The 72,089-nt window shown below is 45.0% G+C and overlaps 1 gene segment (V, D, J or C); it reads right to left on the reverse strand.

Moving 5' to 3' along the window:
• Positions 1–3,819: 3,819 nt before the first annotated feature.
• Positions 3,820–4,304, reverse strand: LOC308505761 (immunoglobulin kappa variable 1-39-like). The segment is given in 2 exons: positions 4,256–4,304; positions 3,820–4,130 (listed from the first exon to the last, which is right to left on the reverse strand).
• Between the last annotated feature and the right edge of the window lie 67,785 nt (positions 4,305–72,089).

A 72,089-nucleotide genomic window follows, 5' to 3' on the forward strand; every position in this document is an offset into this window, starting at 1 on the left:
GGAAGCTATGTGGGATCTCTTTCATAAGACACTGATCCTATTCACCAGTGTTCCACGCTCATGACCTAATCACCTGCACAATGTCCTAATACAATCACATTGGAGTTTACAATTTCAACATATGAATTTTTGGAAGGACAGACAATCAGACGATAGCAGTAACTGACTGACAGTTATGTCTCATCTAATTATTGAGAACCTTCTGCTGAGCAATGGCCCTGAGACTAACATTCACTTGGGAAGCCATTGTTTCCAATCTTGGCCTATTTTGAAATGTCCAATCATACGCTTCCGCGAATAACTGTGTCTCCAACCTTTCGGCCTTGTTTCTTCTAAGGTCTGGTAATATGTTAGAACCAGGATTCTATATCATTGAATTAGCTATCTCTCCTTCCAAAGTGATCATCAGATATAACCATTGAGTTTTACATACTGTTGTGACTCCCCTTCTTTCAAAGCCCCCGTGGGTATAAAAGTGACGTGACATCAGTCCAGTGGAATTGTCTGATAATTCTCAGGCATAAATTTGTTTTCACTTCCAGAAATAATTCACAAACTTAAGGAGTCACCTGAATTTCTGAAATTTGAAGCTGTCAGTTCAATTGTGGTGGTGTTGTTTTTTTTTCATTCCCAGGAATCTGACTAGTGAATATTTATTCCTTGGTAAACATTTTTCTGTTTCTATATCTCTTTTTTCCCTGGAAAATAAAGAAATGGAGTCATCTGTACCCTAATGGTTTATGCAGTGTGGCTCTATGTCAAAAGTCATTAGGATATAGTTTGACTCTTGGTCAGTTTTTGCTAAATAACAATCTGTTAAATTATTCCCATTTTCTCCAAGTTTCTTCAGTATCAATTGTCTATAAATATGAAAAATGATTACATAAATAAAGTCTATAAATTTAACATATTGAGTATGCATTTCTAAAGTGTAATATTGTCCTCTGATTTGCCAAATAGGACAGAGTAGCAGTCAATATTTTAGAGATACTGCAACTCTGATAAACAAATGCTAGAGAGATTTAAAAATATTACTATTAAGTAACTCTGAGCAAACTCCGTACTCTCCCCTCCATGAGATTCTGATATACTGCCTCTAAGATGAGACTGATGGTGTCCTTATAAACATTTGAAGACAAGTGGTATTATCCATGAATTAATTTTTCAGCCATTCTGTCTATTTTGTGGTTGTTTATTAGCAGTTTAATTTCGTTGTTATTTTCTCTATAAATCACAAGACTTATGACCTATGTCATGAGGGTCTCAAGTAAATTTCACCATAAAATTTAAAAGGAATCAGATAAGTAATATCTCATAACTGGAACCATAGCATGACTGTGGACAAAGAGATAATGGGATTTCCATAGGCTCTAAGAATTTAATTTTTTGCAGTAAGAAAAAATATCTTCATATATACCCTATGGACCTCCAATTAGAAAACACATTTTCAAGTGAGCACAACGGTTGGTGGGTGATTTAAAAACAAAGATTATTTAAAAATGCCTCAAGCCAGATAAGGTATTATATCTGGTCCTGGACACGAGTTTTGGATGGTGGCACCTAGAGTCATATAAGCCATTTAATTCATAAAATAACTTGATTACTCATCAAAAATATATATTCACATGTATGTATAATTTATACATATGCATATATACACACATCTTCCTATATAAAATTTTTTAAATGAAATTTCAATGTAATCAATTTTAATAAGTTTGTATGTTGTATAAAACTATCATTATTGTTACTGTAAGTACTGCTATATATGGATCATGTTAAAGGTCTCATAAATGATGTACATTTTATTCTTTTTATTCAAATATTAAAGCACTTCTTTTATGTTTTTGTGTCTCCTTATGAAATGGATTCCTAAGTATTATTTTGTGCCATAAGTTTTAGTGAAATCTGTCTATTTCTATGTGTAGATATAATATTGTATTAGATTTTACACAATAATGGTTTATAAGGAATCACTCAAAAATTCCATGGCTTATAATACTAAGAATTCAGTTCAATATTCAAGAATGTTTATGTTAGAATGTTGGATGATCCAGACAGTGCTCAGCTGTGTGGTTCTTCTGTAGACACATGAATTGGTCTCCCCTATGGATTGTTTCCTTTGGGGTCAAAACTGAAAGTGGAAACCCAAGGCACATCATTTTCAGGGTAAATTGCGAAAAGGAACAAAATCCCAAAATAAACTGCACCAGTAAGTTTAAGTGCAACTATTTCCAACGCAATTAGATATAATTTTGATTTATTCTTAGGTCTTTCTAATTCTTCAAGTTTCTAAAAACCATTACTCTATTTAATTTTAAAATATTTCATCATGCTATTGGCAAATAATTATATTATTTCAATACTTCCAATCTTTTTTTTAAATTAAATTTTATTGGAGTGGCAGTGGTTAGTAAAGTCACATAGGTTTCAGGTATACAATTCTGTAATACGTCATTTCTATATCACATTGTGTGTTCACCAGCCAGAGTCAGTTCTCTTTCCATCACCGTATATTTCCATCACCTTCCCCTGTTACCCTCTGGTAACCACTAAACTATTGCCTGTGTTTATGAGTTTTTGTTTCTTTGTTTGTCTTGTTCCTTTGTTGTTTTCAGTTTTATATCCTACATGTCAGTGAAATCATATGGTTCTTGACCTTTTATGTCTGACTTATTTTGCTTAGCATAATAATCTCAAGATCCATCCATGTTATTGTAAATGGCATTATTTCATCTTTTTTATGGCAGAATAGTATTACATTGTGTATATATATGGCATCTTCTTTATCCAATCATCTATCAAAGGACACTTTGGCTGTTTCCATATCTTCGCAACCATAAATAAAAATGCAATGAACATTGGAGCACATATATCTTTACAGGTAATATTTTCAGATTGTTTAGGTAGATACCCAGTAGACGGATTGCTGGGTCATATGGTTATTCTAGTCTTAATTTTTTGAAGAACCTCCACACTGCCTTCCATAGCGGCTACACCAGTCTGCATTCCCACCAACAGTGTATGAGGGTTCATTTTTCTCCACAGCCTCTCCAACACAAGTTATTATTTGTCGTATTGATGATAGCCATTCTGACTGATGTGAGGTGATGTCTCATACAACTCTACAAGAAAACAAACAATCCAATTAAAAAGTGGCAGAGGACCTAAATAGACATTTCTTCAAAGAGGACGTATAGATGACTAATAGACATGTGAAAAGATGCTCAACATCTGTAATCACCAGAGAAATGCAAATAAAAACCACCTACAAGTTGAAGTAGGTTAATTTTTTGTTAATTTAAAAATAAAGTTTGATGTGTTTTCAATATGTGAATTTAAATGGAGTCCCTGAGAAAAAAATAGAAAAATAAGACCCATTTAACTGAAGTAAATGTCCTTTAAAACAGAACATTTCCACATTTCCACAATCTGCTTCACCTGTTATTAATTTCCACCTTCTTCAAAACAATGTACTTTAAAAATTAATTCCCTATATTAGGCAATTTCTGCTTATAATACCTAAAGTGGCTTCTCCTTCACTTTATGAACTATGACTGATACTGTAGCCCAGACAGCTCATGTGTGATGAGCTCTATTCTTTATGAAATCAGGAGAGGTGTTGTATGTGCCCCTGAGGCTGAGGGGAGACAAAGAGAGTTGGGGAACAGAGGAGCCTCCCTGGACACTCCTACTAAAACCTCCAGTCACCATCAAAGAGTGGGTGCATCTGAGAAATGCTCTCAGCCGATGGAGGCCCCAGAGGAGCAGCTGGGGCGGCCTGCTCTCAGCTGTCTGCTTTGTGGTTTATGTTCAGGCTCATAACACTGTGGGAGGGGTACTGTAACCCTGTTGACAGTAATAAGTTGCCACATCTTCAGGCTGCAGGCTGCTGATGGTGAGAGTGTAATCTGTGCCAGATCCTTGGCCACTGAACCTCGAAGGGACACCGGTTTGCAAATTGGATGCTCCATAGATCAGGAGCTTAGGAGCTGTCCCTGGTTTCTGCTGATACCAGTGTAAGTAACTGTAAATGCCCTGACTGGCCCGGCAAGTGATGGTGACTGTGTCTCCCAGTGACGCCGACACAGAGGATGGAGACTGGGTCATCTGGATATCACATCTGGCTCCTGAGAACGGAAACATGAAAACAAACATCCTTACTCTTAATGATGTTACCAGTCTTATAACTACCCTGCAGTCTACGTGGCACTGACCACACGGGCAGATTAAATCCCCAGGTTTCCTTCCTTACCTGGGAGCCACAGCAGCAGGAGGCTGAGGAGCTGAGTCGGGACCCTCATGTCCACGCTACGTCCTGCCCGCACTGATTCCTGCACAGGGTGTGACCACACTATTAATGTGTCCAGGGCTGTGGGTTGCACCCCAGTAACATGCAAATAAGCAGGGTTGGGGCAGGTTGGGCCCAGCTGCAGGGCTGACTGGTCTCAATAACATGGGACAGTCAGTGTCTACCAGGTGCCCCAGCCCCACAGGGCAGCAGACATTTGCCTGCAAGAAATGTGTTTCTCCTCGGCAGTCACGGAATCATTCTACTGTCCTATGAGTATAGTGTTCTTGCTCTGTTCACATTTCAGGACATGCTTCTCTTGCTATTTCTCCATCTAAAACACGGTGTTTCGAGTATGACACAATCCTAGTACTTGCAAGAAATTTTGCCAGCTCTTTGCATTTGTACCTGTGCACCATTTTCAGGACAGGGAGACTTTCTTTTGGGTTGAATTCTTAAAACCTTTGGTATGGTAAATTAACACTATTGACATCTAGAGATGCAATGAGGTATAAGAGTAAACAATCACAACAAATGTGAGTGTCCTGGATTTGTAAGGAAGTGCCCAGAGACTGAATATATAACATTGCTACCTGTTACCTATAGCTTAATGATGTCCTTTTCCATTTCCAAGGGCTCTGACACACCACTTGCATCTAGGCCAGCTTCGGTCAGGCATTTTTCTCCTCCACATCTGCAATATGTCAGCCATCTTTCTTCTCTGCAGGCCTTTCCCATGCCCACACTACATATTCCCTGAGCTCCTTGGGTTACTACTTGTGCCTCGCTTCCTTCTTAACCCAAGCTATTCTCTGTAGAAACTGAAGGCTTCCCTAGACTAAGTGCTTAAGTAAAACTCTGAAACTACTTTGTTCCCTAAACCAGCATATTCCTCCATCATCAATTCTTTTCTAATATTTAAGAGAACGTAGTTCTCAGTGACAGGATGTACGGCCTTGGGCACAAGCGGGGAGATGAGAAAACCACACAGGAAGGTGAGGGTGGGAACCTTGCACGTGGTATTAGAGCCCATCCAGTATGGAAAAGGCATCCATGTGTGATACAGGGAGAAAGCAGCATGGAGTTACAGTAGGATGAGGACTGGTGTCCCCACAAGGCAGTGGTAGCACTGTTGGATAAGTACATCTGTTAAGGCCAGTGAAAGAAGAGGTCATTCACCTAGGCAGGGGCTCTCAGTGTAGGTCTCAGAGCTCAGGCATGGCGGGAAGGGCACCCATGCAGGAGTGTGAAGTTGGCAACGTCCTGACAAGTGTATCAGAGCCAGATCAGGGTATGTGGGAGGATGTATGGGGGAAGTTATGTGCAGGGGATTGTAGTCGCCTGTAACAGGAAATTGGTTTCATTCAGGAGGATTGATAATCACATAAGTCAAAGTAATAAGGATAATTAGATACAAAATTCTCACTTTTGGAGAAAGGAGTTATAGATATGGAAAAGGAATTTCCAAGGAAAAACTGGTTTGGTATTGAAATTGGAGTTCTCAGGGTTATATACAGATTAGACATGAAAGTATGTGTTAATAGATAAATAAATGATGGATAGTTATATAAATAAATAGATTTTTGCTCATCTAGTACCAGTGAGTGACGCCCACATTCCAAGAAACTCCCACGGTTCTCAGGTTGCTTTCTAAATACTATTTTTTACTAGGACAAAGCAGTAGATCTTGGAGAAATGCCTTATCATGTGTTTAAAATAGAGAAAATACAATATAACTCTGGAAATTTGGGTCAGAAATTAAGAAGTGCTCTAGAATGATGAGGTGAAGAGAAGTCATCTGGAATGGGACTATAATTTCCCAAATCTGGGGCATTTTGGGAGTCAAATAAATTATTATGGTAACTCATTGAAGGAAATATGCACCTAGGATTTTATACTGACATTGTGATGAAGAATAGGAGGTTCATAAAGTATTAAGGACTTTTCCCCAAAAATCTTATTATTTTCAAAGGGCAAAAGAGCAGCTGTGAATGAGGCATTTAGGTCCCCTACTATCATTGTGTTTTTGTCAGTTTCTCCCTTAGTTCTCTTAGCAGTTGCTTTTATATAGTTATTTCCATATTATTGACGATATTCCCTGGCTTTCCCTTGCATCTCCATGACTATTTTGTAACTACCTATTTATACTTCTTAATCCCTTCACCTTTTCCACCCTGCCCCCCAAACACCCTCCCATCAATGATTCCGATAAATCTAATACCAATCTGTCCCCACACATAGTTATTACAAAATTATTGACTATATTCCTTATGCTATACCCTACATCCCCATGACTACTTTATAACAACCAGTTTGACTTCTTAACCCCTTCCACTTTTTCACTAGCCCCCACTCTGGTAGCATATTCTCTTTTTTTCAAACCATCAATTGTTTTATTATCTATCCATTTCTGAGGCCTCGGTTGGGCTTTCTAGCCAGTTTCCTTAGTTATCAGTTGGGCAAATACCTCTTTGGACCATGACCGAGGTTGGACTGCTGTTGGTTTCTTTAAGGGCTGCATTCCTGTAGAAGTGTTCGCATGTGATTTTCCCTACTTTCTAGAGAGGCAGGTTTAGAATGCCCTGGGATCTTCATAGCTAAAGCAACATGTAAAAGTATAGCATCCAAAAACTCCTGAACATGTGGACCATTTTTTATTTCCACCAGAACCAAGAAAGCCATGTTGACTCCACAACATTCAAAAATCCTGCACTACTCCAAAGATTATCTATTATCAGCATAAAGGTTGGCAGTATTTTGCTTGGCTTAAGTACAAACCCAGATAAGAGCACATAATTCAGCCTGTTGGGCTGAAGTAGCTAAAGGTAAAGATACATGAGTTACATCAATGGCTGTGGATAATGAATGTTCAGCACAATATTTGCAATTTTCATTTTTAAAAATAGGAACCATCACGAAACCATGAGAAATCAGCATTTCCCAGAGGAGTTCCTTACAGAAAATCATGAGGGGTCAGGAGTTGATCCATGAATGTTAGGCAGTTTTGAGGGTACATAGATATTGAAAGGATGAAAAATAAATGGGTTAAGGTTGTAACAACTTGAAGAAGTAATGTGTGGAGTGGCAAACAAAGATATTTTATAGAAAGTAAGGCAATCGACTGAAAAAATGTTGAGTGTGATGAGAATTTAGTAGAACTTCTACTGGTAGAGTACAAAGTTGCATAAAAGGAATCCCACAAAAAATTTCCTCAGTGGCTTTAAGCAAAAAAAGAGCAGAGGCAGTAATGTCTCTAAGAGAAGAGGTACCCCGAGGCCCCAAGATTCAGTTACTTACTATAGTACTCTATTGTTTCCACATGTTTTTGATAGAGAAGTGAGAGGGTGACTTTTCCTTTTCATATACACAAAGGAAAAATAAGAGAATCTGTTAATTGTGATGCCCCAAACAGGTGGGTTTATTGAACTCTCCTTTAAGATTTTCAAGGCTATGCTGCCCTGTTCTTCTCACAAAATTGGGTCAGGGTTGTTGTGCTTCAGTAAAACGCACAATTTTTGCCATAAAAGTGAGAATTGTTTCCAATTCTGACAGTAATCCACTGAAATAACAACTCAACTGATGCTTAGTTTTGGGTTTGAGGAAACTTGGACACCATCAAGATTTCTGGATTTAGATGAGGCCCTCATGTTCGGATATCAGATGTCCTAAATGTCAATCCTGGGTTTGGGTAAACTGCAACTTTTCTTGGAGACTTTATGTTCTATAAGGCCAAAACTTTTAGGAGGTGGGTGCTGTCTTCCTGTGAGAAGAGCAATAGGCAAGTAATCCATGTATTGCAGCAAAGTAGAACGCCTAAGGAAATGTATACCATCTAGATTAGCCTTCAGGATTTGTGAGAAACAAAAAGTGCCCTCGGTAAGACCCCGAGGCATTAAATTCCAGGAAAATTGTTTTCCTTCCCACATGAAGGCAAAAAGGTGTTGACTAGTTCCATTAGCTGGAATACTGAAGAATGCATTGTGTAAATCAATTACAGTAGGAAATTTACTTTCAGTTGGGATGGATGCTAATAGTATGTGAGGGTTAGGAATAATAGGATTCTGAAAGATAACAATGTTGTTTATTGCTCAGAAGTCCTGGACAATCACAACTCCCATTCCTTGGGTTGTCTCACAGAAAAAGTTGGAGTGTTACAGGGTCTAGGAAAAGAATGATGCTTTGAGTTTTGGGATGTACTGTAAGCCTTTTCTTTATTTAATTAATGTTTATTGGGGTGAAAATTGTTAGTAAAGTTACATAGATTTCAGGTGTACGATTCTGTAAAACAACATCTATATCTCACATTGTGTATTCACCACCCAGAGTCAATTCTCCTTCCATCACCATATATTTGACCCCATTTACCCTCTTCTACCATCCCTCTCCCTCCTTACTCTCTGGTAACCACTACACTATTGTCTGTGTCTATGAGTTTGTTTCTTCATTTGTTTGTCTTGTTCCTTTGTTGTTTTCAGTAATATATACCACATACACTATTGATGGGAATGATGATTGGTGTATCCTCTATGGAAGGTAGTGTGGAGGTTGCTCAAATAATTAAGAATAGAATTGACATGTGACCCAGCAATTCCTTTTTTGGGTATCTACCTTACAAATCTGAAAACATTTATCTATAAAGATATATTTGCTCCGATATCCATTGCAGCCTTATTTACGTTGCTAAAGACATAGACCCAACCGAAGTGTCCACTGATAGATGATTGGATAAAGAAGATGTGGTACATATATACACAATGGAATACTATTCTGCCATAGTAAAGATGAAATAGTGTCATTTGTGACAACATGGATGGATCTTGAGATTACTATGCTAAGCAAAATAAATCAGACAAAAAAAGTAGAGAATCACATAATTTCACTGATATGTGGTATATAATCAGTTTGGTTTAAGGTAAGTAAAATTGGGGATCTCAAAAATTTCTCATGATGGCCATTTACCAATGTATCATTTTTTTATTTGTGTACTATTTTTGGTTAAATCAGTCCACTTAGTAAGAAATGAGCATGAGGAACAACCATGGTTTCTAAACATAAATTTGTCGACGGTCTCTCTATGTATCAGGGTGGTGTCACCTGAAATATATAGAATACTGAGATCCCATTTTTAGAGGATTTTTTTTCCTATGCAAAGTCCCAAAGAGCCTAAACAGCCCAAACAACTTAACCCGTTTAAGGGGGTCGAATAGCCCAAATACTTTAAAAGCTTAAAGAGCCCAAACAGTTTGCAAGCTAAATCAGTCATTCTTATCTAGAACATTTTGATCTCCATGGGGCTGAGCTGAAGGCAGAAGCAGCAGTGTCAGAGAAACAACCCAGTCGTGACGTCATCAGGCCAGACACTGAACAGTGCAGCTCTGGTAGACAACCTGCTCATGGGAGGAACAGGACAAAGCTGAACAACTGTCTTTCAGTGAGACAGTCCAGTCTAGAATTGAATCGAAGGTTAGCCAATTTCATAGAAAAAGTCGGGTTCCAAGGGAATCAAGCCACAGGCTAGCCAGTCTTACAAAACAGCCTGCACTTGAGGAATCAGGCTGTTTTGTCAAATCGAGTATACACAGACAAACAGGGCCTTTAGCAGAAAAGTCAAAGCCTCTGACAAATTGGATACAGTCAGGAGAGCTTCAAACCACAGGGAGAGTAGAAGTTCAAATCAGGGGAAACCTGAGCCTTAGAACTCTTGGGCCAGTGAGAAAAACAGCAAGCTCAAAAGGCTCTGTGGGTGCCACACCTGTTTGCTCACCATCCCTGGTGTTCTCGGGGGTCTTCTCTGGACTCTTGAACAGGCCACCAAAGATGTTGGCCTTAAACAAAAAGTCAGCTAGATATTTCTCCAAAGCAAGTGTTTATTTGCTAAAAAGAGACAATTCTGATCTGGATCATGCACCCAGGGTGAGACACATGCAAAAGAAGAGGAAGTTCCATTATAGGACAGAAGACATTAGGAGGGTGGTTATAACCAGTGTTCTTCGTGTAGGACTTGAAGACAGACATAGACATGAGACTCCTCCTTCAGGCCCTGTCAATTACAATCTTGTTTGATGTCTTTATTAATTTTCTAACACATTTAAACTATTGTCTAATTTATAAGGTGACAAAAAATCCCAGCATCTCTTTATATATTTTAAAGGAAAGTAGAGAAAATAACATTATTTAATGTACATACATGTGTTCATGACTCAAGCAATTATTGTGAAGCAGCTTTTTTAGTACTTTTCATCCTCTGTGTTACCTCAGGTCTTTCTATGTGAGAGGTTCCGAAAAGACTAAACCACCTGCCTTGCACTCTTGATTGGAGATGTGACTTAGACTCTACCCTTCAGATGCATTCTTGAGGAGTGGTTGTCGGAACAGAGTGAGGGGAGGGGACCTGCATGACCACAAGTGCTCATTTTGCTGGCGTGGGTCCTGGCCAGGCAACACATTCTGGTGGACACAGCTTTCTGATTCTCCAGATTGCTGTTGCCATGGTAATATCTTCTCTGCTCACAGAAAACAATTGGGGATTTGAGGGATTAGAACTTTGAGTTGCCAGGGCCTGATCATGTGGCCTTTCTCTCCATTTTTAATCTTTCTACTCCATGATAATAAACCCTTTTCTGCTGAAAAAAGCCATCATGTCTTTTCTCATATCCAACTGGCTCAATCATAGAACACATGCAAGTAACATGTCAGCCTTAGTTAGATGAAATGCATGACCGTGGTTTATACCTGAACGGCCATTGCTGATGCCATGATGTCTGTTCATTAGGCTCTCAGGGAAAGCTTGGAAATTGACTTTCTCAGCACGTTTGGGCTGCTATAACAAAAATACCTTATACTGGGCAGCTTATAAACAACAGAAATATATTTCTCACAATTCTAGAGGCTGTAGATTCCAAGCTCAAGTTGCTGACAGATATGGTGTCTGGTGATGGCTCTCATTTTGGTTCCTAGATAGTTTTCTTGCTGTGCCTCACGTGGTAGAAGCAGCTGGGGAGCTCTGTGCGATCTCTTTTAAAAGTCCCATTCACCAGTGTTCCACCCTCAGGACGTAATCACCTACAAAACTCCTTAACTTGTAACATAATTACATTGGGATTTAGGATTTCAACATATGAATTTTTGAGGAGACAAACAATTAGACCATAGCAATACCTGACTGTCACTTATGTGTCATCTAATTATTGAGAACTTTCTGCTCAGCAGTGGCCCTCAGATTAACATTCACTTGGGAAGCCATTGTTTTCAGTGTTGGCCCATTTTGAAAGGTCCAATCATAATGCTTCCCAAAATACTCGTAACTGTGTCTCCAAGCTTTCAGCCTGTTTCTTCTAAGGTCCTGTGTTTGTTAAAACCAGGAGTCTATATCATTGAATTAGCTATCTCTCCTTCCAAAGTGATCATCAGACATAACCCTTGAATTTTACCTACTGTCGTGACTCCCCTTCTTCTAAAGCATTCTGGGTATAGAAGCGATATGACATCAGTCCAGTGTTGTTCTGGCAAATCTCAGGTGTGAATTTGTTCCCAGTTCCAGAAATGATTCATAAACATAAGGAAACACCTGAATTAATCTGCAATGTAAAACTGTCAGGGTGCTTTTTGTTTGTTTGTTTGTTTGTTTCATTCCCAGTCACCTGACCAGTGAATATTTCAACCTTGGTAAACATTTTTCTAAGTATCCATATCTCTTCTTTACATGGAAAATGAAGAGATGGAGGAATCTATACCCTAATGGTTCATGCAGTGTGGCTCTGTGTTGAAAGTCATTAGGACATAGGTTGAGTTATTTCACTCTTCATCAGTTTTCGCTAGATAACAACCTGTTAAATTGTTCTCATTTTCTCCAAGTTTCTTCAGTATCAATTGTCTATAAAATATGAGATATGATTACTTAAAATGTCTAAATGTTTAACATATTGACTGTGCCTTTCTAAAGTGTAATTCTGTCCTCTGATTTGCCAAAAAGGTCGGGGTAACAACACAGTCAATATTTCAGAGATATAGAAACTTTTGATAAACAAATCCTAGAAAGATTTTAAAATATACTATTAAATAAATCTGACCAAACTTCCATGAGATTCTGATATACTTCCTCCAGCACTAGGCTGATTTAAATAGAGTTCATTAAAAGGAAATGAAAAATAAGACCCATTTAACTGAAGTATATGTCATCTAAAACGGAGTATCTTAAACCTTGTACATATCTTCTAATATCTTGTTGAAATGAAAACCCTCAAGAAAAGTGTAAGATAGAACCAACTGTTTTGCATTTGTAATAATTCCCAGGGATGTCGGTGATGCTCTGGCTCCAAGAAAAATTTTGAACAGCAAGATATTTTCATATAGGAGAGAAATAAGTTTCCATCCACATTGAAATTTTGATTTTTTAAAATCAACATGAGGTTCCATTCTTTGTCAAATTATTTCTATATATGTAAAACATTCCTGAATTTTTCTATTGTCTCAATCATTTAACAAAGATTTCTTGTTATGAATCCAGACATGATGATGGTTGGAACACATCCAAGTGTATTGTAACTGGCACAATTCTGAGACATGTAAAAGGAATGACCATGCAGGCTGTCTGCTGTGAGTTCCCCATCACCACTCTCCCTTGTAAAAGCACATTTCTCAGAACCTCTTTGCCCTCTATGATTTCCCATAGATTTGCTCAGTGAGGAGCCCTCCCTGACATGCGGAAGTCAGACGAGGAGGATTCAGTACTATCCATCAGGTCCTGCAGGCAGAGAGGAGGACTGGAGAATCACTGGGGAGCTGAGAGCATCAGCACCCCCAGTCCTGGGCCTCCCCCACAGGTCTGGGGACCACGTGGTTAGACAGCGTCTGTCCGCAACAGCATATGTTCTCTGGTTTCTAGGTGAGCACTAGGAAATCCCACATTTCCACTATCTGCTTCCCCTGTTATTATTTCCCTAGCCCTTAGAAACAATGTTCTTTAAAATTAATTCCCTACATTAAGTAATTCTTGCTAGGAATAACTAGAGTGGCTTCTCTTCCACTTTATAAATTGTGACTGATATCACAGCCAGACAGCTCAAGTGTGATGATCTCTGTTCTTTATGAAATCAGGAGAGGCGTTGCATGTGCTACTGAGGTTGAGGAGAGACAAAGAGAGTTAGGGTACAGAGGAGCCACTGTGGACACTTCTACCAAAACCTCCAGTCACCATCAAAGAGTGGGTGCATCTGAGAAATGCTCTCAGCCGATGGAGGCCCCAGAGGAGCAGCTGGGGCGGCCTGTTCTCAGATGTGTGCTTTGTGGTTTATGTTCAGGCTCATAACACTGTGGGAGGGGTGCTGTAACCCTGTTGACAGTAATAAGTTGCCACATCTTCAGGCTGCAGGCTGCTGATGGTGAGAGTGAAATCTGTCCCAGATCCTTGGCCACTGAACCTCGAAGGGACACCGGTTTGCAAACTGTTTGCATAATAGATCAGGAGCTTAGGAGCTGCCCCTGGTTTCTGCTGATACCAGTTTAAGTAACTGCTAATGTCCTGACTGGCCCGGCAAGTGATGGTGACTGTGTCTCCCAGTGACGCCGACACAGAGGATGGAGACTGGGTCATCTGGATATCACATCTGGCTCCTGAGAAGGGAAACATGAAAACAAACATCCTTACTCTTAATGCTGTTACCAGTCTTATAACTACCCTGCAGTCTAAGTGGCACTGACCACACGGGCAGAGTAAATCCCCGGTTTCCCTTCCTTACCTGGGAGCCACAGCAGCAGGAGGCTGAGGAGCTGAGTCGGGACCCTCATGTCTATGCTACGTCCTGCCCGGACTGCTTCCTGCACAGGGTGTGACCACACTATTAATGTGTCCAGGGCTGTGGGTTGCACCCCAGTAACATGCAAATAAGCAGGGTTGGGGCAGGTTGGGCCCAGCTGCAGGGCTGACTGGTCTCAATACCACGGGGCAGTCATGTCTACCAGGTGCCCCAGCCCCCAGGGCAGCACACATTTGCCTGCAAAAAATGTGTTTCTCCTCGGCAGTCACGGAATCATTCTGCCGTCCTGAGTATAGTGTTCTTGCTCTGTTCACATTTCAGGACATGCTTCTCTTGCTATTTCTCCATGTAAAACACGGTGTTTCGAGTATGACACAACCCTTGTACTTGCAAGAAATATTGCCAGCTCTTTGCATTGGTACCTGTGCACCATTTTGAGGACAAGGAGACTTCCTTTCGGGTTGAATTCTTAAAACCTTTGGTATGGTAAATTAACACTATTAGCAGCCAGAGATGCAATGAGCCATAAGAGTAAATAACTGGAAAAAATGTGAATGTCATGATTTGTAAGGAAGTGTGCAGTGACCGAGTATTTGTCATTGCTTTTCCTGTCATCTCTAGCTTAGTGATGTGTCCTCCAAGGGCTCTGACACACCACTTGTCTAGGCCAGCCACTGTCAGGCATTTTTCTCCTCCACAAATGAAATGTGTCAGCCACCTTTCCTCTCTGCAGGCCTTTCTGATGCCCACGCTACATATTCCCTGAACTCATTGGGTTACTACCTGTGCCTCACTTCCTTCTTAATCCAAGGTATTGTCTTCAGAAGCTGAAGGCACCCTAGGCTAAGTGCTTATGTATAACCTTGATACTACTATGTTCCCTTAACCCGCATATTCCTCCATCACCAAAGCTTTTGTATTTTCTAAGAGAACATAGTTCTCAGTGGCTGGATGTAGGGCCTTGGGCACAAACAGGGTGATTGGAAAATCACACAGGAAGGTGAGTTTGGGAGGTTTGCACATGGTATTAGAGCCCTTTTCCACAGTATGGAAAAGGCATCCATGTGTGATAGAGGATGAACCCAGCATGGAGCTAGAGTGGGGTGAGGACTGGTGTCCCCACATGGCAGTGGTGGCACTGTTGATCCAGTACATGTGTTAAGGCCAGAACAAGAAGAGGACATTTGTCGGAGCCTGCCGACGAGACGAACAGTCCCTGGAAGGGGGAGTGGGAATGAAAAAAGAGACACACACACATATGATGATGCTGCAGGTCTCCAGTGATGCTGGAGCGATGATTTAATCACCTTTACCAATATATATACCCTATGGGTACGTGCAGTTTAACAATAACGTGGGTGCATTACCTCAAGCAAAATAAATTTTTAACTTTTACACAGAAACTACAGAATCATCACAAAGTTCCCTAGTCATAATTATTATAAAAAAGAGACTACTAAAATGTCATGATAGCCACCAGTTATCTGTGTCTGGGAAACCGGCCAGTTCCATCTCATTCCTTAGCAACTTGTAAACATTTTCAAGGTTCTTCGCAGTTCGGCCTTAGAAGCCGAAACAAGTTAACTATATACTAGCCAGCTCACAAGGTTTCTGAGAAACAAGAAATCATGGCTCCCCACAGATATTCACCTAGGCAGGGGCTCTCAGTGTAGGTCTCAGAGCTCAGGCATGGCGGGGAGGGCACCCATGCAGGAGAGTGAAGTTGGCAACGTCCTGACAAGGGTATCAGAGCCAGATCAGGGTATGTGGGAGGATGTATGGGGGAAGTTATGTGCAGGGGATTGTAGTTGGCTGTAACAGAAGGAAATTGCTTTCCTTCAGGACGTTGATGATCATATAAGTCCAAGTATTGAGGTTAATTAGAGATAAAATTTTCAGTGTTGGAGACAGTTGTTACAGATAAGGAATAGGAAACTCCTAGGATAAACTGGTTTGGGACTGAAATTGAAAATATTAGGGTTATATAGAGATTAGACATGAAAGTGTGTGTTGATATATAAGTAGAGGATGGATATAGATAGATAAAGAAACAGATTTTCCCTAGACTAGTACCAATGACACCCATGTCCCCAAAACGACTCACAGTGCCCAGATCTTGATTTGTTAATACTATATTCCACTAAAAGAAAGCAGTACTTCTTGGAGAAATGTCTCACTCCTGGTCTGGAATAGAGAAAGTAAAAAATTACTCTGGACAATTTGGGCCAGAAGTTAAGAATTGCTCAACAATGATGAGGTGAAAAGAAGCGATTTGGAACGGGACTGTCATTTGCCAAATCTGAGGAATTTTGAGAACCAAAATCAATTAAGAAGGTAACTCATTGAAGGAAATATGCACCCATGATTTTAATCTGATGCTTTGATTAGGAATAGGATTTCATAAAGTATGAAGGAATTTTCCCCAAAAAATCTTATTAATTTCAAAGGACAAAAGAGCAGCTGTGCAGGGCCTGCCCGGTGGCTCAGGCGGTTAGAGGTCCATGCTTCTAACTCCGAAGGCTGCCAGTTCGATTCCCACATGGGCAGGTGGGCTCTCAACCACAAGGTTGCCAGTTCAATTCCTCGAGTCCCGCAAGAGATGGTGATCTCCGCCCCCTGCAACTAAGATTGAACACGGCACGTGGAGCTGAGCTGCCACTGAGCTCCCGGATGGCTCAGTTGGTTGGAGCGCGTCCTCTCAACCACAAGGTTGCCGGTTCGATTCCTCGAGTCCCACAAGGGATGGTGGGCTGCGCCCCCTGCAACTAGCAACTGGCAACTGGACCTGGAGCTGAGCTGCACCCTCCACAACTAAGACTGAAAGGACAACAACTTGAAGCTGAATGGCACCCTCCACTACCAAGATTGAAAAGACAACAACTTGACTTGGAAAAAAGGCCTGGAAGTACACACTGTTCCCCAATAAAATTCTGTTCCCCTTCCCCAATAAAATCCTTTTTTTAAAAAAAAAAAAAAAAAAAGAGCAGCTGTGCAGCAGAGAAGTTGGTAGACACCACCTTGATCCTTGATCCCGGAATTGAAGTGGCATCATTAGTAGTGGAATGAATTGGAATATTGGATGACCTAATAAGATGCAGTGAGGAGAGCAGACAATCACGTTCAGATAGTCCTGCCAAAGATGTATTATGTGAATCTGATCATGAGAGAAAAATCAAACAAATCCAAATTGAGGGACATCTTACAAAATAAGTGGTGTTCCTCTTCAAAAGTGATAAGGTCATTAAGTTCAAGGAAAGAATGATGAACTGTTCCAGGCTGAAGGAGACTAAAGGGATAGAGACAAATGAAGGCGACATGGGAATCTGGACTGGATCCTTTTGTTATCAAAGATAGTGGTGGGACATTTGTCAAAGCTTGAAATGGGCCTGAGGACTTGATGATTTAATGTATTAATGCTGATTTCCTTATTTCATATTTGTACTGGATTATGTAAAAGAATGTGTTTTTGTGGAGGGAATACATAGTACGGTCTTCAAGGGTAGGGATATCAGGTCATCAGCTTACTCTCAAACGATTAAGGAGTAGGAGGGAAAGTACTATGTGCTGTGCCTACAACATTTCTGTGAAGTTGTTTGGAAATTTTATGAAAGTACCAAAAGCAGTTCACGAGAGCCTGTTGAAGGTATTAAAAAGCCTGCACATCAGACTGGATCCTGAATTCTTCCAGTTTCCCTTAATATTTGGACATATCTCTCCAAATTAATGTTTCCAAATTTCTCCCACCCTTCTGCCTTGGACTCACTAAGAACTGAAACTACCCTTTTCTGAAGCCCTACAATGGAAGCTGGATGATTTCAATATAAACTTCAGAGAATTCACCACAGCAGATCGTATATGGGTAACTTTTGTTCCTACTGTTGTGGTGTCACTAAGCAAGTTTATCAGAACACAGAATACCATCAGCAAAGATTTAAAATGCAAAAGATGCTTGGAGCTCATCATCAAGAAACTTTGATAGGCTGCCCCCCATACTCAGAAACTGGGTTTTTGCTCCCAGCATTAATTTTTTTTCATAGAGTTCCCCAATTAAATGCCTAACTACTTGAAGCATCCAGTAAATATCCTCCACAACCAAGTCCCAACAAATAATTCAGCTGGTTCTTAATGAACAAAGGAAAAACCAGGTGAGAAATTGGACCTTCGTATTATCTAAAGGAAAGAATAGTATCTCTTCTTTCATTAAACAAGATGGGTAAGTGACAAAGACTTTCTGCTGGACTAGGCCTAAACTGGGACTTGCCTCTTTGGAGGCAAGTTTGAGCAAGAATCCTACCAAGTCAATTTAGTGAAATCCTTCATCCTTGTTATCTGACCACTCTAGACATCCTATCACCCTGTCCTGACTTCAGCAAGAATTTTGTTAGTTGGTCTAACAAAAATCCTGTTTAGCTTTGGTGTTTTCTCTTGGTAATTTTCCATCTACTGAGCCCACCGTGTCCCTTGCATATGAATCACCACTTGTCCTTTTACACATCAGAGTTAAGTCAAATCTCTGCCCTCCACTGCAAGACCCCATTGCAGTGGTCCCTACACCGCTCATGATGCCCTTATCTTTTTTGAATAAATATTGATTTATCATTCTTTTTTTAAAAAATTCCAGAGTGGGAAGCTTAAGGGAAAGCTTGATGTAGTCTCTTATTTTTATCACTAAAATCCAGTTTCTTTCTTCCTCGTCACTCTGCCTGTCGTGTGCTAATTCCATATTAAGGGAAACTTTGGAATTATATGTTCCTTATCCTATATGTGTCTATTCCTCACATTCCATAAGGCATCTGAAATTCTCTGCATGTGGTCAAGCTTAGGTAATAAGCCTCCTTTGACAGATCATTGCAGTCAAGGAGATGGCCTCACTGAAGGCTTACCTGGTATTTGGTCTTTCATTCCTGGATTTGGGTTGGAAACAGCATTCTCAAAAACAAATCATCTATCAAATAGTAATTGAAAGCTTTGAAATAGCAAAATAGATGCTTTGGAGGAGAGAATATAAATGTCCATTCTTTCATCTGTAACCAATGTTCTGAGTTAAGCATTAGAGAAGGAAAAGTGAGAGTTTCAAGGAGGAGTCCTGTAAATATGAGAGACATAGGCCATTTCACTATTTTAGCCCAGAAAAAGTGTATTTTTCCACAAAAATCAGAGAAAGGTAAAGTGGAACATATTATCTTCACTAAAAATGAATATTAAACATACTACAAGATGCTCTGTTAAAACTAGGTCTCATTTATTTTCATATATAGCATCAGTGCATTGATTCTTGTTACTGACCTTTGTGGAGAGTGGTTTCATGCTACAGGAATGTGGTGAATTGAAAATCCAGTGCCCATGATCAAAAGATGTTTTGGATACATGACAATTAATGAGACTACAGTAATGACAATTTTCCAAAAAACACAAGTGTTCAACTGCACCAGCTTGTTCCTCTGACTGTTCATGCTGAGGGTTGAGGACACTCTAAATGGTTCTGGAAGCGTGTTGCCCCACTAGTCCTCAGGAAAGCCATTGCTCCAGGACTTTGAATCCAGTGATTACCTATTTCTCTTATTTATAATATTTCTCCATAAATTATTTTGAATTTTCTCTGCATACACTCTTTTCATCCATGAATATGACAGTTTTGAGTCTTCCTTTCCAATCCTTGTCCATTGTTGTTGATATTGTTGCCTTATTGAACTGGCCAGGACCTTTCCAAACAGAACAACGATGTTAAAACTGAGCAGCCAACACAACAGCTGCTTATAGAGGAAGCAGCTGGTATAATGAAATAAACATTGAAGGTCTTATGAAGGTTTTTGTTTCATGTTGAATCACTGTGGATACCCACTGTTATATTGCTGACAATGGTAAATTGCAAAATCTTCAGGCTCCAGGCTGCTGATGGTAAGAGTAAAGTCTGTCCCAGACCCACTGCCACTGAATCTGGCTGGGACGCCGCTTGCCCTTGTGGTCGCACCATAGATGAGGAGCTTGGGAGCCTGCCCAGGTTTCTGCTGGTACCAGGCTAAGTAGCTACTAACAGTCTGACTGGCCCTGCAGGTGAGCGTGGCTCTTTCACCCAGTGGCAAAGACAGCGAGGCAGGAGACTGGGTCATCACGATTTCTCCGGTGGTATCTGAGATTGGAAACAAAACACAAAAGCCACCTGTGTAACATAGATCATACCCATTGTCTTCCCAGCAGAGCCAGATTGTTGATCTACATTGAGCTTTCGTTATTATACTTGCTGAGCAAATGTGGGGTCACAGGACCCCACATGGACAAAGTTTCCACTGAAATACAGAACCAGCCCATGTTCCTCTCACCTGGGAGCCAGAGTAACAGGAGGCAGAGAAGCTGAGCTGGGGCTTCCATGGTTCACTCTGTGTCCTAACGGAGGCAGACCTTCCCCAGCTATGGGGACTGATATGGGTCCTGGTCAGCAGGGTGGGCTGGGAGGACCATGCAAAGCAGTGGGGGAGGGGCGAGCTGGGCTTGCAGCTGCTGAGACCATTTGCCTCCTCTTTCCTACACTTGAGCAAGCCATCTCCAGGTGGTCATGTCAGAAGAAGCTGTGAGCTCAGCCTGAGGGATGATTTTTTTTCTCCAGTCATAGAATTTACTTCTGTATCCCCTCATCTCATTATTGACCTAGATTCAGACAGATGGTGCTTGGCACAAAACAGATGCTGTGATTCTTGTTTCTCTCTTTATCCCTAATGTGCCCACACCTCTCCCTTGGGGCATCATTAGATCAGACTGGATTAAAGAGCTGATCAGAAATTTTTCTTCCTGACACACCTTTCCTGCTTAGTGATCTTAGTAGTATCTGTAAAATCATTTGAAAAAAAGTCAACAGCTACTTATGACAAAAACCCTCAGCAAGCCAGGAATAATGGAAAAATGTCTTATTCTGATAAAGTTCTATCAATATCCTACAGCAAACATTATACTCAGTGATAAACTATGGAACATTTTACTCCTCATAGTGCAAAAAGACTAAAATTCCCATTCTCACCTCTTTTACCAAGATTATACTACAGGTGAAACTCAGGGTCCTATGACTTTGATTAAAGTTAATTTTAAATCCTAACTATAGAAATCATCTCTCTCTCTCTCTCTCTCTCTCTCTCTCTCTCTCTGTCTCTCTTTCTCAGAAACCTAGCCTTTCCCCCAGATAATCAGCAACCTTCGAGGCAGCAGAAGACAGTAGCCTAGATGTGACTAATGGTGACATAGTCCAGACTTGTGCCAGACTAAAGAGAACACCTTGACCTAAATTATGTTTCAGTTCCTAAGCCCTAAGGTAGAATAACCACTGGCTACTTTCCCATGAGACCAGAGAGAAGGATGTCAGAAACGACCTCAGAGCGGTCCTCAAGACCTGAAAAATGATTTATTAACCTTATCTCACCCCTGACCAATCAGCTCCCAGCACAACACCAAACCCCTAACTCCCAGTGTATTGAGATTTTGCCCTGTATAATATGTAACCTACATACCATCAGGAAGTTGGGTACTTAGAAGCATAAGCTCCCTGCCTTTGAATTGGCCAATTCAATATTAAACTATTTTTTCTTTCTATACTACAAACTCCTGCTTGTACACATCTTTGGGCCAGTGTACACAGGCAGGAAGACTCAAGGAAAAACATTGGGGTTCCGGTCACAGGTCCTTGCCAATACAATAAGGGCAAGAAAAGATGAAAGGAATGGCTATCATCAACAAGACAAATGGTAACAAGTGTTGGAAAGGCTGTGGAGAAAAAGGAACCCTCATACACTGTTGGGGGGAATGCAGACTGGTGCAGCCGTTATGGGCGGCAGTGTGGAGGTTCCTCAAAAAATTACAAATAGAATTACCATATGACCCAGCAATCCCTCTCCTGGGTATCTACCCAAAAAATCTGAAAAGATTTATCCATAAAGACATATGTGCTCCAATGTTCATTGCAGCTTTATTTATGGTGGCCAAGACATGGAAACAACCAAAATGTCCTTCGATAGATGAATGGATAAAGAAGTTGTGTATATACACAATGGAATACTATTCTGCCATAAGAAAAGATGAAATAGTACCATTTGTGACAAAATGGATGGATCTTGAGATTATAATGCTAAGCAAAATAAGTCAGACAGAAAAAGTAGAGAACCATATGATTTCACTGATGTTTGGTATATAAAACAGAAAACAACAAAAGAGCAAGACAAACAAATAAAGAAACAAAAACGCATAGACAAAACAACAAAAGAGCAAGACAAATACAGAAGCAAAAACTCATAGACATAGACAATAGCTTAGTGGTTACCAGAAGGTAAGGGGGAGGAGGGTTATAGAAGAAGGTAAATGGGGTCAAATATATGGTGATGGAAAAAGAACTGACTCTGGGTGGTGAACACACAACGTGAGATATAGATGATGTATTACAGAATTGTACACCTGAAATCTATGTAACTTTACTAATAATTGTCACCCCAATAAACTAATTTAAAATAAATAAATAAATAAATAAAAAAGATGAAAGGTATGAAATACAGAAAGAAACAAAATATCTTTAAAATTGTATACAAAAAATTCTTAATATACAACGAAACCACTAGAAATAATGACTTAACAAGCAAAGTCTCTGCATACAATATCAATACATAAATCTGTATTGTGGATGAAAAGAGACTTTCGGAAATAGAGTTTTTCCATGTTCATAGGGTAGGAAACTCAATAGTTTTAGTATTTAAGTATTCCCAAATTTGACATATAGTCTCAATAAAATTCAATTAAAATACCCTAAGAATATTCTGAAATTGAAAGGGTGATTCCAGAATTTGCATGGAAATCCAAAGGACCTAGAATAGCCAACCATATATTAAAGAAGAAAATATAATACCAGATTTCCAGACTTATTATAAAGCTACAGTGATTAAGGTTGTTTGTACATTGTAGGTACAAAGACAGACAAAAAGTAAATGGAAAAGAACAAACTGTCAAGAAAAAGACCCACACATACACAATCACTTGATTTCTAATAGAGGCACTAGAGTGGCATATAGTTTTTTGGTTATTGTTGCTAGTTTTTTTCTTTTGCTGTTGTTCTTTTTGTTAAATGTATTGAGGTGACATTGGTTAGTAAAATTATATAGGTTTCAATTGTACAATTCTATACTACATCATCTATATATTGCATTGTGCAATAAATGGTAAGGAGTTACGGTTTGGAATGAAAATAAAATGAGAAATCAAAATAAAATCTACACCCACCTAACACCAGGTAAAACTATGAATTATATGTAGACCATCATCTATGTGTGAGAGGTAAAATAATGATGCTGCTAGAAGAAAGCATAGAAGAATATCTTTAGGTCCTAAATTTAGGCAAAATTTTACTGAACAGAATACACACATGAGCACACAAAACAAACCATAGAAAAAAGATACATTAAACTACTTTACAACAAATATTTTATATTATATGTGTCAACAAAAAACATCTAGCCTAAGAGAAAGTTTATAAGGGTTTATTTGAACCAAACTGATGACAATTGCCGGGAAGCAAAATCTCAACAGATTGAGAAAATGCTCCATGAAATGGCGTTTTGCAGCTTATTTTATTCATAGAATCGAAGGAGGAAGGTTACATGAAAACCATTGGTACTGGATTAAGTGGGTGGGAGAAACTAAAGCTGGGAAATCTCTGGGATTGGATAAAAATAAGTTGGAGAGACAGGTACTTCTTTCACATAGGTGGGTGCAGGATAGTAAGCAATTCTCTTTTTACAGCACATAACGATAGTAATCAGGAGAAAAGCATATGAGGAATTTTGAAGTTTCCAGCTCTGGTCTGGAAAAGGATTACTGACATTCCAAAGATGTTATCTTAGGTGTAAAAAGACAACAGACAGGCCCACTTAAAGGCACAGATTAACTTTATGAAGGAAGCTAAAGATGTGACTCCCCACCATGGCCCTCTTAGTTATGAATTTTTATGTTCACACAATCCTATGTGGTTTTCAGTCTCTGAGCTTGTCAGGTTTAATATGCGGCCCCTTTTCCATCCACATATATTTAGAGAGAGAGAGAGAGAGAGAGAGAGAGAGAGAGAGAGAGAGAGAGAGAGAGACATATAAAAAGTTACTCAACACCATTGGTAATCAGGGAAATATAACTTTTAAATATGGCATCACCAGATTTATCAATATAAATATTTTTAAAACTCTGACAATACCAAGTATTGGAAAGGATTTATAGCTACTGGAACTTTTATTATATGGTTGTGTAGTATACATATGCTCACCATTTCAAACTGTTTGGCAGTATTTATCAAAGCCAAGTCTATACCAACACTATGACTCAGCATTCCCATTCCTAGAAATAACCCAAGAGAAGTGAGTGCGTAAGTCCACAAAAGACATGTACAAGAATGTTTACAAAAATCTTTCCAAAAAATACTTTATTAATAAAAGCTGAAAACTGTTCTTTAATTAAATAATACGTAAATTATTTGTGGTACATTCATATAAAGGATAATTATTCTGTAGTAAAAGAAATAAATTGCTGTCAGAGCAACATAGTTGAAGCTCAAAACTATGTTGATCAAAAGAAGCAAAATGCCAAAGAGTACATTCTGTATGACTGTATCATTGTGAAATACAAGAACAGGAAAAATTGATCAATATTGATGGAAAACAGAACAACGGAGGCTTTTGGTGGTAATGGAAGAAACATGGAATTGACAGAGAAGGAGTATAAAGAGACTTTGGGATGCTGGGACAGTATATATCTTGACCTGGATAGTGATTACAGAGGAGTATATTCATGTTTACTTCCACCAGCTGTGTACTTTATACACAATTAATGTGTTTAGATACCATAATACTTTGACAAAATAAATGAATTAAATAATGAGCAAGAATTATAGAATCAAAGTATAAGATTATATGTCCAGCTTCTCAAGCACTGGTAGTTAAGGTCTGAGCAGCTCTGATTTCTCATCTCTAGAAAAATAGTTGTGGGATTAATTGCACTAGGTTATTAAGTCTCAATATTCAATGTGTAGTAAGTCTTCAAGACTTCAGTAAATTGCAGTTGGCATTGTTGGTGTTTCTGCTGCTGCTGTTGTTATGATTTCATTGAATATGATTTCTTTTTTATCTAGTTCCTTGCCTTTAATAAATGCATCCTCTAGAGAAGAGATTCAAAGACCATGCTGAGGATGAATTCCTTTGTAGTATTCACCTAAAAATTTAAGTTTTGGAATTAATTGAGGTGTAGGGATTTTGTGTTGCCAAGAAAGAAAGCTTTTATTAGAACTAATATGAATTTAATAAAGTCACAGCATGGAAAATCAATATACATAATCTGCTGCTTTTCTCTAACTAGTAACTAATTACCAGAAAAATAATTATTAGAATGCAATCCTAGTTATAATTGCATCAAAAAGAATAAAATACCCAGAAATAAATTTAGCCAAGAAGGGGAAAGACTTATATAGTGCAGTTGACACCAGAAACAATGGCAACAAAACCAAAAATAAACAAATGGGACTATGTCAAACTAAGAAGCTTTTGTACAGCAAAGTAAACCACCAACAAAATGAAAAGGCAACATACTGAATTCTGGGAGAAATGTTTGAAAATCATATATCTGATAAGGAGTTAATATCCAAAATATACGAGGAACTCATACAACTCAATAGCAAAAAGATCAAACTATCTGATTTAAAAATGAGCAGAGTGAAAAAAAATGAGCAGAGGATCTGAGAAATATATTTTTTCAAAGAAGACATATAAATGGCTGACATATATATGAAAGATGCTCAATATCACTAATTACTAGGGAAATACAAATCAAAACCACAATGAGATATCATTTTACAACTGTTAGAATGGCTATTATCAAAAAGACAATTCATAACAAGTGATGGTCAGGATATGGAGAAAAGGAAATCTTTGAGCATTGTTGGTGGAAATGTAAATTGGTGCAGCCATTATGGAAAAAAATAGATATTCCTTAAAAAATTAAAAATAGAACTACCATGGAGTGACGTCATAGGAATGGTGGCAGCCGGGCGCACTTTTTGAGTTCTCCTCCGAATCTTATCACAAACGGGACATATAACCCATCAAAGGACTCTCTGCTCATCACGCAGAATAGCTAAGTGACTCCTGCAAGGATTACTTGCAGGTAGACAAATTGGGCGAGCAGGGGAAGAGGGAAGGGAGCGGAGTGGAGACGCGGCCCGCATCTGCGCGGTGGAAACGCAGTCTGCACCTGTGGCTGTGGGGACACGGCCTGCACCTTCGGCTGTGGAGACACAGCCCATATCTGCAGCTGTGGAAACGCGGCATGCATCTGCGGCTGTGGAAATGTGGCCAGCATCCACAGCTGCAGAGACGCAAGGGATCCCAGGATGGAACAGAGAACACAAAAGCCAGGAGGTGGACTCTTTCCCTGCGTCCCACAGCTGATCTCTCCCGCCGAGGGGACAGCAAATCCATCATTTGAGGCAATAACCTCAGCTAGGACCTCCAGTTGGGCCCTAGACTGGACAAAGGACACAAACTCCATACCTGGGCCCCTCCCCCCACTCTTCCAATCTTACCCCCGCCCTTCCAGAGACTTAACCTGGCCCCTGCACTGAGGAGTAGTGTCAGATTACAGAGGAGCCTTAGTGCTCAGGCTCTGGGAAGACTAGCAGGCAGCTCTGACCCTGGGAAGAGGCTGGGAAGAGTGCGATTTTTGTTGGGCTAGGAGACAAGAGACTCCTCTACCCACAGCCACCACCTTTTCTGGCCTGCGGGAAGAGTGTGACACGGCTGGGCTGGGAGAGAGAAGACCCCTCCATCCCCAGCCTCCACCCTTTCTGGCGTGCCTAGGGCAGGGCAATTACAACTGTGGAGGCACTCCCAGGGATCAGCATAAGCGGCAGACGCAGCTCCTGACTTTCAGCAGCTCAGAAATCTCCCGCCCGCCACACACACACACACACACACACACACACACACACACACAAACACGGAAGAAGTGCCCTAAGACTCAGGAGAACTGGATACAGGGCTGGTGGTGCTACTCTCAGTGTGCATATGTGCAGGCAAGGGCAGAAACTGCACTGACTTTGTAAAAACTACCATCCAGACCCCTCAGCCCCACACATCTAAATCTGCAGTCCCAATGTCACTTTGGGCACCAGGTGACCGGCTCTACCTGCACAATAGGCAGGGGACTCTTTGGTATAGCAGAGGACAACCTGGAGATTACTTGGTGGGCTTAAGCCAAGACTGGCGCTGCTTTTTGTTTTGTTTTGTTTTGTCTTTATATCTTTGATATCTTTGTCTGTGTTGAGTGGGGGTTGTCCGTTGTTTTTACATGTGAATGTAGTTGATTTTTTCTTTGTTGTTGTTGTTGTGCTTGGTGATTTGCTTTGTTCTGAAATTGCCCTACCAGGACCCAGCTTGAGAGGCACAAGATTCAACATATCCAGAGGCCAACTCTGGAACAAACAAGAGTACTACCAGGTTTGACCTACAAGTCACACACCCAGAGGGAATTCTCTACAGGCACAAGAGCCCATAGAGGCCAAACCACATTTAAGTGGTCAACCCTCATGCAGCAGAACACCCTGCAGTGGGCAGAGTCAAGTCTCACAACTAGCCAGCCTAGGAGTTAACCCCACCTACTCTCAAGCAAAAAGCAATTAAAGATCTTCTTTAACGGGACAATATACACAACACAAGAGTCACCTTTGGAGCACACGCAGAGGAGAAGAACGAAGTAGTGCAAGTCAGATATAAAGGACACATACTACATAAGATAACCCAGCAAGAACTAAGAACTATACGGGATCTACCTAATACATCAAAGCAAACACAGAGAGTCAGTCAGAATGGGGAAACAAAGAAACATGTCCCAAATAAAAGAACAGAAGAAACCTCCAGAAGTGGAACCAAATGAAACAGAGGTAACGGACCTATCAGAGACAGAGTTCAGAACACTGGTGATAAGAATGTTTAAGGAGCATAGAGACAACATAAAGAAGGATGTAGAAATCATAACGAACAACCAGTTAGAACTAAAGAACACAATTACCGAAATAAAGAACTCACTTGAAGGAATTACCAGCAGGTTAGATGAAGCAGAGAATCGAATCAGCGACTTAGAAGACAAGTTAGCAGAGATCACCCAAACAGAACAACGGAAAGAAAAAAGAATAAAAAACAATGGTTTAAGACACCTCTGGGATAACATCAAGTGCAACAACATGTGCATCATAGGAATACCAGAAGATGAAGAGAGGAAGTAAGGGATTGAGAATATATTTGAAGTAATAATGTCCGAAAATTTCCCTAACCTGATGAAGGAAACCAACATACAAGCCCAGCAAGTGCAGAAAGTTCCAACCAGGATAAACCCAAACAAGTCCACACCAAGACACATTATAGTGAAAATGGCAAAGCTTAAAGACAAAGAGAAAATCCTAAAAGCAGCAAGAGAAAGACAGCGGGTTACATACAAGGGAACTCCCATAAGACTATCAAATGACTTTTCTACAGAAACATTGAAGGCCAGGAGGGAGTGGCAGAAGATACTAAAAGTGATAGAAAACAAAGATTGCTTTATCCAGCAAGATTGCTTTATCCAGCAAGGCTATCATTTAAAGCTGATGGAGAAATAAAGAGCTTCCCAGAAAAGAATAAGCTAAAGGAATTTATTACCACCAAGCCAGCATTACAAGAAATACTAAAAGGACTTCTGTAAATAAAAGAAAAATGAAAACAATCTAACTACAAATTGAAAAATGGCAATAACTATATACATATCAATAATCACTTTAAATGTAAACAAATTAAATGCTCCAATCAAGAGACATAGGGTGTCTGAGTGGATAAGAAAGCAAGACCCTTGTATATGCTGTATACAAGAGACTCACCTCAGATCAAAAGACACACAGGCTGAAAGTGAAGAGTTGGAGTAAGTAAGATATTTCATGCAAATGGAAATGAGAAAAAATCTGGAGTTGCAATACTTATATCTGACAAAATAGACTTTAAAATGAAGAACATATTAAAAGACAAAGATGGGCACTATATAATAATAAAGGGATCGATCTGACAAGAGGACATAACCCTAGTAAACATCTATGCACCCAACATAGGAGCACCTAAATATATAACACAGATATTGACTGACATAAAGACGGAGATGAACAGTCACACTGTCATAGTAGGGGACTTCAACACACCTCTGACAACAAGGGACAGGTCTTCCAGACAGAAAATCAATATGGAAACAACAGCCTTAAATGATATATTGGACCACTTGGATTTAATCGGTATTTTCAGAGCATTTCACCCCAATGCTGCAAAATACACGTTCTTCTCAAGCGCACATAGAACATTTTCCAAGATAGATCATATGTTAGGCCACAAAACAAGTCTTGATAAACTTAAGAAAATTGAAATCATACCAATTGTCTTCTCTGACCACAGTGCTATGAAATTAGAAATGAACTACAGGAAAAAAACTGGAAGAAACAACAATTCATGGAGGCTGAATAACTTGTTACTAAATAATGAATGGGTTAAGCAGGAGATCAAGGAAGAAATCAAAAGATATCTTGAGACAAATGAAAATGAAAACACAACGACCCAAAATCTATGGGATGCCGCAAAAGCAGTCCTAAGAGGAAAATTCATAGCATTGCAGCCCTACCTAAAGAAACAAGAAACATCACTAATCAACAGTTTATCTTCACACTTAAGGGATCTGGAAAAAGAACAGCAAAATAAGCCCAAAGGGAGCACAAGGAAGGAGATAATAAAGATCAGAGCAGAAATAAATGAAATAGAAACCAGAAAAACAATACAAAAGATCAATGAATCCAAGAGTTGGTTCTTAGACAAGATAAACAAAATTGACAAACGTTTAGCCAGACTCATTTAAAAAAAGAGAGAGAGGACCCAAATTCATAAAATCAGAAATGAAAGAGGAGAAGTAACAACAGACACCACAGAAATACAAAAACTTTTAAGATTTTACTATGAGCAACTATATGCCAACAAATCTGACAATTTGGAAGAAATGGACAATTTTCTAGAGGCGTACAACCTTCCAAGGCTAACTTAAGAAGAAACAGAAAACCTAAATAGACTGATTACCACCAGGGAAATTGAATCAGTAATCAACAATCTCCCAAAAAACAAAAGCTCTGGACCAGATGGCTTCACAGGTGAATTTTACAAAACGTTCAAAAAAGAATTATCACCTATTCTCAAGCTCTTCCAAAAAATTCAGAAGCAGGGCAGACTCCCAAACACTTTTTACAAAGCCAACATCACCCTGATCCCAAAATCAGACAAAGACACCACAAAAAAAGAAAACTACAGGCCGATATCTCTAATGAACATACATGCAAAAATCCTCAACAAAATATTAGCGAACAGAATTCAGCAATACATTAAAAAGATCACAAACCATGATCAAGTGGGATTCATCCCTGGTATGCAAGGGTGGTTCAACATCCGCAAATCAATTAATGTGATACACCACATTAACAAAATGAAAAATAAAAATCACATGATCATATCAATAGATGCAGAAAAAGCATTTGATAAAATCCAGCAGCCATTTATGATAAAAACCCTTAAGAAAGTGGGAATAGAGGGACCATAGCACAACATAATAAAGGCCATATATGATAAACCCACAGCTAACATCATACTCAATGGGGAAAAGCTAAAACCATTCCCCCTAAGATCAGGAACAAGGCAAGGTTGCCCACTTTCTCCACTTCTATTCAACATAGTGCTGGAAGTTCTAGCCACAGCAATCGGAAAAGAAAAAGAAATAAAAGGCATCCAAATTTGTAAGGAGGAAGGAAAATTGTCATTATATACAGATCAAATGATACTATATATAGAGAACCCTGAAGACTCCACCAAGAAACTATTAGAGCTGATAGACGAATTTAGTAAAGTAGCAGGATACAAAATTAGTATTCAGAAATCAGTTGCATTTATATATATCAATAATAAAATATCAGAAGGAGAAATTTAAAAAGTAATCCCATTTACAATTGCTCCAAAGACTATAAAATACCTGGGAATAAATTTAACGAAAGAAGTAAAAGATCTGTACTCAGAAAATTATAAGACACTGAAGAAAGAAATGAAAGAAGACACAAATAGATAGAAACACATACCATGTTCATTGACAGGAAGAATTAATAGTTAAAATGTCCATACTGCCTAAGACAATATACAAATTCAACACAATTCCTATCAAACTACCAATGATGTTTTTCACAGAAATAGAACATATAATCCTAAAATTTATATGGGACCATAAAAGACCCCGGATAGCCTCAGCAATCTTTAGAAATAAGAACAAAGTGGGAGGTATTACAATACCTGACCTCAAATTATACTACAAGGCTACAGTAATCAAAACAGCATGGTACTGGCATAAAAACAGACACATAGATCAATGGAACAGAATAGAGAGTCCAGAAATAAATCCATGTCTACATGGCCATTTAATCTATGACAATGGAAGCAAGAACATACGGTGGGGTAAAGACACCCCATTATTCTATTCAATAAATGGTCCTGGGAAACCTGGACAGACACATGCAAAAAAATGAAGCTGGACCACCTCCTGACACCATATACAAAAATAAATTCAAAATGGCTTAAAGACTTAAATGTAAGACCTGAAACCATAAAATACCTAGAAGAAAATATAGAAAGAAACTTCACAGACATTACCCAGAGTAAGATTTTTACTGATATATCCCCTCATGCGAGGGAAGTAAGAGAAAAAATAAATATGTGGGATTACATCAAACTAAAAAGTTTTTTCACAGCAAAGGAAACCATCAATAAAACAAAAAGGGATCCTACTAAATGGGAAGAGATATTTGCCAATGATATATCTGATAAGGGGTTAATATCACAAATTTATAAAAAACTTACTCAACTCAACTCCAAAAAAACAACCCAATTAAAAAATGGGCAGAGGACTTCAAGAGACATTTTTCTAAAAAGGACATACAGATGGCAAACAGACATATGAAGAAATGCTCAGCCTCACTAACCATCAGAGAAATGCAAATAAAAACCACAAAGAGATACCACCTCACCCCAGTCAAAATGGCTATCATTAATATATCAACAAACAACAAGTGCTGGCGCAGCTGTGGAGAAAAGGGAATGCTTGTGCACTGTTGGCGGGATTGCAGATTGGTGCAGCCACTATGGAAAACAGTATGGAGGTATCTCAAAAATCTGAAAATGGAACCACCTTATGATCCAGCAATTCCACTCCTAGGTATCTATCCAGAGAAATCCAAAACTCTAATTCAAAAAACTTTATGCACTCCTATGTTTATTGCAGCACTATACACAATATCCAAGACATGGAAACAACTGAAATGCCCATCGGTAGATGACTGGATTAAGAAACTGTGGTACATTTATACAATGGAGTATTACGCAGCCATAAAGAAGAAAGAAATCTTACCATTTGCAACAACATGGATGGACCTAGAGAACATCATGTTAAGTGAAATAAGTCAGAAATACAAATACCATATGATTCCACTTATATGCAGAATCTAAAGAAAAGGCTAAGTGAATGAACTAATTAGAAACAGTTTTGGAGACAAAGAGGAAAAACTGAAAGTTGCTAGATGGGCGGAGGGTTGGAGATATGGGGGAAGGTAAGAGGATTAGAAAACAGTAACCACAAGATGGCCACGGGGTTTTGAAAATTAATTTGGGGAATGTAATCAATAATGTTGTAAAGATTTTGTAGGTTGTCCAATGGACACTTGTCCCATTTCGGAGACCACCTCAGGGATGATGTAGATGCCTGATCACTGCACTGTACACCTGAAGCTGAACAATAATGAATGCCAGCTATAATTTTACATATACATATGTATATATATATATATGTATATACTTACAAGAAGCAGAGTACAGCATTAGGAATAGAGACAGTGGAAATGTAAAAAATAAAAAATAAAAAAATAAAAATACGGTGAATGCTGTTGCCCAGTGCCATCCAAAGGAAAGGCAGGGATCTTCAATATGGGAAGCAGCACGTTGTACCTTAGTAACAGTGTGTGACAAGTTTCAACTTGTTCGGTGCAATCAGTCGGGTGTGAGCTACGGTTGAGGGCAAGGGTGTTTTAAAGTGTGCCCTACATCATGGATCACAAGCAAAGCATTAACATGAAATGGGCAAACAGTTTCATTCTCCATCATGACAACAGTCCATGTCATATCGTTTCTGGTACAACGATTTCTGTCTAATAAAATCATGACTGTGTGAGATGTGATCTCACTTATATGTGAAATCCAAAGAGCTGAATAAAAGAGCAACGTAAACACAAATAGTCTCAGAGATATAGAGGAAAAGCTGATGGTTGCTAGATGAGAGGATGGGAGGGGGGTGAGGATGAGGGAGAAGGGGAAGGGATTAGACAGCACAAATTGGTAACTACAATATTGCCACGGGGATATGAAAGACAGTTTGGGGAATATAATCAATAATGTAAAAATTTTGCAGAGTGTCAGATGGGCACATGTCTTATTAGGGAGACCACTTCATGGATGGTATAAATGCTTGACCATTGCACTGTACACCTGAAGCTGAAGCTGAATAATATTGTATGACAACTCTAATTTTATATATAATTTTATAATTTTATATATATATATAGTCATAGGATAAGGAGTACAGCATGGGGAATAGAATCAATGGAATTGTAATAGTTATGTATGATGTCAGATGGGCAATACATTGGGGGAGGCGAGTTATCACTTTGTGAGGGGTGAAATGTTTTGTACACCTGAAACTAATTTAAAAAAAAAAAACACATCGTGGTGTGTCTTCCTCTACTTATTCACCGGACCTGACACTGTGCAACTTCTGGCTCTTCCCCAAAGTCAAAATGACCATGAAGGTAAATGTTTTTAATCTATTCAGGACATTGAGGCAGCCACAGCAGCGCAACTAAAGACACTCACAAAAGAGGACTTCCAGAACTGCTTCAGAAAGTGGCAAGAACCATGGGATAAGTGTGTTCAAAGTGAAGGGGAGTATTTCGAGGGGGATTAATGACAATGTGTCTTTTACTGTAATGAAATTTTTTATTTAAACGCTCACAGTATTTTTTGATCACACAATGTATATTTATAGACCTTTAATGTCTTACAAATTTTTATTTACAATATAAAATCAAATTACTTGAGTATTTACAGATTATCATTCAATTCATAAAGAATAGTGAGTTCCTGCCTGTTGGCCTGGGCACTTCCTCGGTTCTCTTCTTTGGGGCTTCTACACAGGGCAGCTCAAAACATTGGACCTTGCTCTCCCTGTTCCAGAAATATGAGGGACAGAAAGAGTCAGAAACACACACACAGAGAAACTGAAACAGATAAAGACAGACAGGGAGGGAACTCAAGAATAAGACAAATGTAACAGAGTTTTTGTAGCTAACCTTGGACCTGACAGCCCATCACCTTGGCTGGATGTGTTGTTCAGAAGCCAGATACTAACCACTTAGCAAATACACAAGGATGTTCACACAGGCGCAGGGACCACTAGCAGCCACGTGCAGGCTCCCAGCACATGGGCCCACATCTGGAGCACTTGGTCTCGTTCTCAGTTGAACAGGAGACCATTGGGAGGTTTGAGGCCCAGGGATGACAACATCTGAATCTCCTCTCATTTCAGCCCCTACAGGTACAACCCCTGAAAAGGAGGCCGAGGTGGCCAGTGACTTCCCCAAAAATCACACGGCTGGAACCCAAGCCTGTTTTTAGTGGGGATCCACGCTATGTCCCACCCATCCTCGGAATTCTTCCACCTCGAAGTTTGTGCATCAGAATCATAGGGTGTCAGCCCACAGGTGGTGTGGGTATTATCTCCTACACCTGATGATGTCACCAGGAAGTGATGTCTAGCATCATCCCCACTGTGCAGGTCCAGGCACAGGGGAGGACCTGAGAGGCAACAAGCCTTTTAGGACACAGAACTGGGAAGAAAAGAGGTCTGAACACAGCTCTCTCCTCAGAGCTGGGAAGCTGGTCCATTCCCAGGGAAATGTGGGCAGGGCTGTGTCGGATATCGGTGTACAGGTAGGAGATGACAGGGGCAAGGAGGGTGAGCAGTCAACAGCCCAGAAGGTGCCTTGGGTGGCTCTGATTGGAGAAAAGGGCCCAGTAATGGAATCTTGAAGTGACCTCACTTCTTTAGTGACAGACCCCAAGGGACATTAGAACCACGCACCCACATTCTAGAGACAGTCCCCTATCCAGGTCACTTGACTAGAGACGGTCAAGAGAGCAGGATGTTTTCTTGCTGTATCCCAAATTTCCAAGGCTCTCAACTGAGGAAAGCTCCGAATGAGTGTCTTTTATGTTCAAATAGACAATGTCACAACTTTCACCTGCGACGCCTCTGGCCATTTGGCAGGAGGCACCCTCAGGTAACCCAGGACAGTGCAGGACAGGTCAATCCAGGCAATGTCTCAACTGTGAATTCACACCCCTGTTTGTGTGTGTGTGTATGTGTGTGTGTGTGTGTGTGTGTGTGTGTTGGGGGTGGTGAGGGAAAGCTTGGGATGGGGGGAGGGGAGCATATCGTGCAGTATCCCGTTCTTAGGTTTCAGAAGCCTGGCGGGTCTGTCATGTCCATCCCCCAGGTCATGGCTGGAAAGATGGGAAGATGAGTTCTGGGGACCAAGCTCCTCTACCTACTTGTGAATTCTGAGCCCTCAAGGTGTCATTATCGTTCCTTCCCTAGCTGGCTGTACTTGCAGTTGCCCTCTGTGCCTGACCTGTGGTACACAACTTTAGTGAGCATGTCCCTCAGAGGTCATGCCCAGGCAGACCCCTGATGCCTCGTGGCCTGGTACTGGGCTCTCTCTTTGTAGAGCTCCAGCCAGAGATAATGGAGGAGCTGGCTGACGGGTTCTCTTATGTCATCTTCAGGTACAAGGTACAGGGGTGTCAGGCCACCAACATCAAGGACTAAGGTGAGAGCTGGCCAGAGGGATCTCCACACCCAGGACATGGAGATGACTGGGGCAAAACGAGAACCCAGCTTCAAATCTGGAGCCTCCCTTGCCCTCCAGGGCTTTTCCACATGGGCGTTTCACAGGCTCACCCCACAGGAGTCTGGACCTCAACTCCTCCCCACCAGCTTCCTGGTAGGGTAGAATTACACCGGGTCAGGAGCTGTGGCCTTATTCATCTCTTAATATCCTGAAAAAGAGGTCATTTTGTCAACAATTCAGCCTTTTAGTGATGTTGGACCTTGATATGATTTGATTCTATTGTCATTTCTGCAGTGCTGCAGGAGACCTACCTGTTCAGTGGGTCCTAACAGACTGCATTAGTTTGCCAGGGCTGCCATGACATAGGAGCACAGATTGGGTGGACGGCCCCCAATGCCTGCTGGCCCAGGATGGGGCTCTGTCTTTGCAGAGCTCTAACCAGGACATCCTCGAGGAACTGATCAACGGGCCCAACTGCTTTATCTACTGGGTCAAGGTGTGGTTGCACCAGGTCCCCCACACTGTCCAGTGCTGGCCTGAGGTAAGAGCTGGCCCAGACGGGACTCTTCAACCAGGGCCCCGACATGACCAGGGAGGACCCTGAACACAGACTCAAATCGGGGGGTGCCCCTTGGGAACCCAGGGCTTTTCCATAGGAGCCTTTCACAGGCCAATTCCTTCAGGAATCTAGAGCTCCACTCCTCCCCACCAATTTTTTTGTAGAGTAGAAATACACGCCACACATTTATTGGAATAGTAGAGAAAAACATTTATGCTATCTTTGCATTTTGTTCCTCTTTTTATTGTTTACCCACCTCCCCCACATATCCCATGGAATAGTCAGCTAAACTGTCCTTGCAGACCTTCTCCAAGCCTTACACATCATCACACTGGATTGGGTGGTTTGCACAAAAAATGAAGAGGGATTGAGGTATTATATACAGTTCTCTGCAACTTGTCATCTCACAGAGCACAGCAAGCCATGGTAGGCCAGCCAGGTCAGGAGCTGTGGCCTTATTCATCTCCTTAATATCCCATAAAGGAGGTCATTTTTCTCAGTGATTCAGCCTTTCAGTGCTGTTGGACTTTGATATGATTCAACTCTATGGACATTTCAGCAGGTACACACTGCTGAGTACCTATTCAGTGGGTCCTAAGAGACTCTATTAGTTTCTAGGGCTGCCATAACATAGAAGCACAGATCGGGTGGAAGGTCCCCGATGCCTACTGGGCTGGTGCCAGGCTCTGTCTTTGCAGAGCTCCACCGAGGACATTGTCCAAGAGCTGGTCAAAGGGTTCAACTACTCCACCTCCCTGGACCAGGGGAAGGTGCACCAGGCCACCTACACCATCCAGTGCTGGACTGAGGTATGAGCTGCCCCCGAGGGGTCTTTATACCCAGGACCCCAAGAGGAGCAGGGAGGGCCCGGAACCCAGACTCAAAGCTGGAGACTCCCCTGGGGCCTTCCCGGGACTTTCCCACTACAGTGTCCCACAGTCCCATACATAAAGAAATCTGAACCTCCACGTCTCCTACCAGGTACATAGTTGGGTTAAAGATACTCCTCACATATTTGTAGGAATATAAGAGAAAACAATATATGTTATTTCACTGCACAGACCATGAGCACATTTGCATTTGGCTGATTTTTTTCTTTGAACTACCTGCTCCACGTACTTTATGGAGTATTCAGCTCCACTGTCCTTGCAGACTTTCTCCAAACCTTACATATCATCACATTTATTACCTTGGTTTATACACAGAAAGGGAGAGAAAGGGATTAAGTCATTCTCTGTTTCTCTGCTACTTCTCGTCTCACAGAACACATCATAAGGACCTGCCAGGTCAGGAGTTTTGCCTTCCCTTGTGCTCATAATATCCCATAAGGGAGGCCCTTTGCCACAGCCATGCAGCCTTTCAGTGCTGTTGGACCTTGATGTAATTCAATTCAGGTGCCATTTCAGCAGTGCTGCCAGGAACACTTAAATATGTCCTATTGCCCTGTGTTAGTTTGCTCAGACGGCCATTGCACAGGGCCACGTTGGGTGGTGTAAACAGCCGACATTTATTTTCTCACAATCCTAGACTCTAAAAGTTACAGATGAGGGAGTTGGCAGGGCTGATTTCTCCTGAGGGGTGTTCTCCTTGACTTGTAGATGGCCATCTTCTATCTCTGTGTCACATGGACTTGTCTCTGTGCTTTCATGCGTCTTCCCCTCCTCTTCTAAGGACACCAGTCATATTGGATTAGAACCGACTCCAATGAACTCACTTAACCTTAATTACTTCCTTAAAGACCAAAAATCCAAATACAGACATGTTCTGAAGTTGTAGTCATGGAATTTGGGTGACACAATTCAGCCCACAATATATACTAAGCCCCAGCTGGAGATACACATGCACGGATAGGACTGGTGGTGGAAGGACACGCCTGTGTAAAATTTTACCATATGGAGCCAGATTCAAAATCAAAAAGGCTGTAACAGTGACTTTGCCAACAGCAGTTTCTGATGATGGTTGCTTGCTTACATCCAGGCTAGCCTCAGGATTTCTCATTTTTAAAATTTTGACCAATCTGATGTCAGGCTGTCCAAGGCAATCACGGCGTTCCTTGATCTGCAATTGCCTCATGAGTACTCTGACTCTGTCAGCTTTTCACCAGACATGTGGATTTGCTCTCTTCCAAATTGTCTGCTCAGATTCCTGCCTGGTGATCAGCATTCTCTAGTCTTCAATCTCCAGGCATTTGCCATTTTGCTGAATCAGGGATCTCCATAATGAGGGTCTCAAAACCCCTGAATATAAAAGAAAAATCATTGTCTTTTTTGAAGTCAAGGGTTTTCATAGGCTGTGCCCTCCTGTGCACTGTCTCCATACTGGGGAGGGACTAGCTACACCTCACTTCATGTCAGGAGCAGATAAGTCTCAGGTAGCGAAGAGGGAATATTGTGCAGGGAATGTGGTGCAGCACTAGCTTTGGACAGTTCTCAGGTGGGACCTGGATGACCCTGAGCAGCCAGTTCCCATCCCTAAGCCTCTGTGTTCTCATCTCTATAACAGAGATGTTTCTTGAGGACTCACAGGGACAATGCTTTGACTACAGACTGTTAATACATGGAGGTCTGGAGTTCATCAGCTGAAAACATGCCTGAAAGTAGTAGCTGTATAAACACCCCCCACACACTGAACCTAAATGGTACTTTAAGAACCCAGAACCATGTCCAGCAGGGGCAGACCTGTCCCTCCTCTTGCACACGTCCCTGAGGGGCTGGCAGTTCCTGGGGGAGTTCCAGACCTGTCCTCCCAGTGATTCATGGTGATGCCGCTAAGTGGACGTCCCTCCTTGTCCCACCCAGAGTGAAGCTGAGTTAACTTGAACCTCAGTGACACCTGTAGGAAGCGGGGCCTCCAGGAAGGGACACTGGAGGAGAGGGTGGAGTCCATGGTACAAGCCCTCCTACATGGAAACATCTCCTACATCTCCACCTTCATGTTCATCCAACCGGCCTTCTCCAAAGCACAAGAGGCCGTGGACCAGCTGCTTGCTAGGTGAGCACCCACCCTGTCATCATCACAGTGGTGGCTGCGTGCGTGTCTTGAAAGTGTCACCACATTTCTCTGAGCCTCAGTTTGCTCTCCGAAAGGTGCGGTAGTAGAGGAGAAACATCATAGCATGCTTGGAGGGACTACTGTAGGGACAAGCCACGGCAGGTGCATACCTGCCCATCTCTGCAGAAAGGGCAGCCGGACATGCTGTGCTTGTTCTTGGCAAGGACTCCTTCCCACCCCCGTACCCCCCATGAAAAGTCTCCTGCCTCACCCATCAGTGGTCTGTGGCAATTCTCAGTTTAGAAATACACATGGAAAACAACCTTTCAAGGACTTTGAGAAGCTGCCTAGCTGGTCTTTGTCCTTGATTTAGCCCAATTAGAGCTCTCTGGAGACAACAGGGGGCCCCAGGCCCAGCGGGATGGCTCTGGTTGGAGCTCCTTTATTCAGCAATGTATATTAGCCACCTGCTATAAGCAGGCACTTTCGGACACACTTAGCATAACTCAGTGAATGAAGCAACACAATCCCTCATCCTCAGTTCTAGTCAGTGAGTGAGACAGTCACACTAGACATCATTCACAGGTCCTGTCCACCATCCATCAGACGTGATGCCATCGAAGACTTCACTACATCTGGAGGCATATTCCCATTAAATGACCAGGGTGACACACCACTGGACCGAGTGAAAAACTGAGTGGTCTTGGGTCCAGAAGGAAGGCATCCTGTGTCTATAGAATGGGGGCTGTTGAGGGGGAAGGGCCAGAAGCAACCCTAATGTCACACATCTTCTGGATGCCATGGGAGGGCTGAGGAATGGTGGCTTCCACTGCAGGAGAACAGGAGTCAAAGGGAGCTGTGGAAGCGTTCTAGGCCCCCTGGAACCAGAGTGGAGGCTGGGAGAGGTATCCCAGTAAGACCATGCTCCCATCCCGCTCTGCCCTTCTCCACACCCATCTCTCTGGCCACCATCACCAGGCTCAGAACTGGAGGTGTGGTGAGCAGCCTGCTGACCAGCCTGTCCCAGTCCTCAGTCCAGATGCCCGGGTGCACGGAGGGTTGGGTGGCCAGTGACCAGGACCTGCGGGAGAAATGCTATTGGGAAGAAGAGGCTCACACAGACTTCATGGTGAACCCGCAGGATCACCAGCCCTCCTCTGGCCAGGACGGCCCCACGGGGGTCGGGGATAGGATGGGGCTGTCCCCTGCACATGCAGTGGCTGCTATAGAGAGGTTCAGCTCCAAATGAGGGGTCCATGGGAGGGCAGTGCGGAAGGGGAGACCGGGACTGTGACACATTCTGTCTGCTGCCCGACTGCCACCCCCCAGGGCCATTGCTTCGAAGGTGGGAACCTGGCCTGACCAGGTGCAGTACTGAGACCAGCCCTCTTTTTGCCTTGGTCCAAGCTGAAGCGGGCCTTTGTGCAGGTCAACTCTCCTGCCTCACACCTGGTGGGCCATGTCCACCTTCTTTGGGTCAAGCTGGAGCATCTGGAGCCCACTGAGGCAGAGCTGGAAGGTGAGGGGACTCAGGCTTGAAAGATCGTCTGGAGAGGGGAGGTTCTTAGGCCGGAGTGCCCTTATAGGCAGTGGCACCTTTCCTGTCTTTAGAAAGGCAGCAAACGTCAGGTATGTGCATAAACCTTTCTCTTTTTCTTGCTCCACAACCACCTCAAGAGATCCAGAACTCTCCAGAGCCAGAGGAAGGGCCTGCAGTGGGGCTAGAGCTTGGCCCAGCTATGCTAGTGCTGGAGCCAGTGGTCATCCCCTCCAGAGCTGGAGCAAGAGGCAACATCACCTTCAGCACCAGGGCCAGCCCTTGAGCTGGATCCATCTGGAGCAGCTGCTGGGATGCAAATTCCAACAACACAGCCAGTTCCATCGCCAGAACCAGACTGCGACCACCAAAAAGCAGACCAGGGAGAAGCATAACATCCTGAACTTCCCTGCACAACTGGTGGCAGAGCAATTGACACTAATGTATGTGGTGAGCACTGAGGCTCTCAGGGTACAGTGAGACAGTCCTTCCCTCCACCGTCAGCTGCCCCGACCAGCTTTTCTGTGATCTGGACACCTCTGGTCTGCATCCAAGTCCCAGCTCTACCACACACCACCTGTGTGACGTGCGTCACTTAACTCCCAAGCCTTCGCTGTCCACCTGCTGACAACAGAGGTGAACACTAACAGGACCGGATGCCCAGAATAGCTGTGCCAATTCCATGAGATAGAGCAGACAGGAAGCTGGGGGAGGCCTGTCCTCTTCAGTGGGGGAGGGAAGCTCACTGTGTGCAGCCAGGACCGTGGGTCACCTATCCATCTGCCCGTTAGGCTCAGCAGTGCCATCACTGATTAGGCACCAGAAGTGTACTTAACCGCAAGGTAGACTAACAAACAAAACCCAGAGCGTAGCTTCCACAGGGGAATGGCCACTGAAAGGGGAGTCGGACCAGAGGAGTGAGCCGCTGCTAGAAGATGGCCGTCTCCCTTCCCCACCAGTTCTGGGTCCTGGGTCATCAGGTGCTACGTACCCTCGGTGGACAGAAGAGGAGGCACAGGGACTCACGCAAGGCTCAGGGCACATCCTCAGCTTCCTCAATGCCAGCTCTGACCAGTCACCACTGCCTGGGACTGCGGAGAACTGTGGACACGAATCTGGGATGTGACAGGGCTGGGTGACACAACCCTTTCTCCCCAGGAGCTGTTCGGGATGGTGGTGCCCCACGAGTGCCTGGGCTCTGTCTGGTCCCAGAGGACAAAGCCTGGCAATGAGCACCTGGCCCCCACTGTCCATGCACCATCACATAGTTCAACAGAGTGGCCAACTTTGTGATTACTACCTGCCTTTGGGACTCAAGCATGATGGCTCAAGACTGGGCCAGGGTAGCAGAGTACTGGATAAAAATCGCCAGGGTATGTTATGGGAGGCCCAGTGGAATCCCTATTCAGAGCCTTGAAAAATGCCTCTCCTCCTTCATCAGCTCTCAGGATTCAAGTCTGAGGTCTAAGGCCTTGCACAGTGTCTAGGCCCTTCTGCCAGGGGCACGCTGACCTTGACTCTCAGGTCCCCCCCAGATGGGAGGCTCACTTCCTACCTGACTCCATCCTTGAATTGAGCTAAATTCCTCTTCTCTGTGGATATCGATTTTGAGGTCCTAAATATGCCCTTCTTGAGCATCTGTCACACCCAGGAGGGATATGTAAATTAAGGGGGACTGAAGCTAGAGCTCCAGCTCCCACTACACAGCTCATCTCTTCCCTTCCACAGGAGTGTCAAATCCTCAAGAACTATTCCTCACTGCACACTCTACTCTCAGCTCTGCACAGCGTGTCGATCCACCATCTCAAGAAGACATGGGGGAAAGTGTCCAGGTGGGTAGTCCTCTCCCCATAGAATAACCAGGGTGTTGAAGGATTTCACCTATGTCTGTCATGGCTTCTTAGCAGCTGGAACCTCCAGGGAGGCAAACAACCCTGAGCACAGGAAATGGGCTAGTGGACGGGGTCTCTAAGCCTCCCTGGGACTTCCGGCCACAAGTTCTGCTGCAGGAATCAGTTTCCTGAAACATCAGATCCTGAATTGGGCCAGATTGGAGATTTTCAAATGTTAATAGCAACAAAACCCTATGACCAGTTGAAACCAAACCTGGTGAAAACAGAGCTGCTCAGTAGTAATGGAAATAAAGGCCCAGGCGACCAACATGGGAATTCTCACCCAGTTCCTTCCAGCTCAGAGGAACCTAGTGAAAACAGTCACCCAGGCAGTTTGAAAAATGAGATTTTCAAAAGGAATTTGCACTTATCCCCATCCTGCATTATTCCTAAACATGTGTTTTCCTTTTTCCTCTCTTCTCAGGAGGAGCTCAGGCACATTTCAAAAACTATGCAGCCAAGACAAATCCTGAGCCGAGAACAGCTCATCATGGTAGAGTGGAGGCTGGACGTCTCAAAGGAAAGCAGGGTGACAGGGAAGGGAGACTGGGCACGATGTGGTTTCAATAGTGGGTCACTTCAAGTTTCCCTGAAAAGTTTCCCTCTATCTGTCCTGATTTACAGGGAGAGGGATCTGTTTGGTCTTCAGAGAGCAGCTTGAGGAGCAGGAGCCCCAGTCATGGCATAAAGTAGTTGTGGCTAGGTCATTGCAGGAGATGATGCTGAGCTCCTCAAGACAGATTAGTGGCTCTCTAGCTTCCATGCTGGGTCATCCTGCTGGTACTTAGCTTCTTCCAGGCTGTTGGCTGAATGGCGTGGGTGGGATACCTTTCTTCCCTAAACGAACCCAGACTGTCCTTGGGAAGCCAGACCCCACTGTTCCTTCTGACTTCAGCACATCTCCAAGTGGAGGGCACCCTGCCTGCTGCAGGGATGGGCGCTGCAGGGAATTCCCATGGGCCAGGTGAACAATAGGCCTGGTCGGCATTGGGTCCCAATTGCTGGACCAGAGACAGACACATGTGCACTCTCTGACTGTCCACTGTGCCCCGATTGCACCCCTGCCAATCAGTCAAGTTAGGATTCGCACCTGGTGCCCAGTCGGCCATAATACAAGCCCTGGGTGCCTTACGAGAAGTGTCTGGGGAACTGATGGGTTCTTAGTGGATCCTTCCTGAACAGACCTTCACATAAACAAGAAAGCCATGTGCCCCATCACCCCCTACTCTGCCAGTCAGATGAGCCTCCTTGGGGTCCCGTTCCTGAGTGGATGAACACAGAGTGCTGTGCAGGGGAATGTCCGGAAACATTCCTTGGGGAAGTGAAGGCCTGGCATGGCCTCGGGTCCAGCCTTGTGGACAGAGACTCCAGTGGGGTGGGGCAGCTGGGACAGAGTCTCTAAATGGGAGGGGCCCCGGAGCCAGCCCCATGTGAGCTGCTGTTCCCTCACGTGGGATGTGAAGGGATGACCATCTTGCGCTGTTGGCCTCACAGGGGGCTCATGGGGTTCAGGGAGAAAAGCACTGTGCACAGCTTTCTGCCCTGCTCCACCTGGACATGTGAGGGCATGTGAGGGTAAGAACAATGTCACAGTGACATGACACCCAGTCCTCTGGAAAACCTGGAGTTCTCACGTTTTCCAGAGGAGGAAACTGGGCTCAGGGAGGTCAGGCCTCAGGCTCACAGTCACACAATGATGATTGGAGTTGGGATTGTTCTAGAATCAGAGCATGCTGGAAGTCAGGTTAGCACAGGTATAGCTGACAGGGTCAGACGTCCAGTGTCTGAGGTCAGAGGTCTGGGGAAATGGGGTGAGGGAAGTATGGCCTCATTCATCCTGTCCTTGACCCTGGCAGAAGCAGTCCTTCCTGTTTGCCACTCTGATGAGGAGCCAGTGGGGAGCTCAGAAGAGGCTGCAAAAAAAGCTGAGGGAGCCTGTCTGGTGGGCGCTCCAGGGTCAGAGGAGAGGGGCTCTGCTTTCCTAGCTGGAGGCCCCCAAGTCAAGAAAGGGGACCCTCCCCCTCCAGCCCTGTCTCCTGTTGCTACAGAGCCTGAAATCCTCCATTAGATTTGACCAGGAGAAGGGACTGGAGGAATGAGATGCCAATGGGTATGGGTAGGGCTGGGCCCGGGACCACAGACCCTGCCATTGCCCATAAGCAGACCCTGAGCTGTGAACAGGGGGAGTCTGGTACGCTTGGTGAGGGAAGGCTCTAAGGGTTCTGGGTTGCTCCACGTGGGAACCCACAGGTGTGCCAGGAGGCGAGGACAAGACACTTCCAAAGGAGGGTCTGTCTGGGCACCTGAGCACAGGGGCTCATCCCACCCTCACTCTGGTGGCACAGTGTGTCTACTTCCTTGGCACATTTCTTATGCACCTGGAGATGCTGGATATTGCAGTGGAGGATTATCAGAAGGTGAGTGACCTGAGACATGGACTGGGGTGGCCAGGATTGACATTTGGGAAGAGAGAGCCCCCATACTGAACCCTCAGCTCTCAGCACGTGAAAATCCTCTGACATAAGAGCGTCACAGCCATCCCTGGGAGGTGGGACATTCATGCCCATCTTAGGGATCCACACCCCCTCCTCTGGAGCCCAGAGCCTGGCCTAAGTCCAAATCCTGTCATCTATCTGTGTCCCAGCCTCTCCTGGGTCCTGGCCCTAGTGTAACACAAGAAGAAGTGGGCACAAGGGGCTACATGGTTAGGCAGTTCTTTCTCATGGACTTTGGCTGTCTGCCTTCCAGGGGAATGAGATCAATCTTGAAAAAAAAAAAAGAGGTGAACAACTGTGGCACTATCTGCAGGGCAGGGGAGGGGAGTAGAAATCACAGAGGCTCCTGGGCTCCATCCGCTGCATGTTACATTTCATGGGAGACTTTGATAACAGAGAGTTAGGAGACCCCTTCAGTTGATGGCTGGGGGAAATGAGATGGCAACAAGGATAACTTCCTGGAGGAGGCGCTGTTGATGCCCATCTCTGAGCAGAGGTAGGACCTGGAATGAATTAGGGGGAGGGAAGGTTCCCACGTGTGCAAAGACCCAGGACAAGTCCCCTCCCCAACTCCTCACCCACCAAACACACTCCAGCTCCCCAACCCAGGCCTTGTGGACATTCTGTCCTTCCCTCTGGCCCCTGAAACACAGTCATAGTAGAGATCATGCTGCTGCAGGAAGCTGCCCAGAAGTACAAACTGGAGCCTGAGAAGGAATGTGGGGCCTGGTTCAAGGACATGGAGTGGCTCAGTGAGAATGAGAGGTGAGGCCGGCAGGAGTTGGCCCAGGGCAGGGGCACATTGTCCCTGCTGACCAGTCCAGAGAACCTGTGTCCATGGCTCCCCAGTCAGCTCCAGACCTTGTGGCAAGACAACTCCTGGGTCACCTGCGACTAGGAGGGACACCTGAGGTGTGGCTCCTGGGAGCTCACAGGTACCACATTGTCCTGTAGTTACATCCTGTCCTGCAGCTGGAACCCTGGTCCTGGTTGGCCAGCAGAACACTCAAGGCCAAGAACATCAGACACAAATGAGTTTCCAGGGGGGCAATGCAACCTCATCACCACCAGTGGGGACACAGCTAGTCCCTCAGGACCATTGGGCCAGCTCTTTCTCCCCCAGATAATGAAAAATATTGTGAGGTTTTTCCTGGTGTCCCCTGAAAGTCAGGAGGGAGGGTGCCCCTACCTCCTTCACATCCTTTTCCTAACGCCTATTTGTCTACTGGGAGGGGCAATTTTTTTTGTTATAAAATAGTGTCGATCCTGAGAAAGTTAAGTCCCTACAGAAAAGAGGCCCTGGTGGCTAACTAAGCTAAAAATTGCAAAGCAGACCTTAGCAGCTGCTTCTGAACAAGTGCCTCTCACGAAATCACACCTCAGGGGGAAGCTGCACTGACTTGTCTGCCATCTGAGCCAGTCCCTATGAAGCAGTTCCTGCAATAGTATTTCAACCAATAGAACGAGGCTTTCCCCATACAATCAGAGCTGCACAGCTATATTTCCTCCATCAGCATCTTCACCAACCAATCACTGAGGCACTATTCTGACCAATCAGGACAGTGCTTCTTGGACCAATCAAACAGCGAAGATTTGGAGTCCCCATTTGCAGAAGTCCCAGAGGTCGGGAGTTTTGTCTATGTAAGTCAGCTCCCCTCTGACTCGGAGAGTGTACTTGCCCTGTCCACCTTAGACTGAAGACTGTTTCCCTGGCTAGAGCCGAATCATAAAAAATGAAACACCAAAGATGTCTTGTGGAGCAAAGTGGAGCAGACCAGCGCAGGGCAGCGTGGAGCAGACCTGACCAGACCTGAGCAGGTGGTCCCAGGGCCACCTCACAGCCATGCTGTGCTGTTTCATAAGCTGTAACACTAGGGAGCTGTTCCATAGCCATGCTGCTCTCACAGCCAAGCTCAGTCACAATAAAGTTCTGTTCTTCACTACAACCCTAACAAGGGATTTTTTTTTTGGCACTGAATTGGCACCAATCACCATCAGTTGACAGTCCTTAGTGCCCAATATGCGGCTGTCAAGCGCATATCTATTGACCCCGTCCTGAAACCAACACATCTGATGCCTGCGCAAGCCCCTTGTGCTTGAGTTATCTTCCCAGAGGCACCTGAAGGTCTCAGGTAAGTCCTCTCAGATCCAAGATCTCTCACACTTGCATTTGAGGTCTGGGACTTGATTCAGTTTAGGTAGGGTACGCTCATCCGATAACTTCGGTTCACGATTGAAGTTTGTGCCTAGGAGCGATATCCTTCAGTTGCCGTTGGCACCAAGGAGGGTGCCCACCAGCGATGGCTTTCCTCAGTAGCATCTGGTACTTAGGGAAGGCGTCCTCCAGGTTGGGACTAGGCCTTGTCCATAATGTTTGTGAGGACGCTTTTGTACTCAAAAGGATGCTTTCACAAGGAGGAGAGCAAAATGGGTAACCCATGCTCTCTAAATATTCACATGCAAGCAGCCACTTTCTGGGGCTTGGTTTGATTACATTTACCAAAATTTTCATCCAGAGGATTGCAATTGCCTAGACTGCTGGACAAAATCACACGAGATGATCTCAAGCTTTTTTGGCCAAGATGGGTTCTTTTGAAAACCCAAAGCTTGTTTATTTAAGCGTGCTCTATAAGAACAATGGGAAGCTTTTTGTTTTAAAACAGGTACCTTCAGAACTCTAAATAAAATCAAAGGACTGCTATTGCCTAACTTAGAAAAAAAATAAGTCTAAAATATGGTAAATGCCCTGATACATTAAAAGGAAAACTGACACTTGGGAAACTGGGACAAAAGGGGGGTCATTGGAAAACTTTTCTTCTGACCCTGCTCTTGGGACTCTGCAGCCGGGTTTACTGAAAAGCTCTGGGAAGACCCCTCACTTACCAGCACCCCCTGACGTACCACACCTGCCCACCCTTCTGTACCCTTCCTTTCCATCTGCTGCTCAGGCTTCACCACTGGAGCCATTTGTCAGTGTCTCCCCACCCCCAGGAAAAGCTGTCCTTTTTAAATCTCAGGCCTTTTAGGGCCACTCTCTTTACTTTCTGAGCTTTCCAACTTTATTATGCACACTGGCTTTCCATTTTGTTCTGTTTGTGTTTGTTGATAAGCCCACCTAAGGAGAAACTTTAAAGGAGAGACTCTCTAATCTCTCAAAGACAATGGAACGCATTCAGTCACTTTCAAAAAACTCTTTAAAGGAATTCTTACAGTATGCAAAAATTTTGGCCGTCCTAGGAAAACCACAGCTTACTCCATCTGCCAGAAAACATATCTAGATCCATAACTTTTATTTTGGGTTTTGCATTATTGTGCTGTCTGTTTATGTGTGTCTGTGTGTGTCTGTTAGAGCTATGGTATATTTCTGTCTCTACAATGTATTGTGGAAATTGATTTATAAATTCAAATTTAGATTGTAAAAGAAACCTAATGGACTTAAAACAAAGGAGAACTCATACAAATAACAGAAATAACAAACTCATGTGACTGCTTTTACAGTGCACGATTTAGGATTCACCTTTAGTAAACAAAAAGGATGTTGGTTTAATTCAGGACATGCAATTGTCCACTGCTGTCTAGCATTGGAGCTGGCAGACCAGATGGGAAACCAGGGTAATAATTTTGGCATCCTTAGTGTGTCACTTTATAAGGTAAGAAGGGAACAAGCTACCTCAGATTAAGACCCAGACACTTGTGATAAAGCCTGATTAAGATGCTATGGTGCTTCATAATGGTTGCATACACGAAATGTGTGTTGGGAAAAGAAGGTATGAGGAATGGAAATACATTTTTATGAAAAGAAAAGAAAGTAATTTTGACCTCACGTAAATTATCATTCTAGAATAAGAGAGGAAAAAATTGGGAAAAATGCTAAAATGTTTATGGAAGTTGCAGAAAGTTTGTGTGTGTTGCAGAACGTTCATGCCAAAAGACTCTTGAAAAAGAAATCTTATGTATGCTCAAACTAAGATTGAAGCAGATTTATTTAAGTTAATTTCAAAAGATGCTGATACAGATTTGGAATTTGGGCTTCTCTGCTAAAAGAACGAAAGTTTTGGGTGGCCGGATGGCTCAGTTGGTTAGAGCATGAGCTCTTAGCAACAGGGTTGCCGGTTCGATTCCCACATGGGCCAGTGAGCTGCACCCTCCACAACTAGATTGAAAACAACAGCTTGAGCTTGGAGCTGATGAGCCCTGTGAAAACACACTGTTCCCCAACATTCCCCAATGAAAAAAAAAAAAGAACAAAAGTTTTTCTGTACTGTTGGTATGCTCTTCATAGGAAGCTATAAAGAAAAAGTCAAGATTTTACGTGCTCTGCACCATCAGGTCTTTGATTGCTTAGGTAAACCAAACCTTACTATTTAAAAACTAAATTATGCTTCTCACCATTTAACTTTCTATAATTGCTTGTGATGTTTTTAAGTAGACAGTAAATGGATAACTAAAATAATGGAATCTTCACAAAAGGGGGAAATGAAACTAATGAGGCCTAATGAAGCTGTCATGCGGGGAGTCCACACAGGGCCTCTGGTCCCGCTCCCCACATAAGAACACAGGATATGGTGAGGCCAAAAGGGACACCCATGGAGCCATAAGTAGGGGATCATACCACTGTATTCTCGCTGGCAGCTTGGGGACACAGGAAGCAGGAGCCACAATGTCCGCAACCTGCAGTCCTAACTGCAATCTGCGCTTGCCAGCCACCATCTTCTTGCTAGCCCCCATTTTTTGCTAGTGTAGCCACAACAGTTATATTAGTGGCCAATGGCTCACTGGTTAAAGCTGATGGCCAACAAGCCACAGCTGATGGCCATCCAATCACAGTTGATGGCCATTTACTACCTGAGCCAGCACCTTTCTATGTGAGGCCGAGAGCCTGGAACCTGCACTCTTGGCTCTGTCCCCACACTTCACCCCTACTGGGTCTCGCCTCACAATCTACACGACAAGCAACTTCCGCGAGGAACCCTGTGTGAGGAGCCTGGAGGTGAATGCAATATCCTGGACACAGCCAGGCTCTGTGGGCACAGCCAGGGTTTCACAGGGCACCACCAGTCCTTCTGGGCACAGCCAGACTTCCTGGGCTTCTTAGGATACCACCAGTCTCCCCAAGCACAGCCAGGGCCTCTGAGGGCACTGCCACTCTCTCTGGGCACAGCAAGACTTCCTGGGCACAGCCAGGGCTCTCAGGGTACCGTGCTGGAACAACAGTAACTCACAGTCAAGGTGCTTACATATTCTCGATGGCAGCCGGTCAAGACACAAAAGCAAACATCCACCAGTTCCACTACATGGTGGCATGTTCCCAAGCAAACAGTCAAGCTGTCCATTAAATTAGTGATAGAAGTCAATTCCCCATAGTCCACAGTCATTCGCCAGGGCTGTCCTGGGGGTGAGGGACGACCTTGACCTCACCCTCATCTCCCACGGAGGACTCAGCAAGCCTTTCCTCCTGGGACTACAAGTCCTGCATCTGGGCTGCCTCAGCAAGCACTTCCCAGAACACAAGGCCGCAATGACCTTCGCTTTCTCCGGCCTATGCTGGTTGGGGAACCGTCCATGTCTTCCCACCCCTCCACAGGGTCCAACTCTCCAGCAGCTCCTCCTCCTGGTCTTCCTGAGACTGAGTGTTCATACACACAAACTGCTCCACCGTCCTTCGGAGAGCTTTGGCCGGCACCGTACCCTGCTCGCTGCACCATGTGTCATGCAGGGTGTCATGTAGGGGTCTCATGTGGGGGTCACATAAGAATGCAGGATGTGGCTAGGCCAAAAAGGAACATCCATGGAGCCATAGGTAGGGGAGTCATACCACTATATTCTCGCTGGCAGCTTGGTTGGAGACACAGGAAGCAGAAGCCACACTGTCCGCAACCTGCCGTCCTAACTGCAATCTGCGCTTGCCAGACACCATCTTCTTGCTAGCCCCCATTTTTTTGCTAGCATAGCCACAGCAGTTATATTAGTGGCCAATGGCTCAATCACAGTTGATGGCCATTTACTACCTAAGCCAGCAACTTTCCATGTGAGGCCAAGAGCCTGGAACCTGCACTCCTGGCTCTGTCCCCACAGAAGGTAATGTGGCCTGTTTGGTATTTGGAAAGTGGATTTTAATCCAATTGCCCCCTCAAGGATAAAAATGTATTCATAATGGTCTGTATGTATCCTTATTAGATAGAAACTATCCCACGTCAAAGGGCTACACTGCAGCAGTTACTAAAATACTTCTAGAAAGGGTTCTTCCTGCTTGGAAAATCCCACAGAGAGTCCCACAGGGATCAGGAAGCCCATTTTACTAGACAAATCCAATACCAGGTCTGTAAAACTTGGTGGACATTGCAGCATTTCCATTGCACTTATCGTCCCCAGTCCTCTGGTTTTATAGAACAAACTGACAAGGTAAATAACATTCATCTGGTAGAACTTGTGGAATCTCTTTACCTGCCTTGGACTAAAGCCCTTCCCTTGGTATTGCTTCAGTTAAGATCTGTTCCTGTTGGTATACTTCCTTTGTTCCCATCTAAAATTGTTACCGGAAGACCTATGAGACTAGACCAGGGAATATACAAGCTTGCCTTATTAAGGAGACTTTTTAACTTATTGTAAAGAACTTATAAAGATTCTTGAAGTTAATGCAAGCTCATGGAGCAATCTTCCCACAGCCCACTCTCCAAGACAAACACCGAACATTAGGGCCTGCGACCTGCAGATACTGTGTGTTCACAAAAAGGATATCTCCAGGAAGACTCCCTCCAGCCTGGAAGCATTGCTATCTAATGCCTGAGTTGCAGCATTCTAAAGTATTGATACATGATTTTATGTTTTTCATGTCAAAAGACTCCCATACTGGTACCTCATTTACCTGATTGAACACAACAGCCTATCTGGGAGACCTCAAATTAAAGGTATCCAGAACAGAGAAGCGCTCAGACAAAAAGCAGACTGCACTTGAAGCAGATGGCTTTTCCCAGAATCTGGGACTGGGCCAACGAAGTCAACTCCTGCTACACATAGTCCTTTTGTTGACCTCAGAGTTGTCACATTTCTGGGTATGTTAGTGATCTTAATTCTCTGCAACATGCCAGTCACCTTCCCTATGTTTAAGGTTGTATGTTCCAGTTATTCCACATGGTTAACCCTCCACAATACAGTACTTCCTGATTTCTGTTGTTTTAACCCTTGTAAATGGGAAACCTTGGCACAGAAGTATTATGATACAAAGCTTTCAAACCTTAGCGTCCTCATGGGAGGTATCTGAGTGCTGGATTGCCATTGGACGCTTGCCTCGACCCCTGGTAAAACTGATGATCCCACAGTCATTTCTGTCAGCAATTTCTCAACTGTCCCTAACTTTACTACTGACTTCGCCGAACCTCTCCCTTCTGAAACGTATCAGATTAAATTGCAGAGAGGAGTTCTGCCTTTCCCTTGTGCCTACCTAAATCCATCCTGTGCGTCAGCCACTCTCTCCCCAGGTGGGACCCAACCATCTCCCACAGCTGAATTAGTAAATGCTTTAAATCTGGTTGCACCTACTTTAACCCTCCCTTTGTAAAACCACTGTTGAATCAAAACAGCCCACACCCACACTGTCAATAACCTAAATGTTCACCCCACAATGCTCAAACATACCAGGAAGGACTTCTAAAGGGATGTTCAAATGAGACTGAGCCCTAGTTGGAAAAACGTTCTTTCCTCCCTTCCTGTTCACGAGGGATGTTCAAATGAGACTGAGCCCTAGTTGGAAAAATGTTCTTTCCTCCCTTCCTGTTCACGAGTCCATAAATGAGTAAGCTTTTGCGGGCACGCTTTGTGCCCCCACAGGTTTTACTTTTGTCTGTGGCATATGAAAATCAGCCTTGGGTATTTGATTATCTAGATAGCTGGAGGATTACTTGGCAACGCATTTTAGGCCACTGTTTCACTATCGTCAAAATGATAACAGCCACTGCTCTGAGTTCCCAACAGAGGTGAAAAGGGACCTTATCAGTAGTCGATTAGTACCCTGATGAGGATCCCTCTATTTATGAAGATAAATTTTTTCATTAAAATTTATTGGGGTGACAATTCTTAGTAAAGCTACACAGATTTCAGTTGCATAGTTCTGTAATATCATCTCCATCTCACATTGCGTGTTCACCACCCAGAATTAGTTCTCCATCCATCACCATGAAGATAAGTCTTGTGGTTTTTCTGTGGCATGTGACTTGCCAGCAGGTTTTTCAGGAGATGAGGGTACTCGCTCTCAGAATTGTGTTTTCATGGAGAGTCCTTGGTGCTGCTCAATTAGACATCATGATGTGGAACTTAACTAGAACTGTCCATCTCATCGCTTGTTCAACTGCCAGAGCCATCTGAGCCCAGCAAACATCGTTAGACTCCTTAGGACGAGTAGATCTCAACAACAGTCACCCCGATCATGTGCTCACAGCCCACGAGGAGTTTGTGCCATAACCAATACCTCCTGCTAACTTGATCAATACTTCTTCCCGGGTACAACCAGAAACTAACAAACTCCTCCATCTTGCCAAATCCCGTCGGGGGCATTCCAGTTTTGCTTATAGTGTCCATGACTAGTTAGGATTTAAATTTTCTGACAGTTTCAGTGAGCTCCCACGTGGGCTCAGAGATATTTTAAGGTCTGGGCTGCAAATTGTTTTGCTTAGGGTCATTCTAATTTGTTCAATATATTTCATTGTCAAGCTATTGATATTCTATATAACCAAATAATTAAAAACTCTGAGAAAAACTTGAATAATGGTTGCTTGAAGTATAAAGAATATCCACCAAGCTACTGTATCCCCTCCATGTTTGTTAACGCATCATGATTAAAACCTTTACTCCTATTTGTCAATGATCCCTGATTTCTCTTAAGAACTAAATACATGTTGTTCATTAACCTTTCCCAAGTTGTTTTAGCTGGTTTTGTAAGAGACTGAATTTTTGCATTTGTCAGATGCCTTGTAAGCAAATGGCTATAGTTAGTTGCTCAATTGGCGACTATCCTGCCACTGGAGTCCCACTGAGGGATAGAGGAACCTGAGCAGGTAGCCAAGCCACTCTGGTACAGACACAACACAAATTGACCTGATCGACCATCAATGCTGTCTGTGGACAAGTTCTGATCAAAAAGGAGGGCAAAGGGCTAGAGGGGCAAGCAGCTGTCTCAGGGACTAAAGTGTTCACAGGCAACATTGTTCCTTGAACCCTCCCCACATACAGCCAGCAGGCTCACATGAGCACCAAATCTGAGTCTTCATTAACCTGACTTAACACGGCACATGGCACACCCTGATGAATCTCTGAGACCCCCCCCCCATTGAACCCAATTCAAACACCCCACCAGAATCTCTTTTAGAGGCTAATACACAATTGGCAGGCATGGGCCCATGCTGTGGACTTTCTTACAATCTCTCAAAAGTCCATAAACCCCAAGCAAGCAGCAGTTAGTCTCAGCATGCCCTATACCTCTTGATAAGTGGCACTTAGCCTGCTGCTGGTGACAGTTGGCCTTGATTCACAGCATAATCACTCCCCTGCCTCTAAGCTCAGCAAATGCAGCTACTAACCACAGATTTGTATCTTCTACCAAGTGACCCCTGACTGTGCACAGGCAGGGGCTAACCTTGGCCTACACCAGAGCCCCTCCCCAGAGACTCCAGAACCAATACACCTGGTGGCCAACCGACCACACTAGAGCACAACCCAATTAGTGCCACAAATGACACACATAAAGGGTGGACTCAGCAGGCACCAGAGCCCCACTAAAGCACATCCTGCTTCATGGGGTCAGCCCCCCCAAAATAGCTTGTCTGGAGTAGTCAGTTGGCCAATTCTCACAGCCAGTCAGCCTGTGGGTCAATCCCTCCCACTGACCATAATCAAGGCTCAACTATAACAGGAGGGCACACACAACCCACACAAAGGACATCCATGGATCAGCTGCTCAGTTTCCCAGGGAGACTGCACCACTGGGACCCTCAGGAAACCTACTACATAAAGAGACTCTGCCAAGACTGGAGACATATACAGAGTAACAAACATAAGGAGGAAGACAAAATGAAAATACAGAGACACGTGTACATGTCCCAAATAAAAATAAAAATTAAAAATCCAGGGCAAAATTCCAGGGGGAAAAACAAATAAAATGGAATAAAAAACAACAGGCAAAACTCCAGAAAAAAAATAGGCAGCAAGCAATCTACCAGATGCAGAGTTCAAAACACTGGTTATAAGGATGCTCAATGAACTAGGGGGAAAAAAGATGATCTCAGTGAGAGCTTCAACAAAGAAGTAGGAAACATTAAAAAGGGAGAAAACATGAAAAAAAGCAGTAAGAAATAAAGAATACAATAACTGAAATGAATACATTAGGTGGAATCAACAGTAGATTAGATGAAGCAGAGGATGAAATCAGCAATTTGGAAGAGAAGGTAGCAGAAACCACCCAACCTGAAGAGCAAAAACAAAAACAAAAAAAATTTTAAATGAGGGTAGTTTAAGAGGCCTCTGAGGGAGGACGGGTAGCTCAGTTGGTTAGAGTGAAAGCTCTGGGCAATGGGGCTGCCGACTCGATTCCCACATGGGCCAGCGAGGTGCGCCCTCCACAACTAAGATTGAAAGGACAATAACTTGACTTGCAAAAAGTCCTGGAAGTACACACTGTTCCCTAATAAAAATCATAAAAATACCAGAAGGAGAAGAGAGAGAGCAAGGGATTTAAAACCTGTTTGAAGAAATAATGACCCAAAACTTCTTTAACTTGGCAAAAAAAAAGTAGACCTACAAGCCCAGGAAGGACATAGAGTCCCAAACAAGATCAATCCAAAGAGGCCCACACCAAGACATGTCATAATTAAAATGTCAAAAGTTAAAAACAGAGAAGCTTAAAAGCAGCAAGAGAAAAGCCGTTAGAAAAGCCGTTAGAAAAGCAGTTAGAAAAGCCGTTAGAAAAGCAGTTAGGGACCTCCCCCTATGATTGTCAGCAGAGTTCTCAACAGAAACCTTGCAGGCCAAAAGCAATTGGTAGGAAATATTCAAAGTGATGAAAAGTAAGGAATTACAACCAAGATTACTCTACCCAGCAAGTCTATCATTTAGAATCAAAGGACAGATAAAGAGCTTTCCAGAAAATAAAAAGCTGAAGAAGTTTTTCAGCATCAAACCAATATTAAAAGAAATGTTAAAAGGATATCTTTAAAAAAGAAAAGGAAAAAATAAAGTATACACAAAAAAATTCTCACTGGTAAAGGCAAATACATAATAACAGCAGCAGATCAACCAACAGTAACAAACAGCTAGTACAAAGGTTAAAAGGCAAAAGTAGGAAGATCATGTGTGATTACAAAAGTAAATTAAGGGATACACACAAAAACACACTGCCCCCCTCAACAAAGTTTAAAATAAGGACAAAAACATAAATCTGAAGAGGGTGAGTAAAAATGGTGGAGATTTTAGAATATGTTCGATCTTAAGTGACCATCAACTTCAAATAGACTGCTATAAATATAGTGTGGTATAGAGGAAGCACATGGTAACCACACATCCAAATCGACAAAAGATATCCAAGAAATAAACAGAAAGAATTGCAAACCCAATGCTACAAAAAGCCATCAACACACAAGAGAAGAGAGCAGGACAAGAGGCAGGCATGGGTTTAGCTGATGGGGTAAGATGCTCAGACAGAGGCAGGACCACTTTGCCTTCCCATTCAGCCTCACTCCCACCCCAACCAGGCTGGGCACCTGGCCCACTAGGGCATGTGTGTGGACGCTGGCAGTCCAGATGCATGTACATTTGGAAGAAGCATGCTCAGGCTGACTTTGCTGGCTCCCTTCTCCTTCACCTCAGCAGGGAGTCCTGAAGCAGGACCAAGTCTGCTGGAGTCTGTATTGTAACAGGACCCTCCTGTGTCCACCTGTGTTCCAGCCTGTGTCGCTAGGAGCCTGAAATGCCTCTTAACTGAGCTAGCTGACTTCCTGGTTAGTTTCACTGACCCCAAATGGGAGGTACCTACTTTGGAGGAGAGAGTGGAGCTGCCGATTTTCTCTCTTTGCCACTGCACTTTAATCCTGTGGGGCCCCAGCCCTTTGCAAAGTTGATGAATGGTGTGGAGGCCCAAATAAAAATGTGCATACAATTTCTGAGCTTCACAGACACTCACCCAGGAGATTCCTAGACCTGGGTTAAGAACCCCAACTTTATATCCCCTCCTTGTCTGTGGATTTAACTGTACAATATGACACGGAAACTAGAAAACATTTTTGAGCTCTAATCTCCCACTGCATGGTATTTCTAGTTTAAAAGTATTGACAGACATCCTATTGCCTAAGAAATAAAATTCAAATTCTTTATCCAGAAAGGTAAAGTCAGCTGAAATTTCATGTCTTCAGTAAAATGGTCTCGTGGGAGTCCCCAAACACTTTGTGGCCTTGGCATGTGGGTTCATTCTTCTCAAATTATTCAGAATGTCAACCTTCAGAGTGTAGCACCAATGCCTCTTCTCAGATTTCACTCCCAGAGGAAGGAGCCCACTAAGGACTCAATTCTTGTGTTCCCCCCCACCCCCACCCCAGATTCCTATGTTGAAACCTAAGGCCCTAAATGATGGCATTTGGAGGTGGAACCTTCAGAAAGTGTTTAGGTCGTGAGGGTGGAGCCCTCGTCAATGGGATTAGTGCTCTTTCTGAGAAAAAGAGTCCACAGGGCCCTGGCCCCTTCCCAGTGAGGACACAATGAAAGAAGCTGAAATGAGCCAGAAAGCGGGCCCTCAGCAGATGTTGAATCTGCCAGTGCCATCATTTTGGACTTCCCAGGCTCTGGAACTATGAGCATTCATTCATTGTTTATAAGCTATGCAGTTTATGACATTTTGTTAGAGCAGCCCAAACAGACGAAGACAGAACCTCTCTCAGAACTTGGAGTAACCTGCCTTTTATGGTTGTCATTTACCTGAACCCAAAATGTCCCCAGACTTCCCTGGCCTGAGGAGACAAGGACACATTTTGGTCCATGGGAACAGGCAGGAAGGAGCCTGACAAAGTCCCTTCCCTTCTCCTCCTGGCACACTGTTCAGAGGCAGGCTTTCTCCGCGCGGCCTGTAAGCTGTGCTCTGTGGCTGGGTGGGCACACCTGCCCCGTGCTCGGCCCAGGTTCCAAGGCCTGTGGGGAAGCAATGCCAGCGCAGGACTTCTCACCTTCCCTGTTCCCTTCCCCCTTCTCTTCTTTTCCTCTCTCTCTCTGGGGCTACAGCATCAGCATACCTCAAACTGGCCCTGGTCCTGGTTTCCAGGGAACCAGGCAGCACACTCCACAGTGTCTTCTGCTGCTAATCGTCTCATCAGTGACGTAGCATCACTGACAGGGGCCACCGAGCTCTGCCTCCTGAGTGTCCCCTGGTGTGCCCGTAAATTGTCTCCAGATGCCTCTGTGTGGCCTCAGCTGATGATGTCTCCTGTCGGGTCCCCTCCAGTATGCCCAAAGCCCCCAGTCCTCAGGTGCCACAGTAGTGCTGCATTTCCGGCACAGTGGCAGAGCGTGTCACTCTGCCCCCGCCCCCCGCCCCGCAGCCCTCCAGTGTCTTTAAGAGCACTGCTTGGACTCCTGCTCTGACAAAGTCCCTTAAAGCAAACACTTCTCCTTCGGCCACGAACCGCTCTGCTTATGGATCCAAACCACAAATCCCGTGGTTTCAGAGAACAGTCATGTCCTGTTATCTCCCCCCTCCCCCATGGTCTTCTGCTGGCATGTGAGGCATCCGCTTGCCTGACAGCACAGACGCCCTCGTGTGGGCTCCTGAAGACCACCACTCACTGCTCTTCCGCTCTGTTCTCCAAACAAGTGGCAATTCCCTCCAGGGCCTCTGAGGTGGCATTTCAGATAGATATGTCCCATATTGCATTAGGTTGGTACAAAAGTAATTGTTGTTTAAAAGGTTTAAAAAAATTGCAAAAACTGCAATTATTTTTGCACCATCCTAATGAAATAGACAGCTTTTGTTGGAATTCTGACCACAGTTGTTAGCAAAACTCTCCATATATAATTGGTATGCAAAGAAAATTTGAATCGATCAAATTCCTATTTCTCACTTTTTATCAATGTGTGACAAAATGTCCAGTCCCTCTATTAGTAGCTCGTGCTGCATAACAATATTACCACAAACTTCGTGGTTTAAAACAACATACTTATTATGTCCCAGTTTCCATGGGTCAGGAGTCCAGGCCCAGATGAATCTCCTGCGTAGGGTTTCACAAAGCTGCCCTCAAGGCGATGCTTGGGGCTGTGCTCCATCCCAGGCTCTCCTGGGGACAGTTCTGTGTCTGGGATCACTCAGAATTCAGTTTCTTGTAGTTATAGGAATAAAGTCTTCAGAGTTTTGCTGGCTGTAAGCAGAGACTCTCCTCAGCCACGAGAGGCCACCCACAGCTCCGCGCCACGGGGGTTTGCCACCATCATCAAAGCATGCAAGCCAAGAAGGCAACAGAAAGTCTGCTAGCAAGAAATCAGTCACACTCTCAGCTAATCTAATCTCGAAGGGGACATCCCAAATCACACTTAAAGAGATGATCACACAGGAAGCAGGAACATTGGGAGCCATCCCAGAAGCGGCCCACTAATTTCCAGTATCTGTCTGGGAAGCATAATAAAGCCTTAAACTACTCATTGTAGCCAGAAGAGTGAAATTGTGCATTTTCCTTTTTTTTTTAATCCTTGCAACCCTTCCTCTCAGGGTCTTCACAGGACTGGACACAGTGTCTCTGCCAGGCCCACACAAGGCCCCATGCTGCCTCCCTGCCAGCTGCACAGAATCCTAGAGCTGCCACTCTGCCAGGCCTGCATATGTCCCCACACTACAACTCTGCCAGCCATGCACAAGTCCCCATCCTGCCTCCCAGCCAGGCCTGAAAAGTACCCCACACTACCCTCCACAAGACTATAAAGGATCACACACTGTCTCTGCCAGGTCTACACACGGCCCAGTGCTGCCTCCCTGCAGGGCCTCCACAGGACCCCACACTGCCCTCTATTACACTACACAAAGCCCTACCACTACCTCAGTTCCAGATTCACAGGGCCCTACAGCTCCCTCCATACCAGACTGCGGAGCTCCACACCGCGCCTCTACCAGACTGCACAGCGCCCACACCGCACCTCTACCAGACTGCGGAGCTCCACACCGCACCTCTACCAGACTGCACAGCGCCCACACCGCACCTCTACCAGACTGCATAGCGCCCACACCGCACCTCTACCAGACTGCGGAGCTCCACACCGCACCTCTACCAGACTGCACAGCGCCCACACCGCACCTCTACCAGACTGCACAGCGCCCACACCGCGCCTCTACCAGACTGCGGAGCTCCACACCGCACCTCTACCAGACTGCACAGCGCCCACACGGCACCTCTACCAGACTGCACAGCGCCCTCACCGCACCTCTACCAGACTGCACAGCGCCCACACCGCGCCTCTACCAGACTGCGGAGCTCCACACCGCACCTCTACCAGACTGCACAGCGCCCACACGGCAACTCTACCAGACTGCGGAGCTCCACACCGCACCTCTACCAGACTGCACAGCGCCCTCACCGCACCTCTACCAGACTGCACAGCGCCCACACGGCAACTCTACCAGACTGCGGAGCTCCACACCGCACCTCTACCAGACTGCACAGCGCCCTCACCGCACCTCTACCAGACTGCACAGCGCCCACACCGCGCCTCTACCAGACTGCGGAGCTCCACACCGCACCTCTACCAGACTGCACAGCGCCCACACGGCAACTCTACCAGACTGCGGAGCTCCACACCGCACCTCTACCAGACTGCACAGCGCCCACACCGCACCTCTACCAGACTGCGGAGCTCCACACCGCACCTCTACCAGACTGCACAGCGCCCACACGGCAACTCTACCAGACTGCGGAGCTCCACACCGCACCTCTACCAGACTGCACAGCGCCCTCACCGCACCTCTACCAGACTGCACAGCGCCCACACGGCAACTCTACCAGACTGCGGAGCTCCACACCGCACCTCTACCAGACTGCACAGCGCCCTCACCGCACCTCTACCAGACTGCACAGCGCCCACACCGCGCCTCTACCAGACTGCGGAGCTCCACACCGCACCTCTACCAGACTGCACAGCGCCCACACGGCAACTCTACCAGACTGCGGAGCTCCACACCGCACCTCTACCAGACTGCACAGCGCCCACACCGCACCTCTACCAGACTGCGGAGCTCCACACCGCACCTCTACCAGACTGCACAGCGCCCACACCGCACCTCTACCAGACTGCGGAGCTCCACACCGCACCTCTACCAGACTGCACAGCGCCCACACCGCGCCTCTACCAGACTGCGGAGCTCCACACCGCACCTCTACCAGACTGCACAGCGCCCACACGGCAACTCTACCAGACTGCGGAGCTCCACACCGCACCTCTACCAGACTGCACAGCGCCCTCACCGCACCTCTACCAGACTGCACAGCGCCCACACCGCACCTCTACCAGACTGCGGAGCTCCACACCGCACCTCTACCAGACTGCGGAGCGCCCACACGGCAACTCTACCAGACTGCGGAGCTCCACACCGCACCTCTACCAGACTGCACAGCGCCCACACCGCGCCTCTACCAGACTGCGGAGCTCCACACCGCACCTCTACCAGACTGCACAGCGCCCACACCGCACCTCTACCAGACTGCGGAGCTCCACACCGCACCTCTACCAGACTGCACAGCGCCCACACGGCAACTCTACCAGACTGCGGAGCTCCACACCGCACCTCTACCAGACTGCACAGCGCCCACACCGCGCCTCTACCAGACTGCGGAGCTCCACACCGCACCTCTACCAGACTGCACAGCGCCCACACGGCAACTCTACCAGACTGCGGAGCTCCACACCGCACCTCTACCAGACTGCACAGCGCCCACACCGCACCTCTACCAGACTGCGGAGCTCCACACCGCACCTCTACCAGACTGCACAGCGCCCACACGGCAACTCTACCAGACTGCGGAGCTCCACACCGCACCTCTACCAGACTGCGGAGCTCCACACCGCACCTCTACCAGACTGCACAGCGCCCACACGGCAACTCTACCAGACTGCGGAGCTCCACACCGCACCTCTACCAGACTGCGGAGCTCCACACCGCGCCTCTACCAAACTGCGGAGCTCCACACCGCGCCTCTACCAGACTGCACAGCGCCCACACCGCACCTCTACCAGACTGCGGAGCTCCACACTGCACCTCTACCAGACTGCCAAGCTCCACACCGCACCTCTACCAGACTGCACAGCGCCCACACCGCACCTCTACCAGACTGCACAGCGCCCACACCGCGCCTCTACCAGACTGCACAGCGCCCACACCGCACCTCTACCAGACTGCACAGCGCCCACACCGCGCCTCTACCAGACTGCACAGCGCCCACACCGCACCTCTACCAGACTGCACAGCGCCCACACCGCGCCTCTACCAGACTGCACAGCGCCCACACCGCACCTCTACCAAACTGCGGAGCTCCACACCGCACCTCTACCAGACTGCACAGCGCCCACACGGCAACTCTACCAGACTGCGGAGCTCCACACCGCACCTCTACCAGACTGCACAGCGCCCAAACCGCACCTCTACCAGACTGCGGAGCTCCACACTGCACCTCTACCAGACTGCCAAGCTCCACACCGCACATCTACCAGACTGCCAAGCTCCACACCGCACCTCTACCAGACTGCACAGCGCCCGCACCACACCTCTACCAGACTGCGGAGCTCCACACTGCACCTCTACCAGACTGCCAAGCTCCACACCGCACCTCTACTAGACTGCGGAGCTCCACACCGCACCTCTACCAGACTGCCAAGCTCCACACCGCACCTCTACCAGACTGCCAAGCTCCACACCGCACCTCTACCAGACTGCACAGCGCCCGCACCACACCTCTACCAGACTGCGGAGCTCCACACTGCACCTCTACCAGACTGCCAAGCTCCACACCGCACCTCTACCAGACTGCGGAGCTCCACACTGCACCTCTACCAGACTGCACAGCGCCCACACCGCGCCTCTACCAGACTGCACAGCGCCCACACGGCACCTCTACCAGACTGCACAGCGCCCACACCGCACCTCTACCAGACTGCGGAGCTCCACACTGCACCTCTACCAGACTGCCAAGCTCCACACCGCACCTCTACCAGACTGCGGAGCTCCACACCGCACCTCTACCAGACTGCGGAGCTCCATACCGCGCCTCTACCAGACTGCACAGCGCCCTCACGGCACCTCTACCACACTGCACAGTGCCCACACCGCACCTCCACCACACTGCACAGAGCCCCACACTTTCTCTCTGCCAGACTTTCCAACGCCCTACAACTACCTCACTTCTAGATTCAGAAGGCTCTACAGCTCCTTCTCTACCAGACTACATAGGGCCCTACAGCTCTCCAAATCTCACCTTCTAATCTCTACAATGTTATAGTCCCAGTAAATCCCCCCACAAAATTACTAAAGCAAAGTTTTATGTTTTTAACTACTGCTGAGGAGAGACGGGCAAAACACACTGCTTCTCAAACACCTGAAATCATACTTAATTTTTGTAGAGTTGGAGGAAAAAAACCCAAGAGGTTGGGACAAAGGAAAAGGAAAAAGAAAAGGATGGAGGTCACTGCCAGTTGATTTACATGGTATGTGATTAACAACAGATACCATTAACTAACTATCACATAGCCATGATTTCTGAATTGATTCAGTTTTTCAATACATGGTTCACAAACTTAAAGGCAATTCAAGCATGGGGGCTAGCTTTTATATTTCAAGTAGGGTGAACATTCATCCTAGCTTTCCCAGGACTAGGGTTTCCTAGGACATGGGACTTTCTGTTTATAAAGCAGATATCCAGACCAACTGGGACAACTGGTCACCCTAATTTAAATGACAAAAGGTAGCCTTATACAACTCTGAGCAAACCCTTCCATTCTGGGACCTTGGGTTATGGGGACAGTAAAGGGAAATGGATCCCACCGCATATGAAACACAGTGTCTTCCGTATTTCAAACTTCTGTCTAGCATGACTGGCCCACCTTTATTTCTCACAAGGTATCTGTCCAAATATTTTCAAGTTCAGGACCAATTGACAGCAGTGAATACACAGGAAGTCTAAAAATCTAGGAAATAAGCTTTACTCATTTCATCAAAGCTTTCCCATCTTACAGGGGAAGTTCACATGTATGATTTAAAATTTTCCTCATCAAAGAGAGGTTTTACATTTTGATTCCATAATTGAAATGCTATATTTTCTAGTCTCAATAATCCACAACCCCCAAGAAAACTGCAGTTTTTAAAGAACAGTAATTTGAGACTAAATTGAGAGTAGGTGGCATGTGGAAACTAAAGCATAAAAGATTGGATTCCACCACGTTTTATAGAAGCAACTCTGAGGGAAGTTTGATGAGTCCCTTTGTATCAGGTTCTTGCCTCCTGATTCTCATTTGAACCAGCAATATTTTACTGTGCTAAACCTCTGGGTCTCTTCGCTCTTATAGAATTGCTAAATTAGTAGACAGCAAGACTTGAAATGGTGACCGCAGTGGACTCTGTCACAGTACAGGGGAGATGTTATCCTACAGAACTGAATGAGGGCATTTGCTACAAATGGCAGCAGGCAGTCATTCTCTGGATGGAACCGCAGCCCTGGTCATGCAACGAGCAACAAATAAAGAAAAATTTTCTAAAACCCCTCCATGATGAAGGTATTCTTAAGCATTGTTCATGCCTAACTAAGGGATATACCTCATGCCTAACTAAGGTAGGTGTGGAGACTTCACCAAATAATCATGGGTGGTTGAGGTTGGTAGAGAAGGAGTGACATCATGTGCTGAGGGAGAGGAATGACAATCACTCGCCTAGTCAATAGGTACAGAGATAACTTTGTATAGTGTTTACATTTCTGCCTGCTTCCAATTTTCCTAGGTGAGTATGTGCTGTACATCATTCTGATTGGTTTGCCAGAACTCTCAGGGGTCTGAGAACTGCCCTCCTCTGCCTGTCACACATCCATGAATGCTGGTAGATCCCAGTAAACTGCTGGGTCAGAGATAAAGGAGAATGTATGACTTACGGCACAGCAGCAGAATATCACCATTTCTGTGCCAGCTCTCTGACCCCAGTTCCCACAGCGTGATGTGAAGAAGACCCGTTAGTACCTGCATTCACATTGGGTAGCATCACGGAAGAGGAACAGTGGGCTTAGGAAACCCACAACTTTAATGATGGGCAGTGAGAATGTCTGCCTTTTGCTCCAAGGGAGACCCCATGTCCATGTCCTAAGGCTGAAAGCAAACTTGCCCTTTGCTCCAGAGCCACACACTGTCTTTTTCTCCCAGGATGGTCCCTACACACAAAGGAATAAGGGCAGACTGTGTCCCCCTTGCAAGACAAGCAGAACCATGAGGACCCATGGAGAACTGTCGCCCAACATGGAAACATACAATCTGCATTTTCAGGAAATGTTAGGATGAACTAGCACCACTCTCCAACATCAAGTCTTTTCTCTACAAGTCAAGTACAAGATGCAGGACCCGACTTCATAAAGGTGTGTGTTAGTCATTTCTTGCTGTGTAGATGTATGACCACAAACCGAGTGGCGATACACATGACTATCTCACAGCTTCTACAGTCAGGAATCAGGGCACAGTGTGAGAGAATCCTCTGATTTGGGTCTCACAAGATGCCACCAGGGTTTGGGCTGAGATTCTGGTCTCATCTGAGGGTCTATGAGGGAAGGAGATGCTTCCAATCTCACTCCGGTTGCGGGCAGAGTTCAGTGTCCTGCAGTTACAGGAATGAGGGATTGGGTTTCTTGCTGGCTGTGTGCCGGAGGCAGCCCTCAGCCCCAGAGGCCACAGGTAGCCCCTTGCCTTGTAGGGCTCTCCAGCACGGCCACTTCCTACGTCACAACCCCCAAGAACAGGGCCAGCAAGTCCAGCAATATGGTCTCTGCAGCCTGTGTGAGGGATCGTCGTCAGGTCTGTGCCATCATGGGGGACATGTGCTATCCCAGTGTTCTCACATGTGTTTATGAGGGGGCTCGATGGTCTCAGGGTAACCTGGCTGGGTGCAAGGGTATCTAACCAGGAGCTACCATTTGGGACTAAGTAACAGGGGGTGTGTGAGCAGGGCTCGTAGACTTTGCAACATGGGAGAAGTGGCCACTGGGACATTGTGTGGATGATCTGACTGGGTCTGGCTCTGTCTTGCAGTTCAACCATTGCTGGTGGAATTCCCCAAAAGTCGCCAAGTAGATCAGGGTCCCAGGACAAGAAGGCATGTACTAGGCTTCTCCTCCAAAGGCCTTCGGCTGAGATCCCAGGGTCGCACTCCATTGAGCCATTAATAGAAGGTACTTTCTCCTGAGATCTGGGGCTGCACTTTTGATTCTTGGGGGCAGGAGTCCTGCAGCTGGTTAGTGCCGGGTTTGAGCTTTTTCCAGGTCACACTTCTAACACTTAAGGGCATCGTGGGTGCCCTGACCAGGGCTTCCACGGACTCCCACGCTCTGCCCTGTCCACAAATGCAGACCCAGTTACAGTGCAGACAAACACATGTCCTGACTCACTGCTGCCCCTGCAGCCACCCCAGGGACGTTCTCATGTCCTTGAAGGGCAATGGGTGGGTCTTTGCTGCCTGAGCTCCGGGCCACAAGTGATGTCTAGGACATGTCCTTCCAGATGGGTGTCAGGGTGACTGCAACTTCTGGGCAGCCAGAGGTAATAAAAAAATATTGTGGTAAAATACATGTAACATAAAACTGGCCATCTGAATCAGTTTTCAGTCTACAGCTCACTGGTACGAAGTGAATTTATATTGCCCTGCAACCGTCCACACCATCCATCTCCAACACGCTTTTGATCTTGGAAAACTGAAACACTCACTCCCCATCCCCCTCTCCTCCCATCCTCTGGCAGCCCCATTCTACTTTCCATCTCGTGAATATGACAATAGGGATGTCATGGAAGTGGGATCTTCCATAATTGTCCTTTTGTGATGGGTTCATTTCTTCTAGCACAGCGTCCTCAAGGTTTATGCATTGGTTGTAGCACGTGTCAGAATTTCCTTCCTTTCGAAGGCTGACAATATTCCGGCAGCAATTTGGGGAGGGAGAAGTGGCTGGCAGCTCCCTCCCCACCACCCTCTTTGCGCCTCCCTTAGAAGCTGAGGCTTATTCATCAAGGTGGCAGAGACCAGCACACAGGCCATCACCTTGACCTCGAAACTGGTAATAGACCTGCCGCTGTGCCTGGGAGATGACATCCTCGTCTGGCCCCACAGACAGTCCTGCAGCTCCCACTCAGCAGCCACGTTCAGTATTTTCAGTATTATGCACCTGTATAATTTGGAACAATCAAAGTTGAATCTCCAGAGTCAAAAGGAGTGATTCACATACGTCCGCCCCGGCCTCCCACACAGCAGGAGCAGCTAGTGACATGGGCCCTGAAGGTCTCCTCCCGGCCACGGCCTATTCCAGCTGAGCCTTCTGGGCTGTGTCTTCTCCTCTTTTTGGCTTCCAGGCCCTGAGCCAGCAGGTTCCGTCCACAGCTCAATGTTCCTGCCTTCCCCTGGAGAAGGCTCAGCTGACCCTGACAACCATCTTCACCCCCCACCAGGGAGTCCCTTCTCTCTCCGGAAGTCCCCAGGACCCTGAGATATTCTGGCCTCAAACCATGAAAAGGCCTGCGTGGATCTAGTGTCTGACCCAGCTCTTCACATCGGTGATGTGAGGCCAGTCCAAACAGGACATTTGCAAAAGCTCTCACCAGTGTCACTCATTCATCTATTCATCGTGTGTTATAGAATGTTTCCTGCAAGTGGTCAGGAGCAATTTTCCAAACTCAGGGACTAACACACAGTGTAAGGAGAAATTTTAAATTTATTTACAGCTCTTGTGATATGCCAGGTGTTCTCACCATTAATTCTTTAAGACTCTCCATAACCTCTGAGGGTTTGTTTATTATTCTTATATTATTGCCAAGTGACAGATGGGGAAACTGAGGCATAAACAACATTGCCTCCAAGCCTCACACCTATTAAGAACAAGTACTGACATCTCACGATTCCTGTGGACCAGACATCTGGGCCTGGTTTAGCCGGTGCCTCTCCCTCAAGGTCTCTGTGAACCAGAGGCTGTGCTTCGACTGTGGCAGCTTCACTCCCAAGGACACTCGCCTGATGACTGTCAGCAAACAGTTTGGACTGAGAGCCTAAGTGCCTGCCTGTTGGCCTGGGCACTCCCTCGACTTTGGGGACTCTATAGGGCAGCTCTCCCTATTCTAGAGATATGCGGGACAGACAGACAGAAACACACATAGAGAGAAAAATTGAAACAAAGGTAGCCAGACAGGGAGGGAACTCAAGAATAAGACAAATGTAACAGAGTTTTTGTAGCTAACCTTGGACCTGAGAGCCCATCACCTTGGCTGGATGTGTTGTTCAGAAGCCAGATACTAACCACTTAGCAAATACACAAGGATGTTCACACAGGCGCAGGGACCACTAGCAGCCACGTGCAGGCTCCCAGCACATGGGCCCACATCTGGAGCACTTGGTCTCGTTCTCACTTGAACAGGAGACCATTGGGAGGTTTGAGGCCCAGGGATGACAATATCTGAATCTCCTCTCATTTCAGCCCCTACAGGTACAACCCCTGAAAAGGAGGCCGAGGTGGCCAGTGACTTCCCCAAAATCACACGGCTGGAACCCAAGCCTGTTTTTAGTGGGGATCCACGCTATGTCCCACCCATCCTCGGAATTCTTCCACCTCAAAGTTTGTGCAGCAGAATCATGGGGTGTCAGCCCACAAGTGGTGTGGGTATTATCTCCTACACCTGATGATGTCACCAGGAAGTGATGTCTAGCACCATCCCCACTGTGCAGGTCCAGGCACAGGGGAGGACCTGAGAGGCACCAAGCCTCTTAGGACACAGAACTGGGAAGAAAAGAGGTCTGAACACAGCTCTCTCCTCAGAGCTGGGAAGCTGGTCCATTCCCAGGGAAATGTGGGCAGGGCTGTGTTGGATATCGGTGTACAGGTAGGAGATGACAGGGGCAAGGAGGGTGAGCAGTCAACAGCCCAGAAGGTGCCTTGGGTGGCTCTGATTGGAGAAAAGGGCCCAGTAATGGAATCTTGAAGTGACCTCACTTCTTTAGTGACAGACCCCAAGGGACATTAGAACCACGCACCCACATTCTAGAGACAGTCCCCTATCCAGCTCACTTGACTAGAGACGGTCAAGAGAGCAGGATGTTTTCTTGCTGTGTCCCAAATTTCCAAGGCTCGGCTGAGGAAAGCTCCGAATGAGTGTCTTTTATGTTCAAATAGACAATGTCGCAACTTTCACCTGCGACGCCCTGGCCCTTTGGCAGGAGGCACCCTCAGGTAACCCAGGACAGTGCAGGACAGGTTAATCCAGGCCAGGTCCCAACTGTGAATTCACACCCTTGGTGTATGTGTGTGTGTGTGTGTGTGTGTGTGTGTGTGTGTGTGTGTTGGGGGTGGTGAGGGAAAGCTTGGGATGGGGGGAGGGGAGCATATTGTGCAGTAGCCCATTCTTAGGTTTCAGAAGCCTGGCGGGTCTGTCATGTCCATCCCCCAGGTCATGGCTGGAAGCATGGGAAGGTGAGTGCTAGGGACACAGCTCCTCTAACCACTTCTGAATTCTGAGCCCTCAAGGTGTCATGTCGTTCCTTCCCTAGCTGGCGGTCCTTGCAGTTGCCCTCTGTGCCTGACCTGTGGTACACAACTTTAGTGAGCATGTCTCTCAGAGATAATGTCCAGGCAGATCCCTGATGCCTCATGGCCTGGTACTGGGCTCTCTCTTTGTAGAGCTCCAGCCAGAGATCATGGAGGAGCTGGCTGACGGGTTCTCTTATGTCATCTTCAGGTACAAGGTACAGGGGTATCAGGCCACCAACATGAAGGACTGAGGTGAGAGCTGGCCAGAGGGATCTCCACACCCAGGACGTGGAGATGACTGGGGCAAAACGAGAACCCAGCTTCAAATCTGGAGCCTCCCTTGCCCTCCAGGGCTTTTCCACATGGGCGTTTCACAGGCTCACCCCACAGGAGTCTGGACCTCAACTCCTCCCCACCAGCTTCCTGGTAGGGTAGAATTACACCGGGTCAGGAGCTGTGGCCTTATTCATCTCTTAATATCCTGAAAAAGAGGTCATTTTGTCAACAATTCAGCCTTTTAGTGATGTTGGACCTTGATATGATTTGATTCTATTGTCATTTCTGCAGTGCTGCAGGATACCTACCTGTTCAGTGGGTCCTAACAGACTGCATTAGTTTGCCAGGGCTGCCATGACGTAGGAGCACAGATTGGGTGGACGGCCCCCAATGCCTGCTGGCCCAGGATGGGGCTCTGTCTTTGCAGAGCTCCACTGAGGACATCGTCCAGGAGCTGGTCAACTGATTCATCTACTCCACCTCCCTAGACCAGGGGAAGGTGCACCAGGCCACCCACTCCAATCAGTGCTGGACTGAGAGGAGAGCTGCCCCAGAGGGGTCTCCACACCCAGGACCCGGAGACGAGCAGAACCCAGACTCAAAGCTGGGGATTCCCTGGGGCCCTCCCAGGGCTTTCCCACTACAGTGTCCCACGGTCCCATACACAAAGGGATCTGGACCTCCACGTCTCCCACCAGCTACAGAGGAGGGTTAAAGTGACTGCTCAAATATGTGTGGGAATATAAGAAAACAAAATATTTGTTTCATTTCACAGTAGACCCTGAGCACATTTGCATTTGGCTGATTTTTTTCTTTGCTCTACCTGCCCCACGTACCCTGTGGAGTAGTCAGCTCCACTGTCCTCGCACACCTCCTTCGAGCCTTACACATCATTATTACCTTGGTTTATATACAGAAAGGGGGACCATCGTTACACACTTATTACCTTGGTTTATATACAGAAAGGGGGAAGATGGGATGCAGCTATTCTCTACATTTTTCTGCTCACAGAACACATCATGGAGACCTGCCAGGTCAGGAGTTTCGCCTTCCCTTGTGCTCATAATATCCCATAAAGGATATTATGCCACAGCCATGCAGCCTTTCAGTGCTGTTGGACCTTGATGTAATTCAATTCAGGTGCCATTTCAGCAGTGCTTCCAGGAACACTTAAGTGTGTCCTATTGCACTATGTTAGTTTGCTCAGACGGCCATTACATAGGACGACTTGGGATGGTGTAAACAGCAGACATTTATTTCCCCATCATCCTGAAGTCTACAAGTGAGAGACAAGGAGGTTGGCAGGGCTGGTTTCTCCTGAGGGGTCGCGCTCCTCAACTTGTAGATGGCCGTCATCTATTTCTATGTCACGTGGACTTGTCTCTGTGCTTTCATGTGTCCTCCCCTTCTAAGGACACCAGTCATATTGGATTAGAACCCACTCCAATGAACTCACTTAACCTTAATTACTTCCTTAAAGACCAGGA

Source organism: Rhinolophus hipposideros (genome assembly GCF_964194185.1).
Source record: "Rhinolophus hipposideros genome assembly, chromosome: 12".
Classification (NCBI taxonomy): domain Eukaryota; kingdom Metazoa; phylum Chordata; class Mammalia; order Chiroptera; family Rhinolophidae; genus Rhinolophus; species Rhinolophus hipposideros.